Source organism: Manacus candei, unplaced genomic scaffold (genome assembly GCF_025592945.1).
Source record: "Manacus candei isolate 608988 ecotype Guabito, Panama unplaced genomic scaffold, ASM2559294v1 h1tg000014l, whole genome shotgun sequence".
NCBI classification, from domain to species: domain Eukaryota; kingdom Metazoa; phylum Chordata; class Aves; order Passeriformes; family Pipridae; genus Manacus; species Manacus candei.
The window spans coordinates 9,393,783-9,465,871 of record NW_026138062.1 but is presented as its reverse complement, the minus strand read 5'-3'; the positions used below and the strand labels follow the sequence as shown (position 1 = coordinate 9,465,871).

The 72,089-nt window shown below is 35.7% G+C and overlaps 1 long non-coding RNA gene across 4 annotated transcripts; it reads left to right on the top strand.

The window, feature by feature from the left end:
• Positions 1–14,997: 14,997 nt before the first annotated feature.
• LOC127467607 (uncharacterized) lies at positions 14,998–55,509 on the top strand. 4 transcript variants are annotated; one of them, XR_007903213.1, is made up of 8 exons: positions 14,998–15,076; positions 15,175–15,219; positions 19,183–19,318; positions 45,042–45,167; positions 47,162–47,281; positions 51,394–51,543; positions 54,832–54,913; positions 55,471–55,509. It is a non-coding gene; the product is annotated as an uncharacterized LOC127467607 (long non-coding RNA). The 4 variants fall into 4 exon arrangements; XR_007903212.1 differs by lacking the exons at positions 54,832–54,913; positions 55,471–55,509 and adding an exon at positions 54,038–54,222 and having other exon boundaries at positions 45,042–45,106; XR_007903210.1 differs by lacking the exons at positions 54,832–54,913; positions 55,471–55,509 and adding an exon at positions 54,038–54,222.
• Positions 55,510–72,089: the final 16,580 nt, after the last annotated feature.

The window sequence follows — 72,089 nt, the reverse complement described above, 5'->3', positions numbered from 1 at the left end:
ACTCTGTATTCCTACTATGTTAAGTGATCATTCATTTAAGTTCTGATAATGTGGCATACAGCACAAACATCTTTTATCCCACTGAAATATTCCATCACACAAACAAATATTACACTTTCAAAGGAGTCAGCAGATAGACTTGAAATCTGCATGTCTCAAACATGAAATGTCAACTTGATTGGTTATGAAAGTAGGAATGAGTGTATAGATTTAACAGCAATGAACACTTAGAGTTTAAAATGACTCAGTCACGCATCTGTACTGTCAAGATAGCTATCCTAAACTTAGATCTCTAATTAGAATATTTATACATTCTGTTGCTTGTGGATGCAAAAGATTCTTTCTGGTATAAACCTAATATAGAAATATCATAGAGAGTTCCTGATTTCCCACATAGAAATTCTGGATAGGTACTTTCTTAGTTTATGACTCAAAATGCACTAGAAAATGATGTACATAAACTGCTGACAGCTATTGGGTAAGACATTAGTTTCTGATTTTATTTTCCAGGATGTAGGACAACTCCCTTGTTGGGAGATGTTTATTAATATGAAAAATAGAATTTTTTCTGTCAGTATCTGCACTAAACATCCAAAAGTACTCTGCTAAAGTATTTATAGGGCTTGTGAACCAACTGAGACCCAGTATATCAACATGTACTTAACGTAAAATACATTTGTCTCTGGAGTAACAAGTTCTCTCCTATATCAATATGAGCACATTGACATGGACGAGGCCAGAGTTCTAGTAACCATTATCATAGAATCATAGAATTCTTTAAATTGGAAAAGACCTTTTAAATCCCTGAGATATCCCAGGGATGTATCATAGGTGCATCATAGAATCATAGAATATCCTGAGTTGAAAGAGACCCACAGGGATGATAGAGTCCAACTCCTGCCCATGCAGTCCACCACCTGCAGCCCCAAGAATAACACCATGAACCTTAGAGCATTGTCGAAATGCTTCTTGAACTCTTTCAGGCTTGGTGCTGCGGCCACTTTCCCAGGGGACCTGTTCCAGTGCCCAACCACCCTCTGGGTGAAGAACCTTTTCCTAGTATCCAGCCTAAACTTCTCCTTACACAGCTTCATGCCATTCCCTCAGGTCCTATCACTGGTCACCAGAGAGAATAGTTCAGTGCCTGTGCCTCTTCTTCCCCTTGTAAGGACATATTTGGTCTTTTTGCTGCCAGGGCATACTATTAATTCATATTAAACTTTCCATCAACCGGGACCCCCAAATCTCTTTCTGCAGGGCTGCTCTTAAGTCTCTTGTTCTCCAGCGTGTACATACATCCAGGGTTGCTCCTTCACAGGTGCAGAATCCAGCACTTGCCCTTGTTAAACTTCATACTGTTGGTGATTGCCCAGCCCTCTGATTTTTCAAGATCTCTCCATAGGGCCTCTCTGCCTTTGAAGGAGTTTACAGCTCCTTTCAATTTAGTGCCATCAGCAAACTTACTTAGTATGCCTTCAAGTACTGCATTCAAAGACATTGAAGAGAACTGCAATTTAAAGACATTGAAGAGAACTAGTCCTAAAATGGAGCTCTGCAGGACCCCAGTAGTGACTGGTCACCAGCCTTATGTAACTTCATTTGCTATATAGTCCTTTGTGCCTGACCTAGGAGCCAATTGTTCATCCATAACATGATGTGTTTATCCAGTTTTATGCTGGATATTTTGTCCAGAAGGATACTGTGAGAGACAGTATCAAAAGCTTTACTGAAATCCCAAACAAATTAGATCAACTAGCTTTCCTTGATCAATTAAGTGGGTAACCTTTTCATAAAGGAAATTAAGTTTTTCAAGTAGGAGTTTCCCAATGCATCTCCTCAATGTAATCCCAATGTATTTGTGAGTGCTTGCAAAAGTAATTACCCACTGAGAGGATCAATTACAGCTAGAGCAGAGATGATGCATTCAGTTTCAAAAGAAAAGGGTCAGAAGGTGAGGTGTCCAGTGCTAGAAATGAGATAAAGGCACACAGTAAGTCATTTAACTCTTGCTCTATATGTAGACCTAATAGGGTCCCCTGCAGAAGTTGTGATCCTAGATAGCTCTTCTGATAGATCTAACACTTGAGAGCTTTTGTGTGTTTGGTTTTGGGGTTTTTTGTTGCATTTTTTTTGTTTGTTTGATTTGTTTGTCTTTTTTCCTGTTAGTTCTGTGGCTGCACCTGGAATGAAGAAGTTAATACTTCTAGTGCCATAATGCTACAGAAGGAACCAGTAAAAAAGAACACTGTTTGGTCATCAGGACATTAATATTGTCTAATACAGTGTTCAGGAGAAAAGAATATAACCTCTGAAATTAGGTCTGTTCATCTGAAACTCTCTATATTAATATTGCTTTTATGAGAATTCCTCCTCATAGTCCTGCAAGGTTTCCTTCAAATACAGTGCAAAGAAGAAGTACAGACACACAAATTCAATTCTGTCATGCATCTGAGAGAATACCTGAAATGCCAGACGGTAGAGCTGTGAGGCTTCAACTCATTTCCTAGCTACCTTTCCCCATTGCTTAACCCTCCTCTGATTGTTGTGGTTTAACCAAGCAGGCAGCAAAGCACACAGGCGCTCCCTCATCCCTCACTCACAGTGGGATAGGGGAAAGAATGACAAAAAAAAAAAAGGTAAAAAACATGGGTTGACATAAAAGCAGTTTAATAGGACATAAAAAGGGAAAAAATAATACTAATAACAGTAATAACACTAGTATTACTACTAATAACAATAGTAATAGAACATACAAATCAAGTGATGCACAATGCAATAGATCAGCACCAACAGACCAATGCCCAGCTAACTTTTTTCACAGTCGATATGCTAAGCATATGGTATGGCATATCCCTTTGGCCAGTTTGGGTCAGCTGTCCTCCCAACTTCTCATGCTTCCCATATTCCTCACTGTCAGGGCACTATGAAAAGCTGATGAGTCCTTGACCACTGCTCAGCAACAACTGAAACATCAGTGTGTTACCAACATTATTCTCATCCTAAATCCAAAACACAACACTGTAACAGTTACTAATAAGAAAATTAACTTATCACAGCCAAAATCAGGACACTGGTTCCTGTCCAGTTGGTTACTTTAATGAGAAAACTTGGTTGTGCGTCAGGAATTGAATCTTAACAATAGAAAGGTTAATAATAACTTTTAGTAACCAATTAATTTAAAAGAAAAAAAAATAAAGTCTGAGAAATAACCAGAAAGAAACATTCCTGCCAATATTCTCAGTAACGTAAAAATAAACTACGGAAAAACATATGTCAAAAAACAATGAAATCAGAATTGTTTCAATAATAGCTTTTGTAGTGTTCTAGCAAGAGGCTACAGACATTATTGAAAAACATTATCCTTCTATTATTTTTTCTTCACCTAAAATAAAATCAACAAAGTAAAAAGTATGAAACGGAAGCAAATAAAACCAAACCAAATCAAACAACACACCCCTCACCCAGCAACAAGCACTCGAGTCAACAGAATGCTAAGGAAACAAAGTTTTAGATAAATGTTTAAATGGAATGGATAATCTTGATTTGGAATAGAGTAAAATGCCAATAAGGTTAAAAACTGATTAACATCTGGACAATGAGAAGTTTTACATATGAATGCTTTGAAATCAAAGACATTATATTTTAGTAGTTTTACTTGTATTAGTGGTAAGCACTGATTCACAAATGTCAGAAGAATATTATAAAGAAGATGACAGTATTTCAATAAACAGAATAAAACACAGCATACTAACATTGGCCCAGTATGAATTTTCTTTCTGAGTTTTCTGATTAATTCTATTTAGTTCACAATTACAGGAAGGTAAAGGCTGGGAGACAAAGATGAATGGTATGTAGGTATTATGGTTTCCAAATCTATGTATCTGATCAGAATCACAGAGGTTGCAGATTCCTAATCTAACTTAAAACTAAAAGATCTTATTAATGTTATTCTGCTCATGCAGCTGAAGAGATCAATCTGTTATCTGAAAAGATGATATTTTAAAATAACTTTTCTTCAATATTTTTCCATTATCTCTAAGGTTTAAGAGTACGTGGAGAGAAATGCAAGAATTATGGTATCTCTGTGCCAATTTAGTATTTTGATCAGAGAATAGTCTCTACTGATTGTTTATAGTGCTCATCTGTACAAGGAAGATCTAAAGATTGGAATTTTTTTGTTCAAAGAAAAATCATTCCTCTACTGGCTACTGAGCTCTTTAGAACCAAGCAGGATTGGAAATCAAGATATATATTTTAATGTCTGAATTTCTGTGTATGTGTGAGATCTATAATTATTTTTTGCTCAGAATAAGATTTTTTTTTTCCTCAGTAGGAGAATTAGATGACATAGTTTAAATTTTGAGTAGAAAGTAAGCAGGTAAAAGTTTCTTAAAAATCAACCTACTTCAAGTACCATATAAACAAAAGCATTTTACTAGCTGACTGATTTAAGATTATATGTATTTTTCTTTTCTAACAGTTTAAACTTCACATATCATATCAGTCTAAAGACATGGTTATTTTTTCTGAATTGAAATGTCTCATAGTTAGGTACCTAAATCCCTAAACCTAAGTTATTCATCCATGTTTTTATTTATGATCAAAATGATCACCTATAAGAATGAGTCATCTGATCAAATTTAGAGGTCAGTTATAGCATGCTGTAATTGCCTTCTGGAGGTGCCTATCTATCTTTTCCAATTACAGTCCATTTATCTTAGTTGGCTCTCTCTTACAGTAGCCTATTGCAGAACTAGGCCTAGAAAAGTCTTATCAGATTCCAGTAATTAGTAGAAACTGATTTTTGTCCTGCAAACAGTAGAGAATTTTCAACAAACTTATATTTTTTCCTTTTAAAAATTTTACATGTCTTTTAAATGAGTAAAACTGTGACTTATTGCTTTCTTCTACAGACACATAGCAACTGTATCTTTAAAACATACATTCATATTTAAAATTATAAAATCTCTTGAGTTTTATAGTTTCCCCCAGTTTTCACTGTGACATAGGACAAATTATTTTTAACCTCTCATTTCATCAGAAAACTTCCATTTGCTCATGGATTTTTTTTTCCTAAAGATAAATTCTACCATGAAAGAAATTAGTCTGGAAAAGTAAGTCACAGCATAACAGTGAATTTTGCTATCTATTGAAGGTCTGTAGCTCACAATTTTAGAATATTCTAGTCAGTGGGGAACCACCAGTCACAGGATCCGAATGTAACCAGGTTGTTTATTGCTATACTTTAGTAGTACCTGACCTCAGACATAAACTTATGTAGATCTGTTTAAGTTATCATAAATACCTACAGCAATCTATCCACAGGAGGCAGAATTTCAGTACAGGCTAGTTTATTCCCACTTAGAATCATAGAACTGTGGTTTGAGTTGAAAGGGACCTTAAAGATCATACAGTTCCAACCCCTCTGCCATGGGCAGGGACATTTTAACCAGACTAGGTTCCTCAAAGCCCATCCAACCTGGCCCTGAACACTTCCAGGGATGGAGTATCAACAGCATCTCTGGGCATTTTCCAGGAAAGGATATCTATTTCTTGGCCTTTTTTTCCTCCTTTCAAACCCCACACTGCAGAGCCCTCCACAAGGACCCTGTCAGCAAAGCCTGCACACTACCCTAACAGTGCTACTCTGCCTGCTGGCCTGCCCTCAGCCCAGGTCTCACAGGGTCCTCCTCATCCATACCAACATGCAGGAGCATGAATTTTCACTTGCGTATCTCCAGACCCTGCTGCCCATAGGTGACACAGGCTGGAGGGCTCTTGTGTCCCAGCCATCCTCCTTGGGTTCTCTACTTGTTCAGAGCTGGGACTAATGGTGGGTAGCAGAACAGAGATATGCCAGGGAGATATGTGGCTGAGAGATTTCTCAAACACCAGGTGAGGACAGGCAGCAAGCCAAAATATATAGTTGGGCTTCTGTGAGTCACGTTGCTGCAATGACACTGTGTGTCCCTTGATCTTCCTGGTGGAATTGAACTGTCATCACAGAGAAGCTGGAGAAGAAAACAAAACAAACAAAACAAGATGGATGAGCCAGTCAGAATTACACCCTGGCCCCAAGAAGAATGTGGGCTGAATTTATACCATTCCGTCTACATACACAGCTCCTCCTGGCTGTCTTACTCCTGCTTTTCTTGCTCTGAAGCAAAGGAAATGTTCTGAGAGAAAGAAATGCTGCTAAGACTTCATTTTTGACCACACAAGGGATTAAACAGTCAAGACTTCCAGTTGCTGGAGCAGCAGGTATTTCAGTGTCACTAGTGTGCACTGGTGGGTTGAGAGTTATATTCCCTCCCTCCCCATGGTGCACACTGCTGCTGTGGGCAGGTGTGCTGCAGCAAACTTCAAGTTAGCCTGAATTTGTGTCCCCAAGGAAGCTTTGTCATCTACCATACACACTAAAACCTGCTCCAGAAACTCTCAGCACTTCCCTGTTGCTGCGCTACCTGAGCTCACGGACAAAGTAGTGGTTCTCCTAGGCACAGTGGTTCTCCTAGGCCTCTTCAATGTCACAGTGTCCTCTGGAGCCACCCTCCCACCCCAGCACCTCCCTGCACCACAGCCCTTTCTGTCTGCTGAACATCCTCAGGATTGTCTTTGCTGAGCATCCTGAGCCAGGATCACATCTGGGCTGTCCATATGACACAACTACCATTACCAGGGTAGGTCACAGCCTGTGGGTGCTGAGCACCCAAGAGAACAAGCAATGATATTTTCTCCCCAAGGGGGCTATGGGTGGCAGGAGTACTGCCCTGGTGCTGAAATTTTGGAGAAGAGTTCTGATTTTTGAGTTCATTAGCTACTGAAAACTTTGATTCCTGTATTTTATTATTCTGCTTTCTAGTTTCAAACTCCTATATAACTTTGCAAAGTACAATAGAAATTCTTCTTACATATGTACAAAAAAAAATAATTCTTTTGTTACACTGTTGTTTTTTCGATGTCACTACAGAAAGTGCACAGATAAACCTGGTAAAAATGAAAAACAAAACAGAAGAAAAGAAAACAGCAATACAAGAAAATAAGCAGTTTAAATTGTTTGTGTTCCAGTCTCACCCTGAAGTAAAATGCACTTTTGTCAACAGAATCTTCTGCCTCTGAGAAAGTGCAGCATTCGGTATTGTTGTACAAACTAAAGCACAGATCTACTCACGTAACTAATGGATTTTAGATTAGAATTCTGTAATCAAAAGCACATAGCTGTGTAGTTTAGGGAAAAGTTCTAATCAATATTCCTCTCTTGTCTGAAAGGAAGTCCTATTTTCCACACCACAGTACTAAAATTAATTCTCCTATGAAGGTGATTCATAAAATGGATCCACAAAAGACACACCTCCTCACCTTCAAAACTAAGCACCCAACAGAGTAAATAAACAGAAAAGGTATCCATAAAGGCTGCACACATTGATTTTTCTTTGTATTTCGTTTATGATTAATCGGTAGATTCTAACCACCCTTCAAGTTCAGTGTTTGCACTAAATAAACATCTACTACTAAAATGAAATTGTTCCCGTAGAAACTAAAAGAGCAGCTAACAGGGTTTGGAAAAGAAGTATCTACTTAAAATAATTCATATCAAAATAGCAATTGATTTTAGTTTTTTACATCCCATGATTCCACTTTACAAAAGAAAATGATTATCTGAGAGGATGGGTAGATTGTCATTTCTACATTAAGGTTGAGAAGGTTTTAATAATAATTAAGAATATTTGAAAGGCAGCTCCTTGGAACACTTCTAAAATCAAAGACCTATTGTACCTGTAACCATGCTATTATACAGAACAAAATTCCATACAGAAGCTGGGCACAGCAAGTACCTCAGGTCCCTTGTGAAGAATCTGGGTTTTTTAGCAGTCGCATCTGAAGTATAGGTGAAGGCTTAGACATATTTTTGCTTTTTTCTGAAGTAAAACTCACTGTACTCAAGCAGTATATTATCATGCAGAAAAGGATGTGTTTTGGTTGAGTTGCCAAATATTTAATGAAAACTTTTTCTTTAAGTTGTCTGTGAAACTTAAGCAACATTTAGAGCTTGGCAACATGCTGCATTTTGGTACTTTTATTATTTTCACACTGAAGTTAACAGAAAATATTCATCTATAAAAACTCTGAATTGAGATAACTTCTATCTGAAATTAAAAGATTAAATTGCAGGTTGCTGTACTGCATGTATATTTTACCTATACAGAACATGTATCTGCTGATAGGGCTGTCTCTGATGGTTTTATTTAGCTACTTATTTTTACGGCTCAATGTAAATACAAATAATATTTCCAATATGATTTGTGATAAAGGGAGAGCAGCATTCTGAAACAGTTAAGAATGTAAACACATCAGAATAAGTAGGGTATGATGCACTACTAACTAAGCATGAAAAAGCCCCATTATGATACAGATTTGACAAATATTTTTCCCTTATACCTACTGGAAAGTAACCTTTTGGAGAAAGTTATTTAATATTCTAAGAATCCAGACTTTGCTGTCTCTTCTAGATTTATATAACCTATATACCTGTTTCCATCACCATTATTACCTCAAGGCTAAGCAAAATACTTTACTTTCAAATGCATAAAAACTATCACATTTTGGTGAAGTCCCTGTCTACAGTAGCTACTGCTTCAGATTTTGTTGTAACAATGAGGTTCTGTTTGCAGAGAAATAATTACATTTGAGTCCCTAAAACATTGCACATGGTTTCTCTTATTAAAAAGTTTTCTATACATTAATGGTTATAATTTAATTAAGTCTGTTTTCCATGTGTTTTTTTTTCTTTTTGTTATTTGGAAAGTAAATATTCAGAGCTGTTAAAAATCAAATGAAAGGAAGAGGAAAGGGAAGAGGGAGAAGTTAAAGTAGAGGGAGAAGTTAAAGTAGAGGGGGGAAGACAATGGGAGGTGGGGGGGGGCAAGGGAGGGAAGGAAAACAAAAGGGAAAAGCAAAAAGAAAAAAAAAAAGGAAAAAAAAAACAAACAAAAAAGAAATTTGAGCTTGGATGGGGGATAAATTGAGGAGGAAGCTGAGAGATATTATTCCAGGAAAGTAAGATGCTCAATGTGATAAGTGGAGTTCTTCAATCAGTAACAATGCCAGCTGCGCTACTAAATATTCACTTAGAACAGACATTTTGAAGTGGGCAAGTCAGTTTAGAATACTAAACAACCCTACAGCTGCTTTCTGCCTTTCTTTTGCATTAAAAATAATGCTTTCTTGAGAGAAAGTTATGATTTCAGATGCCAATGTTTTCTATCATGAATTAAGCCATTTTTATTTTCTGTGGCAAGGTGAAGGGCTAAAAGTCTTTAGGCATTTCTCTACTAACAGAATCTACAACTGAAAGTTGTGACTGGAAAGTGTTGCACTGCATGCATTTTTTTGTCAGATGCTGAGAGTTTTATTTTTATTTATATGATGCATTACTTTTCCCACCTCAAATGCTTCACCTGACTTCTAATACCAGTTCCAAATGAGAGATTTATCAAACTGCCAGCTGGTAGAAAGAAGAGACCGGTCTTTATTATGCTTGTTCTCTCTTTTGTTCAGACAACCTGTAGTGCCCACACAGTATCTTCCACTCTTGTGAAGATCTTTAGAGGTTTGAATATTACTTGACACTTGGATATATTTCTGTTGACTTTTAGTGACTCATTGGTGTTTAGAAAATAATTTCTGAATTGGAATTCCAAATAATATGATCAGTGAGTCCTAGACAGCAATGTTGTTTACAAACCACCTAGGGACCTCATGCAGTCATCTAAACAGAGCTTCCAGGCTCATCTGAGATACCTTAAAATTCACCCTCCATAAAGACACATGTCTCCTATAGAAACTGTGTCCAATCTACCAGTCCCGTGCAAGCATTCTGCAAAGACAGCATATTTCATAACAGTGGGCAAGTTGCTCAGATGGGAATAATTACTAAAATATACTTTATATACATACGTCAGTGTATCGTCTTTGTCTAAAACTGACATCCTTCCAATAAATTGTATTAATGAAAAGAAAACAAAGCACATCCTGAAGGTATGCCTATATAGAAATACATGCAGAAGGATATCAATGCATATAGGTTTAATGAGGTTTCTGGAAGAGATTCTCTCATTTGAGTAATATTGCAAAATTAAAGACCCTGTGTGGTTTTATGGAAAATCAAGTATTGATGTCAGCAAGCCCCAGAAGTGTGTCTATACTAACAGTAGAAGGAATAAAAGCATAGTGTTTTGCAACTTGTAAATGTGAGATGTGCTTCAGTAAAAACAAATAGATAAATAGAAGTACACAATTTTGCTTTTTAAGGAGTAGTCATGAGGATATAGTACTATATATTGCAACTGAAATCTGCCAATACCATTTCTGATTTTTTTCAGCAATACTAATTAAATGGAAAATATCACTGCTGTTATTAAATTTTAGAATGCTCTCTGCCTTTTGAGCAAGAAGCTTCCTGGGGTCAAACAGTGCCATCTAAGTTCAGGAAAATGTCAGCATGAGATCAGCATCCCTAATCTGGTGCATAAAGCGAAGCATGTTTGTGGTGGACCAGGCACGAGTATGTTCTGTCTAACACATTCTGATCGTTGTGACAAGAAAGGTATGATTAGAGGAGAGGGTCCCATGGAGGTGGGGCAGCTATGCTCTAAGCCAGCTTCCTGCTCCATCTTGAGACTCGTTCTCAGTCCTGTGTCCATCCCCTCCCCTCCCACCACCCTGACTTCCTTCCTGAAGGAGGGCTCAAAGGGCTAGCTGTGCATTTGTGAACAACATAGTGTGAAAAATCTAGTTTACCTAAGAGGTGTGCACGAGATTAACTGTAGAAGGAAGCAGATTGGGCTCCCTCAGTCTTTTTCCTCTCTTTCCTTGCTTTGTCTCACTATCACAGAATCAGTGAATATGGTGAATTGGAAGAAACCTACTGCCCCAGCTCTGGATCATCCCAGCAACAGGACCAACGTGGGATCTAAGGACTGGTGATCTTCTTTGTTCTCCTTCTTTTTTTTCTACCTTTATTTCTCTCCTCCCTTGCTTTGTCTGGGCAAACATGGCTATCATATTCTACCCTGTACACTGTACTGAAGTTGGTTATGGGACTGTGGAGCTCATGGAAGTGTGTTGTGGCTTGTGAGCCACCAGCACCTTTGAGAAGTTTGTTGTTGGAGTTGAGAACTTATTGAAGTGTACTGTAAAATTCAAGGGCTTTTTAGCTACCACATTTGAATCTAAATAGTACGCTTATTGCCAGAATTAAGGTGACTGCACAATAAAAGCAGAAAAGTTCTGTGACATGTCTGGTATCTTTGTTCAGCCCAGTGAGAATTTATACCAAACATCGTGCCACCTAATGATGGGTTGGAACACTGTTAGACATCACAACAGTACTTTTGTTTGCAGTTCATGTTTTAACGGATTCAATAAATACTTATCTTTTTAGAACTTTTTATCTATTGCCTTGGTGACAATGCTGATGTTCTTCACTTATAAGATATATAACACGTAAAATTGGACATGCCTATAAATCTCTGTTTCTGGAATAGAGTTTTATTCTTAAAAGCACTAAATATTCCCCCTTGATGCACACAGTAATTTTAACATGGTTTCAGTGCTTGGAATTCCTCTGGGGCAGATTTCACCTGTGAGGGAAATCTTACTTTCACAGTTGCCATAATTTGTTTTCCTTATGTTTTTATTGCTGCTTTAATAACAGTAAAAAGGAAAAAAAAACAAACAACTGTATTTTGACAGTGTCAGAGAAAAGATATCTTCAATAATGCACCTTCAGAGATGAGATACTGGCAAGGTGACAGTAGAAAGCAAACATCACCACAGACTGTGCTGTACCTGCTATTTAGCTGAGCAGAAAACTACAGCATATGGCATTAGTCTGACTCAATTACCTTTGAATGGACTTAAAACAATTACATTAAATAATCATACAAATAGATATTTAGACAGTTTCAGACATACACATTGCCAGAAATTACATATTGTTTTATATTTGCTGCCTCATTTCTACAAAGATAGATGCTAGAAAAGCAGTATGTGAAAAGGGTCTCATGGATTGCTGGATACCTTTAGACAGAAGGCAATCACGATGCAAACAGTGTATATGTGGCCCTGGTCACATCTTTTGTAGAGACTAAATGGAGACATTTGCTTGCATTTTCTTCTCCTAAAATCTTTTACCTTTGTACATTTAAGAGGACAAGATCATGTAATAAGCCAAATACATTTTATTAGTTTTGGGAGGCTGCTGTGCTTCAGCCATTGCTGCTGGACAGGGGCTACCTTTGCAGAAACAGGTAGTGCAAACCAATATAAGTTATTTTGTTAAGTTAAATAAGTGAAAATGGGGACCAAACATGCCCACACAGGTATTCCAGCAACTATAGGCTGTTTCTAAGCAGTGCAACATTTGATGCATTCTCGAAAGTCAACCATGATGTCCCAAATCTTGTTCTGGATCCAAAGAACACACCTTGTAGATGGAGTTATGAATCCACTGCTAGTTAGTAAATGTTTTAATAACATAGAAGCCTGAATTATCTCATTTATACAGAAAATCCTCATTGATGGCAGAGTGCAAAGGGCTCTAAAATGAACCTCAACCTTCCTTCTCCTGCAAACCAGGAGGACTGGGGTATCTGTAGCAGGTGCAGACCCCTCAGCCTGCTTATGGCTCTACGGGTGCACCTTTCTCCATGTCCCCATCTGGCTACACCCTGGGACCCCATGGTGGACTCCCACACTGTGGCAAAATACTATCATACCCCTCTCCACTGGGTCTGCCAACTCCCAAAAGAGCTACAAGCATACCTATGCCACAAACCTTAACATCCTTTATTTTGGTGTAATTCAAAGAACAGATCCCATTCAAGCAGTGATCCCACAACTTTTGTGATCCCCAGTTCAGTCATTTATACTATATAACCCTGTAAAAGCAAAGAAAAATCAGGAAAAAAAAAATCAAGGCTACTTTTAAGAGATGTAAATATAAAAAATGCTGCGGATCAGTAGACCTGTAAGGAGATAAACATACTCCTTTTTTATCCAGTAGCGATGCAAAGGAGTCCAGGGCTCTGACAACACAACCAGAAAGATTAGTTTGCTGCACTCCTGGTGGATCCATCTAGTTTGATATCTTTGACACTTAGCGGCATTTACTGTAGCCTGCACATCCCGCTGTGTTAACAAGATAGAAACCAGTTGGTGATTCTTCCTGTTACTTATTAGGGCAATAAAGGTGTCAGCTGATGTGCACTGTGGTTGCACTACCATCTGTTCAGGAGTAAACAAGTCACTTGAACACTGGAATAAGCATCGAGAAGCTTCTTTGTGTTACGGCTTCTGTAGTAAACCCTCCCACACAAAATGTAGTCACCATTTCAGACATTTCAAGATAACAGGCTGGCAACTGCTTCATTTATCCTGAATTTACCTGCCTACAATCACATCTTGAAGCAATTGTGTGTTTTGTAAGAGAAATGCTGCTGATTCCACTGGACAAACTCCTTCACAGATGGCACATTTTTAGCTACATTTATGCAGTTGATTGCCCCAGGATAAATTTTGTGCCAGCACACTTGTTCCTTGAGGTTGTGTTTTTATTTTAGTGTTTTTATTTTTCTGGGTAGCTCTTGGAAACTGGTGTTACTTACTCTGTGATCAAAGGCTTGAAGAACTAACTAGGCTCCATGGTGTTCCTTGAATGTTGTAGAATGTAACAGCTGTAAAGAATTGCTCTGGGTTATTATGACTATTTTTTATAAATTTGAAACAAACAGAAAACAGTTTTCCCTTTTTTATAAAACTCTGTGGGCTCAATTTTTTTTTCTCTGTATATTATAAAAAAACCCAATTTTATTGGATTTTCACAGTGTATGTAAAATAATTATTGTTAATAAAAAAGAATGCATTTACGTAAAAGATGATCAATTATGTTTAATTCTGCTCTTTTGTATAATGTGAAGTACATTTCACAGAAGAAAATAATTTTAAATTGAGCCATCAAAATGTTCTGTTCCATTTCAAAAGGGAACATACTGACATTGAAATGTTCCACTTAAAGAAATTATAAAATACTCATTTATCCTAAAACACATTTGGCACAAGTCACTGTTTTCAAATTCTTTCAAATTTCATTGTAGTCACGGACTACTTATTTTAAATGTAAAACTTATCTTTAATTTGAGTATTCTGGACACACAGTTTGTCCACCTAGAAAAAGGTTTTCTGTTTCTGTAGACTGTGTTTTGGCTCAGCAACTTTTTATTTCCTGACAGGCAAAAAAATCTGCATCCAGTCTGGATTCAGGTATGGTATTTATTATTCATTACAGAATAGCATTGCTAGGATTCATGATAGGGCAGAATTATGATTTGACTGTCCATATTCCCACATCTTCCTCTCCCCTCTCTCCTAAGCTCATTGTCAACTCTGAAACTCATGGGCCTGCAACTGCAAGTGAAGACTTATTTTAGCCGTGGAGGACACAATGGGGCAACTAGTAGCTTGAGCAACCAGGACCTTCAATGATTCTTGCAATAACTCTTTTTCAAGTATACATGTTTGGAACATATTCATTCTTAGTTTCCTATTAAAGTATTTTTTTTTTATGTGTGGGGGAGAAATGATACTTTTTAATTTTTAAATCAAAGTATCCTAAAAAAGAAATTATTATGACATATTAGTAAGGGTTTAAAATTATTGCTATAAAGACAGGAACTTAGTCATAGCCTGTCTAGAAACTGTTACGCTTTGTCTCTATAGTTTTCCTTGCTTCTTTCCCGTCTTAATACAACACCGTATTCTAAGTAATGACAGAGCATGTTGTTTTGATGCCTAGAACTTATTCCCTCCATATCATTCCTTTCCTTTCCAAGTCCCTGTTCCAGCTCCACCAGTCTTCACCTCATACTATGACTTCACAAATGCAGTCCTTACAAATTCCTGTAGTTTCTTAAGGCTGCTGCATCTTGAAAGTCAGAAGGAAGATAGAGATTGAATCAGCTAGTGGTGACAGTGAATTCTTTTAGCCTGGAATCACTACCAGCTCCTGTTTCACACTGTAGTGTCACTGCTTCCTATGCTTCCCTCAACAACTCTTTTTTTTTTTCACCAACACTTCTCACAGCTTTTCTTTTAATACTCTGTTGTTAATGGCAGCCTGTACATGTCAAAAGTGCAGGGCAGGAGGGGGAAGATTCCACGGTAAGTCTGAGATATTTATTTTCGTAGAAGCAGAGAAAGTAAGATATATTGAAGTATATTTATGATGTATTTTCATCTAAGTTCTATTTTAAATAATCCCTTTTTTGCTACTTCTCTTGCCTTATGTACAATCTGTAACATCTCTCTTCACAAGTAAAAACTGAAATATGACTGCTCTCTGCCTCCTTCTCTACTCCACTTCTGAATCGGTCTGTAGAGAAAGCAGGGGAAAGAGGCAAAGGTCTTTTACATCAGTTGCATTTTTGCTGCCTTAGTTTCCTCTCTGCTTTCAAAAGCCTAGAGAATGGGGTGCATTAAGCACAGCATTGTCAGCCAGTCAAAGGAGGCAATTGTCGCACTCCACTCTGCTCTGGTGTGGCCTCACCTCAAGTACTGTGTTTTTGGGTACCACAATATAAAAAAGACATTAAGCTATTAGAGACCATTCAAAGGAGGGTCACGAGGATGGTGAAGGGTCTGGAGGGGAAACTGTATGAGGAGCAGCTGAGGTCACTTGGTTTGTTCAGTCTGGAGAAGAGGAGACTGAGAGGAGACCTCATGGTGGTCTTCAACATCCTCTTGAAGGGAAGCAGAGGGGAAGATACTGATCTCTGCAGCCTCATAACAAGTGACAGGTCTCAAGGAAATAACATGAAACTGAGTTGGAGGAGGTTTAGGTTGGATATCAGGAAAAGGTTTTACAGCCAGAGTGTGTTTGGACACTGGAACAGGCTCCCCAGGGAATTGGTCACAGCAGCATTTGGACAATGCTCTCAGACACAGACACTTAGTGTGATTCTTGGAGTGTCCTGTGCAGGGTCAGCAATTGGAATTAATGTACCTGGTGGGTCCCTTTCAAGTCAGAATATTCCATGATTTTATGACTCCTGTTCAGAAGCTGAACAGGAAAATGGTCAGGAACAGGAAGGAAAATGTGAATTCTGATTTTAATTCTAAAAGTAAAATTTTAATGATGAAAGATACATCTTTGTTTTTTAATTCAGTTTACCCATCTCTTAAGAAAAGATAATTAATTTTTCAAATATTAACTCCATTTGTGATTCCTTCTCTCCTAGCTTTTCTCTCCTGTGCTCTCTGTAACTGTTTTTGTCTGTCCCAGTGCAAATAAATAGATAAAAGAAGCAAGGATAGGAATACAGTTTGACAGCTCTTAGGTTCACATTGGGAAACAGAAATAGCAAATTTCATTTTGCATGGTGATGAAACATGTTGTCAGAGATTCTTCGTTCTCATAGGTTGACAAAAAGCAGATAGGAGCAGTCCATGATGAGGTGACTTTAAGTATTTCTAAGGAATACAGGAGTTTGTATTAGGTTATGGCTAATAACCTAAGCTTGTAGCAACAGAAATATGATCAAAAGTGAATCCTTACCTTTGTAAATCTATGTCATTCTACTGATATGGGTGTGACATTATACTTGGCTACAGCAATTGTAATACTTCTCCAGTCTGAAGTGCAGTGAGTCTATTGAAAATTAAGTCAATGAGGGAATAAGCCAACATAAAACCAGTACCTTACCTTGAGATTTTTTTTTTTATTCATTTGTTTACTTGGAGCTTTGCCGGTTTTTTCCATTTGAAGGCTACCATATTCTTTTACTGATAGAGCCTTATCCAACTATTGAACAAAAAGAAAGACAACATTAGCCACTGCAACAAAATTACAGGCTACAATGAAGAAATATTGCATTGCAGATAACAAAAATTATAAGTGTTATTAATTCTGTGTGGCATCAGTGCTATGATAAACAGCGAACAACTCTACATCTGCCAGAATTGGTGTGTTCTCAATCGCTTAAGAACTTCAAAACCACTTCCAAATGTTTTAGATCAGTTGCAGCATTTGAAATGATGCTACATAAAATGTATACCATCAGGCTAATATACCTAGTCTTTTGACAGAAGTGATGGAATAGCAGTTCAAATTGAATATTCAGACTCTGTTTCTGCACAGTAGTTATAGCCTTGAAAATATTTCTGTGTGAATAATGTCCCCTATGGCCATGAGAGTTGTTTCTAATTCCTTCACATCATTTTTACTCTTATGATACAGTAATTGTATAGCCTACCTCTTCAAAAACTGCTCAGATGCATTATTGTAATATATATGTATTCTTGTTACTTTTTTCTGTAAAAAGCTGAGGACTTTTTTTTTTAAATTCTTGGCTATCTATTAAATTTATAAGAATATAATTACTAACATGTCAAAATAAGTGTGAAAAATAGATTTACTTGTCACACAGTTTGGTCTTTCAGTTGGTCATGAACCATTGGTGTGATTAAGACAGGTATATGTGAGTAGTAAGTCAGAGAAGTTCAAAGATTTGCAACATAGCCTTTTATGAGCTGATTTAAAGCAGGTGAAGATTCAGTTCAGCATATGAAATCACAAACTGTGAGGTATGTTTCTCATGTATTCTTATACCTTCACTCTTCTTTGCAACGTGAGCTGTCAGTATTTGCATATGCACAGTCATCATTTGTCTAATGATAGCTCATCTAAGAATATATATGTAAAAATAAAGCAAATATGGGGTAAAATAGTTAAGAAAGCATTAGCACAATTTTATTTTAGATAGTGAAAAATAAGAACAAATCTAAAGCCAAATTCCCTCCCTCCCACTTCTTCCCAGTATCAACTTCACTCCTGACTCATTTACCTCTTCCCTCTCCCCTGAGCAGTGTAGGGGGAACTGGGAATGGGGGTCATGGTCAGTTCATCACACATTTTTTTTTGCTCCTTCTTCCTCTTCACACTCTTTCCCTGCTCCAGTGTGACACCCCAACCCATGGGAGAGAGTCTTCCATGTACTTCTGCACCGTGAGTCCCTCCCACGGGCTGCAGTTCTTCATGAACTGCTCTAGCATGGGTTCTTTCAATGTGGTAGAGTCCTTCAGGAACACACTGGGTCCCCAAAGGGTTCCCACGTCCTGTAATGACACCTGCTCTGTTTTTTCCATGGGGTCACAGTGTCCTTTAGGCACATGCACCTGCTCCAGCATGTGGTCTTCCATAGGCTGGAAGTGGATATATGCTCCACCATGGACCTCCATGGATGACAGCTGAACACCCTCCCTCGCTATAGTCTGCTCCATGGGCTACAGGGCAATATCTACTCCAGCTCCTGTAGCACCTCTTCTCTATTCTTCTTCCCTGACTTTGGCGTCTGCAGGACCATTTCTCTCAAATTTTCCCACTGCTTTCTCCTGTTTTTTACCCTTTCTAGATATGTTACCACAGAGGCATTACCAACATTATTGATAGGCTCATCTTTTGCCAGCAGTAAGGCTGTCTTGGAGCCAGAGGGAATTTGTTATCTGACATGGAGGCAGCTTCTGATGTCTTCTCACAAAAGCCCCTCTTATAATGTCTGCACTAGCAAAAACATTGCCATGGAAATTATGTAAGATTACCAAAAATAATTTCCTACACCGAAGTCAAAATAACATCATCACAACAACAAAGATGGACAAGTTACACACATTTCACCCCTTGTCTGTTCATCATAATCACAAAGAAAAAAAAAGTCCCCACAACTATTCTGCTCTCTGGGAGCGTTCAATTCATGTTTTGCCTGTTACCTCTCCCAATTATTGTCCTTGTCTCAAATTTTCAACTACTCCACCTTGGTCAAGGACTGTGACGGGCTGACCTTGAATGGCTACCAGGTGCCCAAGAAGCCACTATAGGGGTCTCCTCCTGAGCAGGACGGGGAAAAAAATAAAATGAAAATCTTGTGCATCAAAATAAAGTCAGTTTAATGAAGAAGAGCAAAGGTCACACATGGAAGCAAAGGAAAACAAAAAAAATTATTCTGTACTTCCCAAGAGCAGGTAATGTCCAGTCACTTCCTGGGAAATAGGGCCTCAGCATTTGTAGCAGTTACTTCTGAATATGAACACCTTAATAACAGATACCTCCCTCCTCCTCCTTTCTCTTAGCTTTTGTTGCTGAAAACAACATCGTATGACATGGAATAACCTTTTGATCAGTTTGGATCAGCAATCCTGGATAAGTCTCCTGCCAAGGTCTTGCTCACAACCAGCCCACATGACTTTGGAGCCGGAGTGAGGAATGGTAGGAGAGACAATCTTGTTACTATATGAGCACTGCTCAGGAATAACAGAAACACACGTGTGATATCAATCCTGGCTACAAAGCACAGCACTATAAGCATTGCTGTGGAGAAAGTTAATTCCATCCCATGCCAGTCACACCCTATATACGAACATTCCGATTATAGTGAAAAGAACTTTATATTTAAACTCTTATCTTTTAATTTAGATGAGACATAATTGTAAAAGAGAGTTGAAGTTGGGCTGAAAGAAAATAAGAAGAAAATTAGCTGTTCATTTACTGTTGTGGCATTTGACAAGGAGAGTGGAATCCTCTGTATTTCTAGGAATCCTTATATATTGTATTGCATAGGACACTGAAAAAAATACACATAAAATATAAAATAAAACCACCAGAGTTTTCTGTGGGTCTTGTACCAAGAATGGCTAGATACACCTTTACCAAGTTTTCAAAAGAATAAATGGACCTCATAGAAAAAACTTAATATCTTAAAATACATGTTAAAGTTATTTAAAATGTTTAAATTGTGTGAGAGGGAGTACATTTTTATGAAATCTACTTCTAACAAAATATTCCCCCATTATGTTTATATTTCTAGTACAAAACCACTTGCAGTTAGAACAAAAAGTTAATAATATAGATTAATGAAATCACAGGCTTTGATTTCTTGCTCTAGCAGACAAGACACTTCAGATTTTAGTCTGGTACATCTCAGTGGTAGTTCTGATATTACAATCATCCTCTGTAATGAGCCTTTTGCGTAAAGCGAATCAGTGACAGGTCCTCCCTCTGATTAATGCTTGAAATACTGATTAGGTACGAGGCATTGGATTTTTAAAAGCACCTACAAGTCTTCTAGAGATACCTAACCATTTGTAGGGTAATAATCTAATCATTCATTCGTTTCATCTTCCTAATAATATTGCATGTTTGTTCCCTAATTCCTGCTCTTGGAATTTTGAACAGTCTGTATAGAGATCCTCCAAATACATGCTGCAGTTTTCTTTCAGAGTCTCTACCATCTCCAAAGACATCAACCAGTCATAAAAGATTTCTTCACTATCTCTTTTTTCAATATCTTTATTTCCAGAAATATATCGTCATGCTGAGTAAGCGTCTTTCATTTCTGAAAGTTTCTCTTCTTCCGCTATCTATTCAGTGTCCATGTAATAACTGAATTCATCAAGGTGTTTGATATGATATTCATATCATATCAGAGCAAAAATTGGCATTAGACTTTCATGGAATCATGGAAAAAGTATTAATCAGTAACCTTATTTACTATAAGATTATTAATTATAAATGTTGTGCTACTCATGTCTCCTTCCTGCCTACCCTCAATTATGTCTCTGCACAAATTCATGACCATTTTGCAATTTATTTCTTGGTTCCTTTTGATTTATCACTATTATTCTCTTTGTAACAGTCATAGGATCCATGGTAGTATTTTTATCTGAGAATTTTATCTGGTAACACAATGGTAACATAATGGTGTATGTTAAAGAATTTTTCATTGCTAGTTTTATGAGGAACATTACTGGGTATGTGGTGCAGGCCTGACTGCAGATTCATAGTCAAGTTTCCAGCAAACCATCATCTCTTATTTTCTTTTAGTCTTTATCTTCTCCAAATTATCTCTTTAAATTGAATACCAGTGCTACAAATAAAGATGCAATATCATTCAGGACTTCTTCTCTCTAGTGTAATAAGCAATTCTTTCTAATCTGTGGGTTTGTATTTTTCTGTCTTAGCTATGTTTTCACTATCTCTCAATTTAGAAACAAACAAACAAACAAACAAACAACTTCTTTGTTTTCTTAATTTATTTTCCTAAAAACCAAGATGCTAAATAATCCTAGATAAAATACATATTCTTTTACTATCCTAACACATGAATCTTTTAATTAAATGCATTTACATTGTTTTCTTTACAACCATTTAAATTTTGAGTTCCTTTGACAGCACAATATGCAAATCAACCCTCTTGTCCTTTAATATATTTTTTTCAAACCTTCATTCCACAATTTTGTAATTATATTCAAAATGGTACACAGTATTTGAAATTATGCTTCATTTAGAAAAGCTATAGAAAAGTAGGCAGCTTTACCATATCATAGCATCCAGCAAAGCAAACCATTTACATTCAGGTTGACTGGAAATGTAAAGGATATTCTTCCTTTTTCAAATTTAAAATCTTTACTTTTCCTTTTTAAAATAATAGATCAAAATAGTCCATATCACATAAATCATATGCAATACTGATTTTGCAGCAATGAACTTTCAAATCTAATTCAAAATGTGCAGGTCATATAAATTTAGATCTAACTTGTTTTATAGTAGCTTTATATTTATATAAATATATGTTTTCTAATTAATATTTTCTTAGGATGAAAAGATGTCAGTAAATTTTTGTGTGTGTTTGAACATTGTTAAGGAACAGTTTTAACATTAATTTTATCTTCCTATGATTTTTAAAGAGGACAAATTGTTAACACTTTCAACACCAATACTGGTCAAGAGTTTAGTTCAAGAAACAGTTTAGGTGAAAAACTAGGCTTTATGTTTTGGTTTTGTTAACAACTGCTCTAGTCTTTTCCTTTCAGCTGAATAAATTCAGTAATGCTTTTCAAATGCAAAAGAAAGGATATAAAGAATTTAAGTAATTACAATACTTACAATTTTTCATGACAATCAGGCATTGAACCGCTCATTGTCAAACAGCAGACAATAACATGAGAAATGCCTGAGGCAAATATTCCTTGAAGGTGGCCTAAGGCTCTGCTCTAGCTGTATGCCTGAGCTGCAGAAAATACTATATTGGTTTTTCAGCATTAATGTACTTCACATTTTCATATTGTGTAACATTGTGTGACAGAAAGAAACAAGTTTTTACTATAAAATCCCTTCCCAAATAATTTCAAATCATTGCACATTACTTTATAGCTCAAAATCATCTGCAGTGATGTATAATGCTGAAATACAACAAATTAAACTAGAATGAAACATAGCATGACAAATGTTAGCTAGTTTCACATTTGTAAGACAGCCTAGGCTTCCAGTTGTTGAAATTACCAGTGAGGCACATTCAGCAGTCTTGGATTGTTCCTTTAGTCAAAGTGACTCTGTCTTCAAAATACCTGTTTCTTTTTTTTGAACTACAGGAGGTGAGTATCTAAGCGCTATTTTGCGAATTAAAAACAGTCACCTGTCTTAATTCCCTCCTTTCTTGGAAGACTGATTAAAACAAAGAAAGCTTAAATGGTGCTATAAAGCAAGATCAACTCAAAGTTTAATTTCCCTAAAAATCATTGCAATTGTTGAGAGGGTGCCTATCAGTCTGTAAATGTTCCCTGGGAAATATGGTAACGAATCCACTACCATGTGAATGAAAAACACTAGAAGGACTAGCAGGAAGCACTTTACCTCAGAGAGCAGAGGATCTGCAGATTGGCTTAAGATTTATGCATGATTCGAAAATAAGAATAATCCTAAACCAGCTCACATATTTAGTAATGATGAGAAGAGTCTGAGGACACCTATACAGGAGAGGAACAGACTGACTTTACCAGAAGATTAATTGTCTTGGTTTGGAGATCCTTTTCTCCTTGACAAATTTCCCAACAAAGTAAGCGTGTAGATCACAAATTATGTAGGTCATAAAAGCTCACTGTAATTTTAGATGATGCTGTGTTAAGGAAACTTCTTTGACCATCCAGGAGCCACTCTGGCAGTCACACTCCCACCACCAGAGACCTTTACTGCTGAGACCGAGGCCCCTTTGCAGCCAGTGGCTCCAGTGAGCCAACAGGTGCCCCACTTGACTCCCTACACAGCCCACACTCACACAGCCAGACCAGGTTTCCTCACCAGCTTCACCCCAGGTTTCCCATAACAGAGTCTCAGATGTCTTGTTCTGTAAGGCAATTTATTCATGGCACAGTGACACAGAAACAGCTTGAGCTGATGCCTCTGGGGAGGGACCTTGAACAAAGGCCTTTCTGTGCTTTTATACTCTCACAGTCTGTGTGCATGAAAATCCGTTGTCTTCTAGCTGAGTCCTCGGCTCCTGCTGTGTCTTTGGGTGTTCAGTCACCTGGTTGGTGCCACAGGTCCCTTTGTTCTGCAAAGGGTTGGTACCAGCTCCTGGCCTCTTGTCTCAGGCTCCTAACACCCAGAGCTCAACCTGCAGCTCACACTGCAGCTGCACACCGAGCTACTGGCACTAAAGGTATTCCTCAGCAATTGCAAAATACTCAGTTGAATAATTATGAAACAACATTACCAAAGGCAGAAGGGATCTCTGACTCCCATCTATTTCAGAGTAAAACTGCTTGTAACTAACAGTTAATAGTAGTATCTCACCGTTAATAACAGTATCTCACCACTGTGAGAGGATAAAGAGGGAAAGGCACTGTCTTCATCACTGTCAGGCAGAGACCAGTTTATTTTGAACCAAAGGAGAGGTTTGTCCTTTGTATAATCAAAGAGTCTTACCAAATTCAAGATTAGTTATTTCTGATTAAACATCAGATTTCTTTCTAAGGTAATGAAAACATATTTTTTGATTGAATTTCTATAGGGAGAAATTGAGAAATTATTTAGTAGAACCCAACAGGCTGGTTCAGAAACAGATGACTAATGTAACTTAATGAAGAACATGATAATAACAAGATACGGCACAAAGCAGTCACGGCAATGTGAAAAATTATGCCACTGCAGATCCAATCTTGTTCCATATTTCTAAACAGTAAAAGAACAGGTAGACTAAGTTGGTCAGAATACTAGTTTATCCAGGATAATTCAACGTGCCTTTTCAGAGGAAAATATATATCATTATTTAATCCCAAAGGAAAATCATTTCCTTTTTTTCCATCTCATGTCATAATTCTGGAAAATTACCTATTCATAGTCCTGCAAGAGGCTGAGCCCAGAGCCCCTTGCTGCTCTGGGGCAGGGCATTTCTGTCTCAAGCAGACAACCTTCATCTCTTGCTAAACAAGTGAAATAACAAGACTGGTTGTGTTAATGAGGACAAGTTACAGCTATAAACTATCTGGTATTAAAGGATAAATTTATTTTTGAAATTTATCTGTTTGGTCACTCGACTTTAGTCCACTTCAGGTTTCCTACCATCTGTTACAGTTGGGCTGTTGATTCAATGGTTTGATCTAGTAGCATGATCTCTGTGTGCCTACAGCAGTTTACATAGTTGGTGGAACTTTCCAGTTCCCCAGAGTACTATCAATAATATTGCAACATTTTCAGCAGATTTTATCAGTATTCTTAGAACAAAACATCTGAGTTGGCAATATATCTCTTCCCTGCACATGGATGTTGATATCGACTATGCCACCATCTGAAGCTACTTTGAATAGTCTAGTTTTCCCTCTTCTAAACAATTTCCTTTTTGAAAAAGAAAAGAACAAGAACAAGAAACAAGATGATAACACTTTTTCTGTGCTTCATGGCTTTGAAACTGACACACTAGAAGGGTTTTTAAAATTCACAGTAATTAGAACTTTTCATTCAAAGTACAGGCCAGTGAGAGCTGAATCAAAACGCAGTTTAACATCTGGAAGAAAAAAACAAATTAAAAAAAAACACATAAAAAGAAACATCAGTCACCAATTGCAAATAACACTTCAAAACAATAAAATATTCAGTTACAAGAAATTTACAGTCTCTCAGCTGAGAGGAAGGAGCTTGCATGAACTGTTCTATTAAGAAAACAAGAGAAAGTGTTCCAGTTCAGAAGGGAAGATTCTTATCACATATAAATAGATTTCTTGTAAATTGGGGAAATTAATCACAAGCATAAATTTGCAGGGGAGGCTACTTATCAAAACTTGAAAAACCTGATTTTTTGCTTGTATTAACTATTATTTCTTGACATTTTAACTTAAATTGAACAGTAGTTTTGTGGAAGTGTTTATCTTTCTCCATTATTACAGATGGAATTTAAAGTTTTAGCTTAGGTATGTCACAGAAATGAAGATAGAGTGAGTCTTCCATCTCATATGTATGAAAAGTAGAATTTAATTCAAATCTATAGAAATAAGTATATATTTATGTCTGCGTTTATATTCATGTGTAAATGTGTATTTGTATATATATAAAATGTTAAGAGCAGTAGTTGAATGATTCATAAACTAGAAAAGAAAATGCTAAAAATATAGTCAAAGTTCAATAAACTTTGGACAGTATGAACTGGGACAGTTCAGACAAAAAGTAACATTACAAAAATTAAAGAGCTAGAATAAAAGAAAATAGAATCCACCAGACTAATATTCTCAAATCTGCTACTGGAAATATTGATGGACATAGAAGGAAATGGGAGCAGGCAAAAAGCTCTTTGAAATCTACTAAGTGAAAATGTAAATCAGTGAAGCCAGAAGTGATATTTTTTACACTTATATTTACATTTCAAAGAAAATATTAATATGGTTAAGACATGAATGAATGAATTTACTTATCTTTTATTTTTGAGGATAAATACCAGTAGCAGCTATACACTTTTAGGAGTTATAAGCATTTTGGATGTCTTACTAAGATTTTAAAAATTAGACCTTAGATTCATTGTGGTAAGCATGTTTTGCCCATTTCAGTTCTGCTAAGTTCCCACATAATTTAAAAGAATACTGAAATGATCATATCTCTTTACGTGACAAGATCTGTTAACCTTGTTTTATTGAGCCTGAGGGGTAACTGGATGTCTATCTCATTTTCTCAGAAGTGAGATTTGGCTGTAGTTCAGTCCAGCCATAAATATAATGTCACCTACCTTAAGGTTATTTCTATTTATACTTTTACTCACAGCCTTTGGGCTTATTCTGGCAGCAAGAGATCTTTGACTAACCCCATTTTGTGAGGGAACCTTCTCTGGGCATAAACCCAAAACATACACCATTACAGTAGCTCTATAGGGAATCTTTAGGAACTTACTGAATCAGCTTTATGACTTCTTTGCACTGAACCATTAAAAATTTGCTGTGGAGTATCAGTGAATCTGATCCAAGAATTAATGTTATTGACTGACTTAGAATGATTATTGCAGAGTTGAGCTTTAATCCAGAATTAAAGAAAGGAGGTTTTTAACTAGAATTAGATCCAAATGAGTAAATTTAAATTAAGATATACAAACACTCATTCAAATTGTAAGACAAAATTGTGTAGAACTTGTATGAAACTTCTGTGATTATAGACATAAAAATAATCTTTTTTTAGGGGTTCATGCTGCTACCTTTGTATTAGAAGTGGAATTTGTAAATTTTTTGAGTGTCATTACCTCCTCTACCTTCAGTGAGAAATGAAGTTACTTAGTGCATCACAAGTATGGGACTTTTTGCTATTCTGTAATGTTATTAAAGTTGTTGACAGTTGAAAATATTTGTTTAAGTTATAAAACTTTTAACTAGTTAAATTTGTTGAATTTAACTTTGAATGCAGAGAACTCTGTTGTAGTTTACTCCAGCATAAATATTTTTTCTCCTCTAATCTACGTTAATAAGACTATTACTTCCTTGGATTTCTTATTTTAGCAACAGAAAATGATTTTAAAAAAAGGCTAATTCCTTTCCTTACTGAGCTGAAAATTCCTTAACATTTGTACTCTAAGACAATATTTCTGAAAGTGTACTGTATTAGCTATTTTATTAGTTTTCCCGACAGCTTGGCAATAGGGCCTCCTAATGTGGCATCAATACATAATGTGAGCTTTTTGTGCATGTGGTGGTTTGGGCTAGGCCTTCCTTGGTGACTAGTTTGTAACCAAGGAAGGGTCCAGATTTACCCAGTATTCCCTACGATTTTTACGTAAACCAGATTATAAGAAGAAAGGAGGAGAGGCTTTCGTTCTCTTTCCTTCCGGCGGCTTGGAGGTGCAGGTTCCCTGCTGTTGAGTCTGCCGTGTTGGGGAGCGAGGCCTGGTTGGGCCTTGTCGACCTTGGGAGACAGAGGTTGCCGGTGATCGTTCCGGAGCGACCCTCGGTTGTCCCAGGAGAGTAGTGAGCTATTTCTTTGCTAACTCTTTTAGTGGATAGATCTTGGGCTGCTAATTGGGATATTTATATACATAATATTTTGGTTTTGTTCCTTTTCCCTTCCCCCTTCCCTTTCCCTTATTTTTAATTGTATATAAGTGTAAATATATTTATATATCTCACTTTGGTTGTCTCTCTCTCGTTTCGGGTTTTCTTTCGTTTTTTTTTCTCCCTCTTCTCCCTGAGGTTTGAGGGGGGGGGGGGGAACTCTGGTGGTAAGGTTTGGAGACTTGGCAGGGAGCCAGCTTCAAACCATATCAGTGCAGAAGGTCATTCTTATTTGGAAGGCACATCATATTATGAGAGATGGCCCCTACAAAATTATAGATGGACATTTCTAAAAGGAAACATAATGTTCAAGTGTTGTTGAAAGAGATGGGGAGAGTTACCATTATTTTTTTCCAATGTAATATCTTTTGTTTAATACATTTTGTGAGGTGTGTACTCTTTTGTGAAAATCTGTCACTTTAATTAGAAAAATAGTTTGTTTTCATCTTCGAATTTTTAAAATTCTTTAATAAAAGAATACATTCACTAAAAAGAAAACACTTTAATACACAGAAATCATATTACCTTTGACTTTAAAATAGTAAGGAAAGTAATTGTTTTTTGAAGAAGACCTTTTAGCTTTCTGATTCTTCTTTTCAACATACTATAATATATTGCTAAATACCTTCACTCAAAAGTCAAATAGTTCATCCTTTGTAGTTCTTAGCCTTTGTAGGAGTCAAATCCCATTTTGTATTTGAGTTAAAGCCAGATTGTTAAACTACTTTACAGTATTTTGGACAAAAGGGAGAGAGCCTTGTGCAAGAATTTATACTAATAGCTCTGTTGAAATAATAAATACAGCACTGAAAACTAGGGGAAGTTAGGGGAGAGAAGAGGAGGGTGAGGGGAGAGGAGGGAAGGGAGGGAATACTGTATCATAGAATCACAAAATCGTAGAATGGTTTGGGTTGGAAGGGACTTTTAAGGGCCATCTAGTCTAACTCCCTTGCAGTAAGCAGGGACATCCTCAACTCAATCAGGTTTGCTCAGAGCCCTGTCCAACCTGACCTTGAAAGTTTCCAGGGATAGCACATTCACCACTTCTCTAGGCAATCTGTTTCAGTGTTTCATCACTCTCATCATAAAATATTTCTTCCTTATATCTAGTCTAAATCTACTCTATTTCAGTTTAAAACAATTACCCCTTATCCTATGGTAACAGGCCCTGTTAAGTCTGTCTCCATCTTTCTTATAGGCACCTTTAATACTGAAAGGCTGCAATGAGGTCTCTCACTACTGATTTAAGAGTCAGATAGAAACTGAGGTGGACTTTTTAGACCTGTCATAGGGTGCCATCTCTGTTTGTGGTAGATTTGTTTTGTGGACGATTGCTTTCCAGACAGTTGCAAAAGAAACCTCTGTATTCCTATTGCAATAATTTAATCTCTGCAAGCTGCTGATATTGCTTTGGGATAACCTGAAGTTCTTTCATGAAAAATTTGCCGATGTGACCTGCTCTTAATAGTATCTGCCAAATTGTGGCACTGTTCTGACTTGGTCAAGAGTTTTGGTGATCCATAAAGAGCTTGCTGGAATGTGTCACAGGGGAAAACCGTTTGTTGCACATGGTTTAAATCAAATCAGGCATTAAAATAGTTTATTGATTAATTAATGACACTCAACTGTTGAACAGTAAACCATACATTCAAAATCAATGTCAGCCATTGATTTGGTACTGGGCACTTAAGAAATGTCAGTATACTCCTATATATTTCTAAGCACTTTTTTATAACTAATACCAAAGCATTCTAATTCCCACATATATCTACAGTTTCGTGTACACACACACGGTCCACAGGGCATGTGGATGCACATCCCTCTTCCTGTGAGTGGGGGATACTTGCCTATACTTTTTTGGGGAGAGATAGTGGTGCTCTTGCTCTACATTCATCCAGCTGCCTACAACCTACTAATGCACATGCCTGTGAGACAGACTACAAGCCTAGTGGGAAAACAAAACAAAACAAAACAAACAGTCAAAAAAACCCAAACAAAAAGCACCCCGAAAAACCCCACCACAAAATAAATAAAAACCCTCACAGTACAAATAATGAAAATCTAACCCACATGCTATGGGATTTGACATACCAGAAGAGGTGAGACTGCTGCATCTCCATGCCTCCAGATTCATCCAGTAGCAAGGCTGAAGATGTGGACACAGGCACACAGAGAATGCATATACACCATAAATATAGTTATATACATGGCCAGCCACACAGATCACAGACAGACACTCAGAGCACTCACAAGAACAAACAGAACCAATGGGGTCATTCTACTCCCTTCTCACTGAGATGGATAGATGTCCACTGGTAAGAATACATGTTTATGCACACACATGCATCCAGAACTCTCTGGAACTTCCCTGGTCCCCTGAAGGAAACAGCCCATGGTCCTGCTTTTAGACACTCTTGGCTCCCAGAGCACAACATCTACTTATAGGACAGTTTGGATTATTTTTTGCTAATGATAACAGACAATCCCTCACCAACACCCTCTCCTTGTGCTGGCACCATGGATGCATGGGCCTCTGACTTCATGTCCAACTCTAGTGGCTGGCACTTGATTTCACTTTGGTCACTCCAGTCTCTGTCACCCAGGCATAAGGTCCCGTTAGCCAAGAGTTCCAGCCCAGCTGCTGGCACCCAGATCTACACTCCTTTTTGTTGCTTGCACCACAGACATGTGAGCTTTCCAACGCATGGTCTGACTCCAGTTGCTTGCACTTAGATCCCCATACATTTGTGCACACACACAGTGTGTGTGTGTCCCTTACGCAGGAAAAGAGTTAGGAGTTTAGTAAGAAGATAGGATGGACTGTGCTGATCAGTCACAGAATATGGCCAAAAAAAGTGCACTGATCAACAGTTATTTGCATGTGGCTAGAACTTTTTATACCCTCTGTTCTCCCATAGTTGTTTCTCCCTAAATCAGCTAAATTCATCCCTTTTCCTGCCTTTGTTTCTTCCTTTGATGATGTCCTTTCCTCTGAGTTCTTAATTTGTCTTCCTGCCTGTCATGGTGCACTTGTGCTTATCAGGTCCTGTGGAGATGGAACTTTAAGAGCTGATTGTTGATTGATATAGTAACCAATTATTTGGGTTCCTCCATCTACCATTGTCTGTCTATGCTCCTCTGTGGTTGTGGAGATGAAGTTTTATCACACAGCCTACCAAGGCTTAGATCAAGACACTGATAAGTAGGGTTCTCATGCAATGATGCCTATGTGAGAACAGTTTTTCTCATTTGGTATCGTATTCAGTGGGGCTCAATTCAGCTGTGTGAACACTGTCATCTGGTGCTGTTGAAGTTGTTCTCTGATCCTGCCTGACATCCAGCTGACACTACAAAAGTATGCAAGTTCTTCCTGCATCTTGTGTTGTGCCTGCCAACACCATACGGATAACTTGGACACCTTAACCCACTGCAGTATATTTAAGTTGCTGAGTCATACACCTTGTGCTTGTCACCATAATTATTCCATAGGCTCCTCTACTGTATTGTATTTTGACTACAATGTGGCCAAGATTCAGGATCCATGTGACTAATATGCAGGCACTGACATTTAGACAGCTTAATCTGAAAATGAATCCTACCTAGGTTTCACTAGCGATCTTTAACTGCTCTGTAGTCAACAAAAGAGGTGGGGGAAAGGGAATGCTGCTTTTGTTCACAGGAGTAAAATAACTCAATAACAATATACCATGTTCGCTATAGCAGAGAGGATAGAAAGATGAAAGTAAAAAGTCTGATAAAGTCTCATGGGACAAAGAGGATATATGGACTTGGGACAAGTTTGTGCTATTCTATACTTTGTACTATATCTCACATGGGTGCAAAGTAGGAATTAAATGCTTTCACTCTGATTTTCAGTGTAAAAAAGATAGTCTCTGTTTCTTCATTTTACTGACACTGGAAATATATAAATGAATTATCAGCATAACTATTCTGTTTAGTTTAAAATCTGCACATATTAACTTTCAAACAAGCTGTAATGTGGTTCATGATGCACTGTTTCTCTCTGTTTAGTTGAAACAATTAATCTTATGATAGAAAAGACAGATTCAGCAAATGAGGTTTTAACAAATCTGGCTTTTGCAGATCTCAGACCCTGAAACACTTGCTCCCAGCTTGTCCCAGTGTGAAAGGTTGATCAAGCACTACACTGCACTGCTCAGATTACAGAATCATCCTGCCCTCTCTTCAGATCTTTAGGAAGCTTTATGCCTCGAGTTTCCCCCTATGGGGACTTCAGGACAAAAGGCCTTTAGGACCCAAGGGTCCTTCAGTCCTTGGGGACTGGATATTCTTCAGGGGACACTAATGGGTAATTCTGAGGATGAAGACAGTTTCAACTGCAACTTATCTATGAATGAGGATTACAAGGAAAAAAAAGAATCTGTGTATTTCTATCCTACTCTGCTGTCACATAAAAAATCAACCTGAGGTACAAGTTATTATTATTATTATTATTATTATATTATTATATTATATTATTCTATTATTATTTCCTCAGCTTGCCAAACCAGCAATCTCAACAGATTTTTAAAGGATAAACAATACTGTGCTGGAGCAGCAGATTTATGAATACACTGGAGAAACAGGTGCAAGGGACGTAGCAGGAAAGAAAGATGCTGAGACGATATTACATGAAAAAATAGCACTGTCTTTCATGATGCATTTTAGCTTAAGTCCTTGCTGAAGGATAAACCAGATTTTTGTTTAACTTTTATGGATCTTCAAGAAAACTTTCAAGTAAAGTCCATCACACTGTTTCCTATGAAATTAAACACGATACAGACAACATAAATAACATCTTGGGTATTGTGGAGAAGTTCAAAAGATATGGAGAGCGTATTTCTCTCCTGTGATTTCTCAAGCAGAATTCTTCTCTTTGTTATTATTGTGGGGTTTTTTTAATTCAGAAATTTTATAAGCATAATATTTACCACACAGATTCCCCTTTCTCCTTCATTCAGAACTGATGTCTCAGTATCTATGGCATAACCATAGCATACCATCTGTAAGACCAAGTCTCTTACTGTTGAACAGTACATTCTCGGTGCAGATGAGCATTTTCAGTTTGTTTATAATAATTACAGAATATAACTGTAAATTGATATTTAATGTCTTCTCTGCTAGAAAAAAATACAATCCAAGCTTTGGAATAGTATCTAAGTAATCTCATCAGTGTCTGGTGGAAAGGGAAGCTGAAGCCTACAGCAGAATCACTGTGCTTGATGAACAGTATAATCTTTACAGGAGTGATGCAGATTCTATCCTCTCTTATCAAATCTGTCTCTACTGGAAGTAGCAAGATCAGATCCACTTCACACTAGCTTATAACTTATTTAACTCCATGTCTGAATGTGTAAATCCATGGTGGTGCATTAAATATTCTATGAAAGGTTTTCCTTTGTAGGTAAAGCCAAAATATTAACTTGTATTATGAGTTGAACAGCTATTCAGCTCTCTGTCTTTTATTCTAGACTGAGTCTGAGAAAGTCATCTAGAGTGAATCTATTACATGAATTTCCTTTCAGATGATTCATAGAATCAGCATATGCTGAATTGGAAGGGACCCCCAAGGATCATCGAGTCTGACTCAGCCCTGCACAGGACCATCCCCAAGAGTCACACCATGTGCCTGAGAGTATTGTCCAAATACTTCCTGAACTCAGACGGGAGCCTGTTCCAGTGCCCAATCACCCTATTTCCTGATACCTAACCTAAATCTCCCCTGACTCAGTTTCATGCCATTTCCTCAAGTCCTGTCACTGGTCACAAGAGTGAAGAGATCAATACCTGGCTCTTCGCTTCCCTTGGGAGGATGTTGAAGACCACAATAAGATCTGCCCTCAGCCTCCTCTTCTCCAGGCTGAACAAGCCAAGTGACTTCACCCACTCCTCGTACAGATTCCCCTCCAGACCCCTCAGCATCCTTGTGGTCCTCCTTTGGATGCCAATAGCTTAAAGTCTTTTTTGTTTCGTGGTGCTTGAAATTGCACACAGTACTCAATGTGAGGCCGCACCAGAGCAGATTGACACAGTTCATTGTGTCTGACCTCTGCCATTTCATATATGTTTCCAGATCTCTGATACTTCATGTATGTACTTATGCAGGGTCTACCTCTGCATTAATTAGTTTAAAGTAATATGGTACATTCACATTGTCACTGGCACTGTTCATTTATGTGGTTAAAATATTAGAATAGTTACTTAGGAAAAAAGTCATGTGCCATTTAACACTTTCCAAAACAAATTCTGGTCTTGGCCCAAAACTTGGCATAATCCATCACCTATTTCCAATTGGCAAATATCAACCCTAACTGCATGGGTTTGAGTAATTTAAAATCTGGAGCATAGGTAATTTCACATTAGTTGGACCAAGAACACAACTAAATAATTTTTCTGAAAGCATAGAGATAGCCAATGTTCTGACTAAAACAACTATGATCTCCACACTGCTAAGCAGACAATTCAATATTTTTGGGGTAAAACTCTGCCTCAAGTTAATTAAACTTAACTCTATGTCTGCACAATGGAAATAAACCCATCTCCATTGTTCAGGGTGAGCTTTCTTCTGTATATCAGTGTTTCTCATTATGGTTGCAATAGCAATTCTAAAAGTACTTAAAACTTTTATTACAAACTTTGCTACTTTGGGACCTATATAAGCAACAGATTTATGATAAGACATAGGACAGCTTTTCAAAACAAGTCTGGTTTTATTACTCAACTGGAACGTTAAGTTTGATGGGTTGGAATTGAAAAACAAAAGATTTGATGTCCACATTGGCAATACTGTCTTCTGATGAGTATGAGGCTTCATCTCTGTCTCATTTCTGAGCAGCCAAGTTTTTATCACTAATATCCTATTGAGACAATTCTTTGTTCTAAATTCTGTTCACGCTGTTTTCATATGCTTCCTCAGTCAGGTATTCATTAAAACTTGATATATAGTCATTCATCTTTCATTGTACTGTTAAAGCAACTCCAATCCACCGTTAATATTTTTGTAGTTCTTTTGCGCCAATACAGACAGGTTCATTTGCATAATGCCAGTCCTTTTTTTGAGGCATGGAATTATCCCCTTAGCCGTGAAAAATAACAATAAAATATAATTTAAAAATCAGATATAGAAAAATGAGATCGACTTAGCTCTTAATGAAAATAATGCAGAACCTCTTAATACCCTCTGCACTACCTATATCTCACTGATTTGTCACAGCATTATGTGCACAGCATGTTCAAATAACAACTGAAAGCCCTGTTGATTGAACATCTGCCACCATATGTGGAAAGCAGGACTTTGCAAGATCTTTGAGTCTTTCAAATCTAGGCTTGTGTTTCAATATCTTCAAACTCCAGGTGGATTGGGAACTCCCAAAAAAGTCCTTTCTCTGTGTATTTTGTCTTCCCTAAACTGCTTTCTTCTCCTGTGATTTTTCCTACTGATAGAAAACTTAATCTCTCAATTAGGACCTTCAGCATGAAAAGATAAGGTGAGTATAGTCTTGAGATGTGCTGCTGTATGACTTAGAAGTTAGTATGATCAAACACTTAAGAAATTACTTCAGTGTAAGTGATTTCCTTTAGGGTCTTTTGAGGACCATCCTGTAGTATGACAACTATAATGTTTTAAAACCCATAAAAATACCATAGTCATAATGAATTCACAAGGCTACCAAAGCTAAATTCTTCTTCCTCCTTTACTGTTTAATCCCTCCTCTTTGTAAAAAAAAAGATAATCTTTATTTCTTAAGAAATTAAACTTCAATAATAATGTAATTTAGCTAGTGCCCTTCACCTAAATATGAAGTTAAATGATTATAAAGTAATGAGTTATCATGAATGTCTATCCAAAGCACATGTGATTTCTTTTTGTTAATCTAGTTTGCTGTCAGTTTAGCCATTTATAATGTCAATAGTAAAAATTGGAACACGATTTTATTAGTGAGTGTTGGACCAGTGTCATCTGGTCCAGCCCCCTTGCTCAAACAGGGCCACTAAGAGCAAGTTGTCCAGGATAGAAAAAACCCCAAACATCTAGACATTATCTCCTAGTATTGGGCCTCCACTACAACCCTGGAAAACCTATTGCAGGGCTTGGTCATCCTCCAGTAAAAATAAAATAAACAAAATAAATAAATAAACTAACTAAATAAATACGTAATGAATAAAGCATTAAAAAAAATACTCCCGTGTTTCCATTTGTTCCCATTGCCTCTGGTTCTGTCACTGGGAACTACTGAAAGAACCTGGTTCCAACTTCTTTGCAGCCTCCCTTCAAGTATTTATGTACATTCATAGTGCCTTCTTTTCCCCATGCTGGAAAATAGCAGCTCTCTCAGCCTTTCCTCATGCAGAAGATGCTCCATTACCTTTATCGTCTTCATGGCCCTTTACTGGGCTCTCTTCAGTATGTCCATATCCCTCAGTGGAGCCCAGATCTCCATGTGTAGCCTCAGCATCGCTAAGTACTGAGGAAGATCATCTCCCTCAACCTGCCAGCAATACTTTGCTTAATATAGCTGAGGATACCACTAGGCCTCTTTTGCAACAGGGGCATGTTGCTGGTTCATTATCCACTGGGACTTTCAGGTCATTTTCTGTCAAGCTTCCAGCTAGATGGCCTTCATCATGTTTTAGTGCATGAAACTATTCCTCCCCACATGCAGGACTTTGAGCTTCTGCTTGTTGAACTTTGTAAGATTCCTATCAGCCCACTTCTCCAGCCTGCTGGGGTCCCTGTGGATGGAAGCATAACCCCTTGGTGTATCAGATACTCCACTCAGTTTGGTCTGCAAACTTTCTACCTCTTAATCCAGATCACTAATAAACAGGTTAAACAGGACTGGACTCAGTATTAGTGATTCACTCTGGGGTTAACCACTAGCACTGGCCTCCAAATAGATTTTGTGTTGCTGCTGTTGACCCTTGCAGAACCATTCAGATAGTTTTCAATCCATGTCATACTTCTCAGTTTGCTTACTGTGCACTTCGATATTCCAACATAGGGTAGCTGCTGAGGTTTTAAATACGTCACTGCTAATATTAGCTTGATTATTGGCATTTCTAGTTCATAACTTCCTGCATCAGACTAATGCTGTAGTCCTGATGCATTCCCTGTTTGCCTGATTTTTAATATATTGATCCTAATGTATTGTCTTCTGATCACATTCATACAAAAGAGAAGATTTGAAAGCTTATTTCTCCATTCCTGCTAAGAAAATAATCAACTTCATCTCAGTGCTTGAATGTTAACATTTTTGTCTACACATGATACCTGGAATCCATATAGGAGGAGGAGTTGTAAAGCAGTTTTGCAGTCACACATACAGTCCATATATTCCAAGTGTTTTCAAGCTAGAGAATGCTGACATTGAAGCGAATGCTCTGTTCCGGGCAGGAAAAGTTTACATGAAAACTTGTCCCCAAAGACAAGTTGAGTGAGAAAGATTACTCCCATGTCTTCTATTTGGTTTTTTTTTTTAAAACTAAGATAGATAAAACATAGAGAATAGTTTTATTATAGACCAAACGCACTTTTACCAAATTACTGAAGTGATGTTAAAAAAATGCCTGGTAATACTACCATCTTGGCTAAATGTAACATGTAAGCACTTACACTTAAGGCCATTTTTGTTTTAGGTTTGGCAATTTCATCTATGAGTCCACTGAGGTTATGCCTCTTCTGTGAAATAAAAAACAGGACCAGGGACTTCCTGTGGGAGCGATAACATGTCATATCCCTTAAAAAAAGTTGCAGTTTGGGAGAATTCTCAACTCTAAGGGATTCTAGCTCTTACATCCCCAAAAGTTACTCTGCCTTGTGCCCTAGGACTACTCAGCACACTGAGTATATCCAGACAAGGATGCAGGGCTATCTTTCATAGCTCATTTGCATTACCATGTGGGTATAAATACAGTCAAGCAAGAAAAAAATCCTAATTTGAGTATTTATGCTATGATGCCATAAATAAGATCAAAACCATGTGCATGTTCACAGACACACAGGAAAACATAAAGAGTGTAAGTGAAAACAGAAATTAATTCAAAGGTACAAAAAAATAAAAAATAGTTTTGCATTCCAAACAGTGACCCGCTTTCATAGTCTTCACTGTGAAATCAGGAATGAACATCAAAGTATAGATTTACAACTGAGGAATGTGATGCTTGCTTTATATAACCAAAACCACATTGCTATTACATCCACAGTATTGTCTTTAGTCTTCCCAAATTACAGAGTATATGATTTCTGTCTCTGTACATGTTGTGTTTGCTTGGACAGGTTTTCAAACACGACTTTTCCTTTGTCATAGTAGGAATTGAACTGTTTACATTTAAGAGAACTATTTTAATTTCTGCACTTTCCTGAAGGATCTGAATTTTGGAATGGTATACACTGTATCTGAGTCCTTAAAAATGAGAAAGTCTGTAAATAATTTGAACGAGCTTTAACCACATGCAAATCAGGGAGACAGAGCATACATTACAGAAAGACATGACAGTAACACTCCTTACATTTTTCCCCCTCATAAAAAAAATGCAAGTGCACAGGGCAATCAGTGTATATGTAAATTCTGTTACTAAAATATTCAGTTTAATCAGTAAAATAGGCACAAACTCAACAGTTGGAGTGTGCAGCTGAATCTGTGATAAATATCAAGGCATGAACCGTGAGTCATAAAGGAAGAAAATGCAGGGTATCAAAATATTTCTGACTGGTATATATTAGCTTCAGCCAATTATGTAAATAGCAATATGACCTGAAAAGTGAATAGTCATTTGAATGAGTTGGAGTTGACAAGGAAAATACAGTTTGATCACATTTTGGAACTTAATTTCTAGGATGGTTATGAGGTGCTGTCCTTCAGAATGACATTGACTAAAGCCTGTATTTTGAGATTCTTCACCAGTGGAGGAAATTAGGCTCAGGACTCTTGTTATAAATTCAGAGATCTCCACTAACTGGTTACTGAGGTTTTCTTGTTTTATCTTCTATTCCTTTCACTTGTCCCTCTGCACACACTCCCCCATCACCTCAGCTGTTTTAACCAGTGACATAAGTTTCTTTGAGTTGTTCTATGAAACTAAAGAGTAAAAAATATTGATTTATCTTATTTTAATTTATAGAATTATAGAATAGGTTAAGGTTGAAAGGGGCTGTAAAGATCATCTAGATCCAATATCCTTACCATGGACAGGGATAACGCCCAGTAGAGTAGATTGCTCAAAGCCCCATCCCACCTGGCCCTGAATACTTCCAGGGATGGGGCATCCACAACTTGTCTGGGAAACCAGTTCCAGTGCCTCAACTTCCTCATAGTGAAGAATTTCTTCCTTGTAGCTAAATCTGCCCTCTTTCAGTTTGTAAATGCTCTCCCTTGTCCTATTACTACATATCCTTGTAGAAAGTCCCACTGCAGCGTTCTTGTAGGTCCACTCTAGGTACCATACAGATGTTATTTTCAGAATATATCACATAATAATTTTTTTTTCTGCATAGGTATATATTTGTCTTGGTTTTAAACTTAAGGAAATTTGTTAGATATTGCACAAGTACATTATTCTGCTAATTCAATTCAGTTTTAAAAATAAAACAGTTCAAACTCTAGCATTTCAATCTGATAAAAAAGCACATGCCTCCTCCTGGAAACTAAGTCTTTGAAGGGCATGAGATCATTTTCTTGGGATATTTCAAAAAGTTGAGACATTAAAAGATGGTAGATCAGTTCTAACTAACTTGGTTCCTTGAGCATATATCTATCAAAATTGTTATTAGACACGACCTATTATCATACAATACAAGGAAATCTGGCTATTAAACTTACCAGGTAATGGAAAGTACCTTTAGAAAATAATTTCCAGATACATTTCTCTTCATGAGGAAGCAAATCTTTAGTGATTTTAAAATAAAAAGAAAAAAAAAAAAGGAAGGAAAACCAACCAACTAATCAAGAGCAAAATAAAATAGCCCATAGTCAGATTAATGTTTGTTTGTAAGAAAGTGTAAATGAAAATTTTGAGCAGAATTGGTTAAGAGTGATAACCAATAAACAATATCAAGTATATATCTAAAACTAATTTTTAGGAAAGCATAAGTGTCATTGGTTTTGCTCCTCTAGACCATCATTTTTTGAAGTAACCTCATGTTAACAAAATTATACCAGTATTTATTTTGTTAAATAAGAAGTCATGGAGAGTACTTTGAACTCAGTAAGATGTATCATAGATCAACCTTCACTTCTATCACAAGAATCCAGAATTGCAATACCAAAGCAATGAAAGATGTCAAAGAATTTAATTTCATCAAAAATTCATTAAAGTGAATTTATTTTTATTGATTCCAATTATCTTAAGATACACTAGCTTTGAAAAATCAATATTGTTACTTTTTAGAAACATAATATTTCTAATATTCAAAACCATCTAACATCAAAAAAACTATACTAATACAAAGCAACTCTAAATCTAAGTCTTGATGCAATTTGTCTATCAAAGGTACTTATAGAATGGATATATGTAATTAAGCTACTTGATTTAAAATCCTTTTTCAGTATCTACTTTATGTTTTTTCATGAGAAAATAAAATTAGACAAAAAATTGTTAAGGTTATTACCAAAATATATCTATCCTGAGTAATTTCTAAAAGTTTATTGCAGGGTTGTAGGAGAAAACTACACCTATTAGGAAAGAGGGAAGGGGAGAAACAACAGAAAAACCTTTGAGAGATTTAAAATCTTAAGCAAATACTGAATATGAACATAAGCCTGAAGATTAAGAATTAGTCAATATATCTGGTATCTGATAGAATAGTTGAGCAGTCAGGGCAAGGGAAGCCTTGATGATTACATAGAAAAGAGGAAAATTTTTGATTTTTATTTACTTATTCTAACCAAGAATATTCCCTTCAGTGAGATGTTTTTAGAAGAAAATACTACATCTAGGTAGATGGTGATGCACATCAAATCAGTTTTTGAAAGGTTGCTACACCTCTAGTACCATACTAATGTCTAATAAAGTTCAATCTGGGGAACAGGAGTACAAGAAATTTGTAATTCAGTTTCAATTGAGACATACCAGGTGAAGTTGATGCATAAGTGTAATAATTTACTCATTTACAAGCTGATTAAACATCTTTTTCTTAGGAGATAAGTATTTCCTGAGAAAGATTAATCTTATTCTCATATAAGCACCTATTAAAAAAATCAAATTAAACTCATTCTGATCTCAAATGCCTACTTATACAGGTTTAAACTGAGGTGCTCATCATTTCTGATCCTATTATTACAATCCAAAGCATCCACCTCCCCTGAGATAATAGTGAAAGTGTTACAACAGCTTTTGAAAAGATACTATGGAGTCATAGTCTGATTCATACTGAGTTATTAAATTGCTGGATTTTACAAATGCAGTAGCCTGCTTGTAATAGCAAACAAAAAGGCTGAAAGAATGTGTGATACTCAAAGCATAATAGGACTGATATAAACCAGCTGATGAAACAAACCAATTAAGCACTGCAGAACAGTCATAAGTACTTTATTCTATATATCAGTGATCACAGACAGCTGTGTAGATGGCACAACACTGATGTCAAATGAAATTGCCAATCTAATTGCTGTCACATAGTTATCCTTTTCCTAGTCTACTTTCCTCTACAATGAACATAAAGTTCAGATTAGAAGATAATTCCTTTGATAGCAAAAGAGATAGAAATTCTGGAAATACTTTGCCTGAGAATGTGCCAGGTAATAATTATAAGTTGCTGCTGAATGAATGACCTTACAACAATAGTACTGTATTTCAGTGAACAACTTTAATCCTAAGAAAGAAGGGATTTGAATTTATGTCAACAGCGCACTTTCAGTAAAGTTTGCAGGTGGGTTTTAAGCTTTGGAATTTTGTCACACATATAGACACAGACTTATATATATACACACACCAGTATGTGTATAGACTGATAAAGAAAAAAAAAAAAAGCTTTTGGGCTGTGAAACTGTGAGCTACTGTGGCTCATACATTTGATGGGATGCTTTTTGAGGGCAGACATAAGATAGCCATATGCACCAATCTCTCCAGCAACTACTTAAGAGTAATTGCTGCAGTACTCAGCTGATGCTAGCAAATCCTGCCTTGTCGTGGACTCTAAACACTATGCATACAAAAATTAGCAGCACTTCTAGTTATCTCTGAGTGAAGGCAGAACAGGCTTTTATTGCCTGTGGGGGATTACGCAGACTTTGCAGAGTGCATTCCCACACAGCAAGGCTGGGAAAGGGGTTGAGCTGAGCAACATCCTTTTATGTCCAAAACTTGGGGAAACTGTGTCACTGAACAGACTAGATAATTGTCATGCATCTTATTCCCAAAGCAGTTATCAACAGCTAAAATCTGCATTGTTAGGCATTTACTCTTAAATGTCTAGTCAATTTACACCAGATAACAGAATCCATAGCACAGCAAATAATTAAACTAGATTATCTGCTCAGCAAGTTATAGATTAAGCTGCTAGAATACTCTGTCTTTTGCTGACTTAAAATGAATGAAGGACAATTTTTTTGCTACTACTGGTTGCTCTTAAAGACAAGAAACACAGCAAATACATGAAATTGTAATGGTTGCTTAGTTTTGGAATAAAGTTTTCTTGCTACACACAAGTGTCTTTCATTTCTACTTGATAAATTTGATTGAAATGCATTCAATTTCTTTTTATCCCTAAAGGCAAAACAGTCGTAATAAGATGTGTAATATATTTTCATCTCTTATGTCATATTAGAAAATTAACAGAAAGAAAATGTGGAAGGCTAGTCATTCCAGGCATATGCAGCCCATTAATTAAATAAGTCTGCAGTAGTTGCTTATGCTATTTATGAAAGCCTTATGAGCTTGTGTGGTGCTGTGCTTTTTGGATGTCATTTTCATTCATTATACCCCAGTGTCGCAGAGTATTCTAAATTAATCAAGAGCAACTTAAAGACAAGAACAGGAATACCATTATGATTAACCCTCATTACTTTCAAGTATATAAGTTCAGGTACCTAAAAGTTCCTACAGAACAAAGCACCAACAATTAAAATCTGCTATAAAATTTAAGGAGCACTTGTGTACTGGGACTTGAATTAATCAACTTTAGAATTAATTAAAAAGTTATCTTAATATAATGTTAAAGCAAAAGAACTATGAAAGAAATTAAATATAATAAACAAATACTTTCTATTGTGACTCACTGAATGGGGGATTTTACTGTTATAATTCCTAAATTTTTTTATATTACAATTAAATTTATGAAATTAGGAATTATATCATTAATATTTTAAAAGACAGTATATCCTGCTTTTAAATAATTGCTTGTTGAATGATTTTATCCATAAATACTACATGTGCTAGAGCTCTAGGAATCAAAAAATAGTGCTAGAAAAATATTGCAACTTTTGGACTTATGGTTTTAATTATTATGGGGGCAGTCATATTAGCTTTAATACTGTTTTATTCCCTGTAGTCCTTAAGAAATACTATTTTAAACTCCAATTTCTAATTTGACTGTTAGAAAACTTTTTCAGGCTTCTGGCCTGGATTTTGAGCCAAGAGTGATTGTTAGTAATAGTAGTTTTTTCTTCCTAATATTTACATCCAATCAGTGGAATACTTTAAGGCCAACTCTGTGCCAACATAGAGTAAGGATATTATGTTTGATAAAACTCTTTTAACCACTGGTATTAGAAGCTAAGGAAAAAAAATAATTAAAAAGCACAATAATGAGTTTGTTACATATTTTTAATCTATTTTCCCATGAAAATCAACACCAGTTTAGTTTCTGTCAGTGTAACATTTTCTAAGACACACCCACTGTTGCATTATTGTTATTTGAGAAAATACTTCTACTGTTTTGGAACTCATCCTAATTAACTGCTCTAGTGATATAAGTTTAGTAAATTTCAGAGTCAGCACAGACTTTTTACCTCTTTGAGGTACAACCTCTGTGATCTCATGATAATTTACCTTTTCACATACTTTGTTGTTTGCTTACTTCCCTAAACATGATATAAAATAAATATAATGACAAGAAGAATTAGTAAAATTCCCGACTTAACATGACTGCAGCATGACTTAATACCACTGATGTCACCAGTTAAATGAGTATAATTTTCCAATCTGACAATAAATTCAAAAGAACAAAACACATTGCATATGAGTGAAAAGGATAGCAAAAACTCATCAAAATATCTATGTGGAGAACAGGAAGGCTCAGTGAAGATTCACAAAATTTCAAAACTACTACATTATGTCAAGCAGTAATTAAGTTATTCAAAAGAAAATTAGAAAAAGTTAAATTTCGCCACACCTTTCAGTTTTCTGAAACTGCGAGTATTACAAGATCTAGATAAAATTATGAAACTTGGTGGATGTATAAGAGAATTGAATAGAGCAGTAAAATAAATTTATAATTTTCATAACAATTACAAATATCACATAAAAACTGCATCTATCCAATATTTAAAGAAGGAACTATTTCTCAGTAATCACAAGGAAATACTGGCTAACATCATATAAAACTGTCTATTTATAGAAAAGCCATAGAGAACAAAATCTGTAGCTCATTTTTTTTCTTGTGAGGCACAATTTATTGTCACGAATGTCATAATTCTTACCTGAGCTTTTGTTCTCATTGGGCCTAATGACAAGCAAAAATGGAGAACTGATTTCTCCAGTGACAGTGCAATTTTTCCAGATGAAAGAATAGATTTCTTCCCAGTAAGGTATCTCGGATGCAATATCATTTCACTTCTCATTTTCCCAGATCATGTCCATAAGCCAGAGACATGGGAAAGGAATTTTTATTGGGTTCTAGTCCTTCAAAAATGCATCAGACCTTTTTAGTTGAAATCACTTGTTTTAGTAAGATAATAGCTTTCTGGTTTTTCTCCTCCAACAATAAAAGAAACAGTGAAAACACAGGTTTCTCTTAAGAAAACTGCCTGGAAAATTTCTCACTATGTTCTATTGAAACAAGTACTTTTGTGATTAGCATTAATAAGAAAAGGTATTGCTTTTTAAGGCAATTTTAAGGATTGAAAACGGAAAATACAAAATGAGAATTCTCCATGATTGGTCCATTCTTTTTTATTCTCTCTCCTAATGATTGGACTTGTTTTCTATTCTTGTGTTGGTAAATACAACTAAACCTTTGAACAAAGTTCTAAAAAAATGGATAGTGACTTTGACTAAAGAGCTATAGCCAAGTGACACTGGTAAGCAAACTGACAGCTCCAGAAATTTTGCGTGGCAGAATTTGCTACTTAGTTTAGTTTCATCTAAGGTCTCCCTGAAGGCAGTAGGGTTAATGCATTTCCCTCAGACTAACAGGTAAGTCTGTGCTTGGAAATAATTTTTTTTTCTTGTAGAGGAATAGTTTCAAATAAGCTTCTGTTAACAAAGTAGTGTAGGATGCTCTGGTATAGTTATTTCCTGGTATAGTTATTTTCTGGTATAGTCCTCAGAAAAGTGAGAGAAAGTAAGCTGCAGATCATTACTTAATTGTTTTACTATTAGCAGACAGCCTCTAGGCTTTTCCTAATTTTTCTTCTGTTCCCCAATAAGTCACTGGGTATATGTTTACCGTATGACAGGAGAGCCTTCTCCTAGTGGTTGTCACCACACTGGAAGTGAACCTTGCCAACAGTCATCTCTCAAGGTGAAAGGATGAGCAAGAGTAGTTCTCGGTGAACTGCTTTGGGTAGCTCTTGAGCAGTAAGGTGAGGCCTCTTTCATATCTCTGACATTAACTGTCTTACCTGCCTCATGGGAAAATCCTGCTAGTGGAATCATTTGCCTCGGAACTTGTTATCAGTTTCCCTTTGGCTTTAATAGAAGCATCACAGAATCAGCTGGTGGCAAGCAGGATACACACAGAAAGGTACCTCGGGGGATTAAATTCCCAATGCCTTTCTTCTAAACAGCTTCCAGATGCTTCTTTTAAGCCCTAGACAAATACGATGCATAAAAGTACCAGGTGCTCAGGGCTAGGATGCTAAAAAGGTCATGAGCACTTACAGCTCCCATTGACTTCAGGTGCAGCTGAGGGTGCTTAGCAAGACTCAGAAGGAGGTTGGCAACTTACAGCAGATTAGAACTACATTCTAAAAAAGTTCCTCTCTTTTTGTTTTCTTTTTTAGAATGGCATGTTACTCATAAGATACTTATTACCTTAATTTGATATCTCCTAACAGCTTTAAATAGTAATTAGCAAAACTATTCTGCAAAGTAAACAAATAAAAGTTGGACTTGTTAGTAAATAACAGAAGGACAACTGTATGTTAGGATTTAATTATAAGAAAAAAGTTATACTTGGCAGAAGGCATCTGTAATTTGTGATTTCATCATTTTATAAAGCTTCTTTTAATGGATTAAAATCACTTCTGGCAGTTTTCTCCCTTATGCTACCATAAATCACAACTAAACCCAAATCTCTACTTTAAGAAAGATAGCTGTTAGAAATGTAAACAGAAATCTGTGAGTAGGAATAAGTAAAAGTAATATCATGATTGCCGCACTTTTTAATAGCCAAAGTATTTCATAAGATGCTTTAAGTTGCTGTAAAACAAGTTTTCACATCTTTGCAGTTGTTTTATGTGTACCTCAAGGAATATGAATACATTCAGATAGTCTTAAAAATAGGAACATATTATATCCAGGTAATCTTACAATGTTTTAATCATTATCATACCACTGTAATGAATGGAAAAAAAATGTGGAGTTTTTTGGTTTGGTTGATTGGTTGGTTATTTTTGGTTTGGTTTTGGTTTGGTTTTAATGTCAGAAATGTCAGAAAGCTTTTGGTCAAGCCTGCTAATCTGTAAACAGCTAGATGTACTTTTCTGAGATATACATTGCAGAACTGTAGCAACCAGCCTTAGGAAGAAATAAAAATGAAAGTTTCTTTCATATAATTTTTCTGGTTTTGAACATTGTTTGGTTTTCCTTTTTTTTCCTCTGTGTTAGTTTGTGAGAGTCAATATTAATAATCCAAGAAAATTGTGAACTGTAGAGAGTTTCTATGACACGTTGGTGTGTTGAAGTGACAAACCAGCACTGTAAATCTATATTCAAAATAGGAAAGAACAGCATTACGATCTTGTTAATCACTAGCATAAATATCTATTAGTCCTTAAGTCTAGTAGGATGGAGGTAGTAGGAATCTAATCTTTCCAGAAATATAATTGGTATAATGCCAGAGCATGTCTCTTTTCTATATATTAGGACTGTGACTTCAAAAACTTGAACATTTATAGCTAGATGGTATGAATTCAAAGAGCATAGTTTGCATAAAAAATGCAGCAAAGAAGTATCAGAAAATTTTGTAAAAACAATTTATATGTACAGGAAATATAAATAATGTCTATAGACAAAATATCATTCCGTATATTTTTGTTTTGTTTTCTAGGGCTATAATGGATCATGAAATATATAAAATGTATATAGTTCAGCTATTTCAGTAAGGGAAACACCTCAGGGAACTATTGTGCCAGAATCTGAAATACAGCTATGATCCCATTGTGCCACTCAGCTGCTACAAATGAACAATAACCCAGTTGAAAATTGCTGGCAGAGGATTTCCTGTCTTCAGTGAATTCTCTTCTGACATATATATATCATTCCCAGGCAGTATAGTTTTATCTCTTCACTGTGAAAAGACATATCTCAAGAGTAAGAAAGTTCATGGTACAGTCTTTCTATACTCTTTCTCTAGTGATATAAAAACCCTACCAAAGTTCTGAAGCACCAGTAGAATTAGACCCGGGAGCTCAAAAGAGTTGAGAAAGGCTCAGACCCTTCATATCTTTTATCCCCTGTGTTGAATCAGTCACAGGTAAAGTAGTTGTTCTCTAAGAAATTTTCCTTCATATACTTCATTTTTTATAAAATTTTAAAATTAAAAATGCATTTTCAACCAATTTGTATTTGTAGCATAGTAAAAACATTGCATTTACTATGCTAGTTACAGAACAAATGGGATTTTTTTTTTTTAATATGGGGATTTTCACCAGTAAGATATCTATTTTATCTATCATATGAAGACAAGGAGAATATTTGCAATAAAAACAAGTATGTTCTCTGTAGTTTCGTATCTTGTCTTATCAGACAATTTACCCTAATGGCCATTGCCATATATCTTGTTCTATCTCTCCTCCTTCTTTTGAGATTTCTTTTTTTCCTTAACGTACATCATGAAAACATGACCCCCATGGTCATGTTTTTTTGGGTATTATAACTTCTAAAGGATACAACAAAACTGCCAGTCTTGTCAGTGGCGGTAGAGCTTCTCTTTAATTAAATAAAAAATGGGATTGTTCTCCCCCCCCCTAAAATAAAGGAAACAAAATTCTGAATAATGTAATTCTCTCTGACATTTCAGCATGAATGGATGGAGCTGTTATCCACCCATTAGGAAATATTAATGTACAAAGCATGACATTTACAGTAAATATAAAATCTGTAGTCATTTGGAATCTAGAATTGTCCATGCTTACAGCTCTACATTAGTGGTAAAAGCTTGCAAAAATAAAAAAGTAAAATCATTAAAAGCTCAAATGCAAGACAGCATGATAGAACAGATTTTCATTTATTAAATTCAAGAAAGATGTAAATGGTCATGACATTCATGACATTTAACATTGTTGAACAATAACAGTTATTAAGGCAGGCCAGGATGAAGGTAATTACATTAATATACAATATTGTTTGGCAAAGAAAACAAGGAAATAACTGTGTAGGCTTGAAGTCTACTTATAATGCTCACATGTATGTGACTGTGTGACCACTGAAGGGCAATGAGCAATTTCTAGATAAAATCTGCATCATTATTCTCATACTGCAAGAAGAAAACATAAAGCATAAAGAAAGAGAGCAAACAGTATAGTCACTCAAATAGAGTGTCAGAGTTAGAAGGAAAACCTGGAGCCTTCCTTTGGGGATGGAGAAAGAGAGTACTAACACCTCATTCATAACTTAAATACCATAAAAATGGGGAACACTGAAGCCTTTTCAAGGGTGTTTGAAATGGTAAAATTGAAGAAAATTACTTTGTAACTGTCCATGATACTTCATGATATAGGAAAATATTTAATAGTAGTCTCTAGAGGAATTAAAAAATTTAAATAGGTCAAGATTTCAAATAAGAGAAGAGGAAAGAAAAATGGAAAGGGAAAGAAAAAGGAAGGATACAAAATAATAGATAAAAAAACAAAGGGTACAACACTTAGCTCCATGAACGAGCAAGTGAACCCAAAGTACATGATATGTTGTGTTATGGAATTACAAGCATTATGGTGCACTGATGGATGCACATGACTCAACAATATACCCACAGAATTACAAACAGTTTTTTCACATCTCAGAAGGTCTTCAAGGCTTTGTTTTTTCATGTGTCATAAACTGTTGGGTTAAATACAAATCTCTCAAGAAAGGAAAAAAACCCAAACAAATCAAATTATTCCAAAGGCCTGTAAATTTAGTTTGGTTGTATTATAATTTCATATAACTACTGTGAAATGTCTTGATGTACAGGGGGAAATGAGAAGTTTATGTTCAAGAAGAAATTGCTGTAGAAAATAATGAAGTTGTATATGTCTGGATAGAAAGAGAAAAAAAAAGAAACCCAAAGCAAAAAAACCCTCTAAATTTTGCATGAGTTTAAAATACATTGCATGCAAAGACAGGTTTTGCAAAATTTATTTTTAAAGGTTTTGTATCTTTGAGTTCACTGAAACACTAAGATATCAAAAAAATGTTCTTTTCATCGGAGAAAAAAACCAAACCTCAAAAATAACTTCTATATGTATATGAAAAAATTGCTTGATGCAGCAGATACAGTAAAACTTTCTTTCAAGGTGGTGGATTGCATTTTTTAAAAAATAAACATATGTGCCAAAGTATATGTATAAAAAAAACATGGAACATATTATAGTGAATGTTAATATATTATTTGTTTTCTACACAAAAAAAGCTATTTCCTCTCTGTGTACAATTTTCCCAGACCACTTTGGTTTTAATTTTCTACACTGAGATTTGAGTGAAAATGTTAAGAGATCCAAAGCAAGGTGAAAGTCAGTTATAACCGAATACACCTTAAGTATGCTCATGACTAAAAATGCTTATGGTACAAGTCTTCTTAAACAGGAGGACATTACAGGGAAAATAAAAGCAAAAACAAACAAAGAACTAAGTGAGTCCCTTCCAGTGTATTCTAATATAAAATTGAATGGATAAAAGTGTCTGGGTTTAACCAGAAAAAAAGAAATAAAGGAGGCCACGTTATACTTTCAGTGAACATCATATGTAAGTTCTCAGTTATAGCACCCTGAATGTTGAATGTTTTCATTCAGGGTTACCCAAAGAAAGAAAAAAATCCATATCCAGATGACAATTTACAAAATACTGATCAAAAATTTATTATTCTTTTCATAAACCGAGTTTACTGTGTTACTTCCATCTCTTCACCTGTGCTGTATATTTACAGGAGTTTAACAATTAACTGTTTGGTATCTATTCACCTAATCCTGAGTCCCTAGTTACATCTATGTGTTCACTGGTTATTTACAAAATACATGTATAAAGGAGAAGCATAATTAGCTAGAGGTGTTTTCTACATGCCTAATGGGGAATGGGAACTGTGCTAATAAATTAGTGCCCAGACTGTCTTAAAATACCACCTAATCATCTCAGGATTGTTTAGAAGTTTCATTATGATGTTTACAGCACCAGGAAAACAAACAAACAAACAAACAAAAAATGCTTTGCAAAATTCCTCAGTTTTGGTGAAATCTTCAAACCACTGTTCTGCAGCTTATCTGGAAGGTTAACTCAGCTTCGTGACAGTTTCTTCAAAGAATCCCTTGACCTCCTGTCAAATAGAACATCATGCAGTGAGGGTCCCCACTTCTCTCCCTGGAGCAATGAACTTTGCAAACTGTTTTGGGGATGGAAAACTATGTTTCTTCTAACTTAGATATCCTCAGTTACTCTGCTGCATCAGAACTACAGATAACAAGAATATGGAAACTCATTTAGCAGATTTTTAAAATACACCAAATTATTGTTTAAAAAAAAATCACATAAAAAAATAATGTTAGAAATTTCTAATTGAAGTCTTTACAGTGTCACAGACCTTAGTTTGACTTCTTGAGAGAGGGATGGTTTAATTTCTTACTAATGTGCTATTGAAGATTATAGTTTTATGTCTAAAACCAGCATGACATTATGTACGGATAAATTATGTACTTCAAAGAAGAAGATATGCCCTAGGATTTATTTGTTTATTTATTGGTCGATTTACCTACTTTAAGCTAATGATTTAAAGTTGGTATTTGGAACTTTTAAACTTGCGAAGATAATTTGTAAATGATCACACAGACATTATAGCATCAGAATGCTCATCTGCATGGTAAGAATTAGATGTACTGGCAGTCATGCTTGAACTGTATCCTCCCCTGATTTTCTGGAAGATGTCGAAACACCATGAGGGAGATGTTTGTTATTCATTCATCTGAGTTTAAAGTAAAATGTTTCTGCAATATAATGTGGGTTATGCTTGTGTGTAATAAAAATATTAAAAGAAATTTCACCATGTACAGAAAAATAGGCCTGGGGATATAAAAGATGGAAGCAAAAGGTTCTCTGCATAATTCCTTAATTGTGTGTAGAGTATCTCCAGAGAATCTACATAAAAATTAATACATTAAAACTGTGAACTTTAGTTTTGCATTTACAGTACTTTTTAATTTATTCGGGGTTTGAGATCAGTGCTATGAGTATATAAGCCTTAGGAGAAAGAATCCCAGTTGTTTACAAAGAACAGAGAGTGACAACTGACTGATCAAACTTTCTGGAGCAGGAAAGTTTACAGCTGCTCTCTCCCAATTACAGTGCTTTACCATAGTATTTTTAATGCTGTGGATTAAAACCTTGCAGTCTTTTACACAGGACTGTGAAAAACTCTTCACTCAACTGGTTCCTGGGAGATTAATCAGAATTGTGTCATTGGGATGATCCTTTTCATCCTTCATTTGAAACTGCCTGGAAAGGAGTGAAAAAAGTATCATGAAGGGAGCTTTCTAAATTTGCAGTGATAAGGTATGTTTACTATATGTCCTGTGATTCCTTGATCTCCTTTTTCTCTGAGTAACCTGAGTGCATTCTCAGGGTCATAGAAGTATGGCATACCACGAGAAAAAGTGCAAAACAGAATCTCGTCAAGTCCAGAGAGACAAAGTGATTCTGGTCTACCTGGCTGAATGCAAATGTCAACAGTGTAAACGTCTCTGTCACATCCATTTGCATATATTTACATATATTCCTTCTACAGTCAGTGGAGATAAACAGGAAAGTCTAAGGTATGATTCATATCATCTTAAGTAGAAGTTTAAAATGCATAATGCTATCAGCTGAAGTATTTATTTCTTACCACTGATTTTAAAGAGACCATATACTAAGCTTAGAAATATCTAGAATGCAAATGCCTAAGGATATGTGATATTAATTCAAAGAATATTAACCAAACTTCTGAAAGAAACTCTAGACATTTTCCAGTACCCTTTAGTACTAAACAAGACCATTTAAAATTAATATGTTAAAATGCATTGAGATCTGTTGATGCTCAAATTTCTCAATTGGGAATGTGGAAACAAAAGACATAGCTTTTTATGATGTAGGGCAAAACTGAAGTTAAATGTTGGAGCTCTTGTGCTGGAGATATTTTGATGTCATCCAGCTCTAAATGAAAATGGAACCTCATATAATCTAAGTCCAGGATACAGGAACATGTGTAACTACATATAGGTAACTATACCGTGGGAGTTGAATAGCATGAAATTTGTTACAGTAAATAGACTTTAGTCCAATAAAATCAAGTATGGATTTATAAGAATATTTTTTGAGACAATTAATGAATTTTTAATTAAAATTTTTGTTGAGGCATTTAAGGTAGAAAATAGGTTTAAATACAATAAAATAATCAAACCTTCTGTAAGTGTTTAGCAGGAATGCCAGTTTTAAATCTGTTCTGGATTCATTATTTTGTTGAAATGCTACATGATCACGTTTCAAGTCAAATAAACAAAAAAACAATGAACGTGATGAATGTACTCTATTGTCATTTTAAGGGGATAGAAACAAAACAATTTGAAATTGTAAGATTTTTATTTAAAAATTATTAAATAAATTATTCATCATGTTAGAGATCAGTTACGTATCCTTAGACACCAGTGTTGTACACAAGTTAGTCTTCCTAATTTTATTCCAGATTAAGAAGGGAGAAATGGACACTTATCAAGCAAAATTAATCTGAAATATTTTAAACATCTACGTTTAGGCAGGATTAATTATGTCCTGGAAATATGCCATCTCATTTATTCTGTTAACTATTAAGGCAGCACAGGGTTTTTAACACAGATGTATTTGACTCATTAGTTTCTCCTCCTTTGCATCAATAAAATATGTTGTCATATCTGTGACTGGCTTAGTGACAGCCAATTTAGCACAACTGGCTTAGCACAGCCAACTACCTCACCGCTAAAGGAGGTCACTTTTAGAGCTTCTGTTTCCAGAGAAACTAAGAATTAATACATCAATTCTCTCATCAAGATCAAAATCTTCATCAGCTTTTGGTGGCTAAACTGATGATTCAGCCACTGACTGAATTCATTGAATTTCAATCATTCGTGGACTAGCAAAATGAAAAATGCTTAATAAGCCAGGATGCAAATATGCTGCTAAATTTTCTGGATTCCTTTCCCAAGTGCGTACAATCTGAGTTCACTGACGTAACTTCTTTTACTTTCAAAGTACTGAAAGTTACCTTGAACTTTATGCCTTGAATTTTGAAATTGTCCACTATTCAACTCACTAGATGAAACTTCATGAACTACTTTCCTGTATCATAATGTCCTCATAACATCCCTCATATAGAAAAAACACTTAATTTAGTCATGGGCATTCTGACAAATGATGGCATTGTCTTTATTTTCATGGTGTCTTGCAAAAATCACTGAGTTGCAACACAAACGTCTGGTGATCTCTGGTGGTGATAGCAAGTGTCCTTACATGGGTATGTAGGCCATAATACTTAAGGACAGAGATAATGTCTTGCTGAAGTTGCCATTTCTGCTGATATTATAGTGCACTTCTGCCTCAGAGTCGACGGATTTCTCCTTTAAGTCAGGCCTAATTTTTGTTTAATGCTAATTAACATGAATTCTCTTCTTATTTCTGAGAGTCTAATTGCTGATTTCTCTCTGGAATGGAATATTACTCTGATGAAACCTTTAGAGGGATTTTTTTTTTTTTTCTGAAGAGTTGATATCTTAATTATAAACATGATGAAATAAGTCACTGATACACAAAAATGACTTTCAGTTGCATTTTTCTTAATTTAACTAGAAATAAATCCCAAGTTTTATGACATTTCTAAGCTGGTCCTTAGAGAAACTGGCTATACCATGCACAGGCTGCTATGAAAAAGGGTGATGCTATGAAAAAGGGAGCACACATCACTTGATTGCTCTCAAAGGAGTGACACTATGTTTTCCTTTATTAGTTTCTAAATAACTCAACCCCTACTTGTTTTCAGTTAATTGGTGGTAATTTAAAAAGACTTGCCCAGTGGACAGTTGAAGCAGCAAGCCCATCAGTAGAGGAAGGTCTTAGCATGCATCATCATCTACCGTCATCCTTCTACTTATCAGTTTTCCAGGGAGCCAGAACAGCTGGACAAGACCATGTGTACTGCCCTCCAGGGTTGTCCTAGAAGGTGTCACCCCCCACAAAAAAATATTCCATTGGGCAGAGATGTATAGAGAATTATTATGTTCCATGATTAGTAAGAGAGTTAAAAAGCTAAGACATTAATATCAGAATCACTGCAGAAAAATAAACTAAAATTTGAAGGATTTTTTTGCATTCATAAGCAATCATCTTGTTCTTTGTTTTCTGTAATATATATAATCAGATAATTATGTGCTAATAATTTCATTTTGATTTTAGATATTGATCATGCAAATGTTTATGTATTAGCAAATGATTAGATTATATGCACAATGGACAGAATTAAGCACTTATCTGAAATTTGAGGTATTTTACTTTGTATTTGGGTGTTCTAAAGATGCCTGTTTCTTCAAATGATTCTGTGTTGTCTATCTTAGGTGCAAATCTTTACAGTTCATCAGCTGAATCTAACCTTTAATCATTGCATCCTGATATTTCTATAATGCAAATTAGAGGGCCAGATATTTTTATATTGTTAGTTTATAAAATTTAGTATTGCTTTGAACTACTACTATATTACTTTAACATAGATCTCGGCTAAATTTTGAAAAGTAGTTTTCCTTGGCTTAATTATATTTATTAGTCTCATTTTTATCTTAGATGATGTCTTATTAAGCTTTACAAATAAACAATCGAGGAGTGCATTATCAAGTATATGAAGATAAAAGTTCTAATCGGATAGGTAAGAAAGGCTTTTCGGAAATATTGTCAAAATATGTGAGACTAACAATTCAGAAATTCAGATCAATATTCAGAAAAAAACATTAACTGGTAGATCTAGAAAGGAAACTTAAATATAGAAGTAGAATAGGCTAAACAATAAGAAAATAAAGGGCTTTCATGAGAAATCATTATATTTTATAATTACTATAATTAAGATAAAATATAAAGGTGAATTTCATAACAAAATTTAGGTTATGGTTATGTAATGAGCTTTCTACAGGCAATTTTATACCTCCCAAAAATAAAATATCCTTTTAAATGTCTGACATGAGTGCTGCATGCTGAGTATCAGAGTGGATCAAATAAAACCAAGTCTTCAAAATTTACATATGGTAAAACCTTTTATGAATCCAAGTTTTTGGTTCTACATACAGACCACTGGCTAAGCCATAGTTTTTTTCTTTTATGATGTTTGCTGGTATTAAAGTTTATTTTTAAAAGAAATGAAACCATAAAATATGTCAGAAAACATGTAATCATGTTTTCTCAGATATCTGTGTTCTTTATTCATTACAGGACTGATCGAATTTCTTTAGCACTCAGTAGCAAAATTCCCACTGACTGCACAATGGAAATGAGGGTAGGCTTAATAAGTGGACATGATCTGTTACTCTGTCATGAATATAGTAGTTTTACTTTATTTGAATAGTGTAATTTCTTATTATAACATATCATATGACCTCCTTGCATTGGTTTAGTTGTTTAATGTGTTTGAAAAATTTGCAGAATAATTGTAAATGCAAACTTATTTACTGCCAAAAGGTAAAAGTGCTTAGAATCTGTAAACTCTTGTGTTATGAAAAAAAATCTCTTCAGCAAAGAACTTCATATAAAATTGTGTAAAGTGTAGGCCACTACAATTAATTTTATCAAATTGTTAAGCAGAAAAGAGGAAGAAAGAGAGTGGTACGCAAAAACCAGTGATACAGTAGACTGCTCAGTTACTTGTTATCCTGAGCTGCTCCTCCAAAGCTGTTTGTTACTAGACTACATCTTGTTTTGACATAATCCTCCTAAGAATTGATCCCTCCTTGTAAATGCAGCTCACTTCAGAATGTAAGCAAATTGGTTTGCAAGGATTGATTGATACAGGGAAGTAAGCATTCATCATGCACCATAGTTACCTGTACTAGAAATGTGGAAGGATGACATTTTCCTCTGTCTGTCACTTCCTAGAATGGGACAAATATTGGTCTGGTTTAGCAAATGCAAATTGTATTACAATAGCATGAAAAAAAATTGAACTTATTATAGAACTTGGCCCAAAATAAGTGCTTTGTATTATTAGGGGAATATTACTCAGGTAAATATTATAAAAGAGCTTACTTGTCTTATTCCTAAACAACACTAGTAAAACCTCACAGTCTTTCAGATTGAATACTGCGTTTCTTAAGTACTAGTCTGTGGAAGTTCTACTTTGTGAGAAAATACCCTTTCTTACAGCATTTCCCTGCTACTTTCGTACTTGACCCTCCAGAAAGTAAAGACTGAATTAAGCTGCAGGTTCACTGTGAGGGTTACTATTTGTAATATTCTTATACTGTATAGAACCCTGGTACAATGTGACATTTTTATTATCTGGTCATATACTGTATGAATATGAAATAATGCAGGTGGGAGAAAAAGCTAAATCAAAATAATAAATTCAATTATAATACTTGTTTCCGTAAGACGTATTTTTTCACATTCCTCCCAGATCTGAATGCTCATCAGCTAAGTAAGAGTGAAGTAAGTTGAGTAAGATGGGCAAACACAACATGTCTGGGCATTTTCAGTGTGCAATGTTGCGGTAAAAGGTAAGATATAGGTCCAAGCTCAACAGGAGATCAGGTGGTAGAGAGCTCAGCATCATCTGGGAGCAAGTGACAGCTGCTTTCCTGCTGTCACATAATCTGCTTTATGTGAGACAAGAATCCTTATGAGAAGCAGTAAAAGAGGGAAGATTTATGACAGCTTTTCATATGTGTGAGAGTCTCCCTAAAGTAACATCATTTGAACAAGGAAAATCTTCCCACACTGAAAGGTGGGGGCTTTGGGCTGCCATTGAGCTGTGAAATCAGTGTTAGAGGAAGGTATCAATCATAGCCCTGTGCAGAACATTGTGGATCACATCTCCCTGTAAATTCTGGTGTCAAAGGAGGCTGAGGACTCCTAAGAACTCTCAAAGAATCCCAGGATCTCATTCCTCTTGGCTCACTCACCCCAACTCTTTTTAAAATTAACACCTAAGCACATATTAATACTCTCTCATTTCTGTTTTGTAGTATTGTATTACAGATTACAAAAATGAAATAAATAGTGCAACTGGACAGTTGAGAGACTCAGGCTCTGTGATTGACAAGCTCAGTTTAGACACAGCTTTTACTGCTTACAGAGACCAGATCTTGCTGCAAGTAGAACTATTTCATGCACGTAAGATGCCATTAATCAGATGATTGGCAGGTTTTTTTAGCCCTGAATAGTGATGATTCCTGCTCCTGTTGACTCTTGCGGGTTTGCTTGCAAGAAATTCACATGTTCTCATTAGTAATTCTGGATAAAATCCTTTCCTCAACAAAGGAGTTGTGTGCTCTTTTTAACCAGAAAAAAAAAAAAAAGAAAATAAAAATGTTCCCATTTTACTGGGTTGTAACAGGGGCTCTGGTGATCCCAGACATGATATACACAATCTACAAAGATAGAGAAAAAAAGTACTAAAAAGTATAATTTAAGTTCGACCTTATCTTGTGTTCAAATGTGACATTCAAGTTCCTTGTTCAAATATACCACCTGCTAGTATAATCATGCCTCAGAGAGTCTTTAGCTAAGGAACACATAAACTCATGATCTATAGAAACATAGCAATTTGTGAAGATATTTCTTAAAATGCAGAAGATTACAGAGGCTACCACTTAAAATCACATAGTGAAATATTAGCCATACCTAAGTCAAGGATTTTATTGCTATTAAGATCACTAAATACTGGAGTTTTTAATGCAGAGTAAATTGGACATGCAGGCACCACACATCACCTCTTCTTCACTACAATATCTCTTTGACTGTAAGAATCCTATCCCTTTGTAGTTTTTCATGTTAGTTTTGACTAAATATTTTGGAATTTGAAGGTAGTTACAATGAAAACAACTGCTGGTTTATAAATACAGACCTTGAATTTAACCTAAACCAGAGATATATTACATGCTCTATCCATGGTTGACTGAGTCTTGCATGGTACATTGAGTACTGAGTTCTTTTTAAAGCCCTGAGCCACAACTGCCTTGACCAATTGTATCATTTATATCTGTCTATCCAGACTAAATGTAAAAGGAATGCTTTTGCTATTATAGAAATGTATCAACTTTGCGCAGGCACAAATGACATGCCTGGAGAATCAGACCTCCTTTCTGAAAAGAAAGGGTACTTGGAAGCTCTCCCATCAAGATTAAGAATGTCAAAGTCCATGCATTCCCTTAAGTTTCTATACGTAAAATATAGGTGTTTAGGTCAAAGAGTGATACTCAAAAATGATTTTTTTTTTTTTTATTTTTCCTTATGAGTCTTAGACTATCCTCCTAAAACCAAATTTTTCTAATATCAGTTTTTCCCAATATCTGATTTGTGGCCATTTTCCACTGTTATATAACCTGGCAGTACTGAAAAAAAGCTTGGTTCTACCATCTTTGGAACTAACTTTCAAGCAATTGACTCTGATGCTAAGAGATCTCTCAGCCTCCTCTTCCCCTGAACAAAAAAGTCTAGTGTGCTCAGCTTCTCATCCTGAACCTTATGGTTTGGGTCTGATCATTTTGATATCTCTCTGCTGGACTCTCCAGTTTTCCAGGCCTCATCTTTCAGCCCTCCTGAGCAGAAGAGCCTTCCACCTGTCTGCTAGCCATATTCCTATTGAAGCACCATAGAATGTACTTGCACTGTAAGCAGTTCATCCCATTTGCAACGAGTGATCTGTTGGCTTATACTCAGCTTGTAGTCCATTGTGCCTCCAGGTCCTATTCAGGCACTAATTCCTTAAACTGTATCAAGGCTGTGTTTCTCCTTACTGAAACTAGTGAGTTTTCTCAAGAAGCTTACAACACACTCTTGACAACTGCCAAGGTCTGCCATTTATTTTGTCAGCCATTCTCTCTGATATAACACTATTTCTGAGTCAGCTGAAGGTATACTCTTTGTCATCATCCAGGTCACTGATGAAGATAGTGTACAATGTGAAGCCTATCACTGATGGTTGGGTGTCCAGCCATTTTTCAACCTGTTTTCAGCTCAGATGTCCAAGCAATTTAAAATTTATCTCCGTCCACTTATTCATTTTTCATACTGTGGGATAAAGGGTCAAAAACGTTTCTGATATCAAGAAACACCACCATCCCCTTGTTCACATAGGCAATCATTGCACTGATGATGGCAATCATACATTTAAGGATGATTTGCCTTTGGTACAATGAACTGATATTCTGACTATCCTCTTTATGAACTTGAAAATAGATTCCAGGTGCATGTTTACTTATATATCCAGGAACTGAGCTAAAACTGATCAGCCTACAAGTCCTGGTCATTCTACCTGATTTTAAAGGATGGGCATAATTTCAGACTCTCCCTGTCATCAGGGCCTTGTTACATATCTAAATTGATATTGAAATGGTGAAAAATGAAGAAAACAAAGAGGAAGAGACAACATGGCATCAGACTTATTTTCTATTTCCGTTTGCAGTTTCAATGGTCCTGCCTTTATAGAATCGTTCAGGGAACAAAACAAAACAAAACAAAGCAAAAGAAAGTAACATTTTTAAGTTTCTAGGACATAGATTTTTTTTCTTATTTTTACTATTGTGTATGGCATTCAAATTTTTAATATTATGATAGGGATAGGATAGTTTTGTAATTTAATAGTTCAGAAAAGTTGGAAAATAACAAACAATGTACTGGGATGTTTAAATGTAATTTTCCCTGCAGTCTCTCAGTACAGCAAGGCCATCACATTGAGTTAGTAGATGAAAAAAGCTTGCTAGAGAGAGTAATTTCTTGATGTAAGACATGCAATTCAAGGAGTAGTAGCTCCTCATTCAAAGATAAATTAAAAGAAAGAAAGAAAGACAAACATACAAACAAAACTAAAATAAAAGAACCAAACAAAACCAAAAAAAAAGGTAATTCAAACAGTTAAAATATTTAGCTTTAAAATACAAAAATGTGAGATTGTGCTAGAGCAATTCTGTGGTATTATTACTAGAAAAAAATTACTAAAATCCTGCTTTATGGTGAACTTGCCACTGGCTGCCGCAAGACAGGAGCCCCGAAGAGAAGATCCAAAGACTCCCTGAAACAACATCTCAGCCTTGGCCATATTGATCAACATAACTGGTCCACTCTGGCCTCCAGTCAGGAGGCCTGGAGACACACCATCTATAACGCAGCTGATGCTTTTGAGAAAGCACACAGGATCGCTCTCAAGGAGAAAAGACAACGCAGAAAGATTCATACCTTGCAGAATATACCATCTAAGGAGTCTTTCTGCTGTACCTTTTGCAACCAGACGTGCCTATCTTGTATTGGCCTTTTTAGCCACCAATGCACTTGTAGCAAATGTGGGTAGAGCCCTTCCCAAATCTTCGTTCGTGAAGCCTAGCCATGATGATGATGATGATGACTTCAAAAGCTGCTGTTAGAACTATAAAAAAGAGAAAGAAAGCATAAGGTAACAACACTGAATGTTAAATATGGCTTAAATATTAACAGGATAGCTTTTTTTCCTCCAACTGTATACTCTACATAATCTTTAGATATAAAGTATGATGCATTACCTGTTTTTGTTTTAAAATATACTAAAATGCCAAAAAATACTATTTTTGAAAAAATAGAAAAGGCAGGCAAGACAGCTTGGAGCCATCATTGCTATTGTTAATTGCAGACCAGAAAGAAAAAAACAAGAAAAGATGCTAAGGAAAGAAAAGGTACACGAAACCTAAACTGTAGTACTTCATGGTGGTGACGACATTTAACTTTTTTATTAGAGAACTACATAGACCCACAGATGCACACATGCACACACACACACACACACATACACACAGTCTCTCTCCTATCAGCCTAGCAAAGACCGAGCAAACTTGTAGAAGGATCAAGCTGTGTAAAACATTGTTTTTAGCTGCTTCTCCTCTCAGCGGTTCTCAGCAGTTTGTCGGAGAATACTCTCATTAGCTGAGTTGGAGTGTTATTAAACCCAAATTAAAAAGAGGAAAGTGACAGCAGAGAAGCAAAACACATACAAAAGAGAAAACCCAGCTTCCTTCTTTTATCCTTCAGAAATTTGTATTTTAAATGCTGTGTTATATACCTGATGTTAGATACTGTGAATCTGGGATAGGACACACAAGTTACATATTCTATGCAAAACTAAGGATTTAGCTGACATTTGTTTGTCATCTGGATTCACATCTCTGCTTGCTTCCTTTTGGTTATTGTTCAGACTCTTGCTCATTAACTTAATGGTGCTAGGTTGGATTTATGTATGTTTTAGGAGATTTGAAGGTATAGATGATATTCAATTAAAGTAGCTCTATTCAGTTCTTTCCTTCTAATATAAATTACACTTTCTAGACAACTGCAATCAGTAGATACCTAATTGAATCATGCAGTTAGAATTAATGTTCAATATATCAGTTTTGACTAATTAATGTTAATTTCACAATTTTTTTGTTTATCAAATATGATCTCTCCTTGGATTAAAAACATACAGAGGCCATGATGGCTAGCATTGACTTTAAGCCTTGGCATCATGAAATTAGCAATACTTTCTTGGTTGATAGTGCCATAATAGGTAAAACTAATGACAGCAAATTAGTCTAATTTTGTGATATTCACCAACTTTAAATATGGCAAAGCCATACCTCTGCTTTCTGTCACAAGAACAGTCCTTAAGAGGGAACAGAGATGTACTGAGAACAGAAGCTGATTCACAGTAACTGACAATATACCTGCTCAGTAGGCTTGAAATATCAATATTATTGACCTTGGTATGAGAAACATTTCCTTCTTGTAGGAGATCTGCCTATCCAACAGTCAGAAAGTAAGAAGTGACTCATCAGAGGGCAGATTACTGGAAGAAGAATCATTTTGTTCAGAATTAGACATCAACATTAGTTGCTGTTCATCCTATGATTGCAGCAGAGATAGAAAGCATTACCTTTTATTTAAGAAAAAAGGTCTGTCAGGATTTACTGATTAATACTTTCCTTGCATAAAACTGTGAGTCATCTTCAACGGCAGTAATATAACTGAAGTCAGAGTATTTGTCTGTGCATTTGTCAGATTTAACAAGGTAATTATTGTCAGGATGAGACACCTTTCAAGGAAATCCCTAAATATGCAAACATTAGCTTTGGTGAGCTAATTTCTTAATATAGAAGTACCCCTCCATTACGGAAGAGGGAGTGGAAGAAATGCCAACTTAGGGGTGTGGCATTTCAATGCAGAGTAATTAATAGCTTCCAGAGTAATAAAAATCTTTAAAGTTTCAGTGATTTTTCACGATAGAAAAGTTAACCTCAACTATTTCCATATTGCATTCTATCTTTCAAACAAGCTTTCAACCTCCAAAGATTGAATTTTGAGTTCAGTCTCTCGTTTGGGGCTATGTACATTTAAACAGCATCATTGTCCTGTACAAAAATTACTGTTTTATGATGAGGAAGAAATTTCTCTGTGTGTAATGCACACAAAATAAGCTGGGTTCTTTTGCAAAAGTGTAAGATACATTGGAAACTTGCAAATAAAAACTACCTTTTATATTTGTAAAAATCCGTCACCTTCTCATTTATCCAACTAATGTCTTCTAGTCTTAATTGAGTTTGTTTTTAATAAATCCAAAACTCAAAGAGTGGACTTTCTTCAATTTAAACATGTTTCAATCTCTCTGATCTATGTAATATTTGATATTCCTCTTTAGGGCTTCAGCAGATTTTAACTCATTTTGGCAACATAGAAGTTTGAGGTCATGTTTATGATGGGACAAACATTTTTCATTAATAAATAAATAATAATAAAATTTATTGTGATGTGTCTGGAACAACTGTGTGTATACAATTTCCAGAGCATAATTTTATAGTTTATTTATTTTTAAAAATTGGTCGTTTCAAAGTGAATAGTGATTTTGTGTACAGTAGTCTTTTGCAGCCTTTGTAAATGATGCTCATATTTGGGTATGATGAAAAACAAACCTTTTGAATGCTGCTGTCAACTTATTTACACTGTATTCCTATCACACTGTATTTTAAGACTTTGATTGAAAAAATTATGTACAACAAGTAACTATTATGTGTCCATTGTTATTAATTAAAGTAAAATTCCTCTATTTAATTTTTTTTATTTGATACTATTGCTAAAAATAACAACCATTTAAATTCATCAAATATTTTCTAATAATTCCAGTATTAAAGAAGGTCCAGAAAGTGATTAGTTGAATGCTGTTAAAAATATTTGCTTCATTTATTTCAGTGTTTTTATTGAGCTTTTTCTTCTTTTTCTAATATAAAATTTTGCTAAAAGAAAATAGAAATGAAATAAAATAGGTATTGCCTATAGTGTTTTCAAATATTAAAATGCACTTAAAAATACTTGCAGTTTGTCTTAACTTCATTATTTCAATGTTTAATGCTTTCCATAAGTGAATTGCCATTAACATCACATATTAGAAATCCATTTTGTGTAATTATTACTAAGGGAAAATGCTTTTACTTTACAGAAAAAAGGAAATAATTATATATCGCAAATTTCAATAGTTTAGTACAGTACAAAATAAAATATTAAGAGAACTAGCTCATTAAAAGTTTAAGAGCAAAGTCAGGCTTTATACAGAATCAGATCTTTTTGATTGTGATAACTCAGTGTTTCAGAATAGATGCAATTTCTTACAAAAATATTTTGACATTTGATATTTATGTAAATAAATAGCCATCTCAGGAACAAAAACCATAAAGGTAAACAGATACATTAATTTAAAAATAAAAAAAAGAGAGTTTTCCTGTTCTTTCTTAGTTTTTTAAAAAGTACATCTTTTAAAAAGAGATAAATTGTTTGTGACATCATAAAAAGTTTAAAATTTTGGCTTCTGATATAGTCATGACAGAGAATAGCTAAAACTACAGTATCCTCACTGTTGACTGGAACACTAGGTAATTTAATTGATTTCCTCCATATGTATTTCCTCTACTATATTTTTAATTAATAGTCCATTAAATTTGAGAATAATCTTGGATTTAGTAGTTGGGGAACTTAACAAATTGACTTCATAAAAGAGAATGTCGGCTTGATATCACTCTTTAAAATACAACCAAGATTGATAGCATATAGACAAATACCCTTTCTTCTCAAGGATAAGACAAACTTTGGACTTCTGTGTAATTTGCATTTTATTTTACCCTGTTAGTTCCTTCCCAATGATACAGATTCAATTCTGAAAGCAGCACTATAACAGCTTCCATGGAATGATTAATATAGAATATTTATTTAGGGGAAAAAAAAAAAAAAGAAGGTCTGAACTAATTGTAAACACATTTTCCTAGTATTTCAGGCAGGTCTGAAGTTTTTAGTCACATTCAAACATTATCCAAATGAAGACATTATGTTCCGGATGAATGGAGAATTAGAGAGGAGTAAAACAGCTAGTTGAGTGTTTGGGCTCAATGGGCACTGATTGTTAGGTGATACTACTGGGTTTGCAGTGGGTTGGATCACTTGTCTCGTCAGAAGAGGCTGAGGAAACAGATTGTTCAGCCTGGAGGAGAGATGGCTGTAGAAGGGAACTGAACTTCAGATTACCAGTGCCAGCAAGGAACTGGAACCAGGCTTTTCATGACTGTATGTGGTGAGAGGAGAGAGACAATGGACATATGTTGGGAAAGGTTGGGTATGATGAAAAGAATATTACCAACAGGATAGCAAAGTGGTGAAACAAGTTGCCCCAAAAGATTCTAAAACAATGGTGATTTTTAAGACCTGACTGGATGTAGCATGAGCAGAGCTGAGCAGATTGGAGCAACCAGGTCTGACTTCAGCACTTCCCTTGCAGCAAGATGGACGAGAGACTTCATGAGATCCTTTCCCAGTTGAATTATGCTATGGTCATATGACTCTATATCCAAAATACAGGTCATAGGCATCATGATAACAGCAAAGAAAACAGGGAAATTTCACAAAAGATGCGAAGGTATGTATAGATAAAACTGTCTCTTAAAGTCTAATCTATTTATTTAGGAACCTTTCTGTAAGATTTGCTAACACTTTATCGCAGCTATATAGCCAGAAGTATTGACAGGGAAAGAGTGAAATAAACTTATATATCAACTCGGTGAAACAACAAATGCTGAATTGATATTTGTGCAAATGCTGTGACAAAAGATTAAATTAAGCATAACACTACAATGTTCAGACCATTTTTGTGCTTGACATGGTATTTTCTTGCTCATTTTCCCTTAAAAGAACCCACAAATTAAATTGTTTTGTTTGCTTGTTTGCTTGCTTGCTTGCTTGCTTGTGATTTTTTTCCAGGTTACTAATAGTATGTTTAATAATAGTTCTGATCTGTCACAGTATCCTGGAAAGAAGCCTAGGTTTGGGGGGATTGTTCGTTTTTTATTTGTTTGTGCCGTTTTGGGTTTGTCTTGGGTTTGGTTTTGTTTGGTTTTGTTTTTTTTTTTAATTAAAGCAAATTAAATTAAATGCATCAAGTTTGAAAGAGTGTATTAATTGTACTCTAACCACAACTGACATACTGTAACTAGGGAAACATAGAATTATCTTGTTCACTGTTTTGTAAATGGTACTGTGAATCTGCAAAGAATCATTGTTTAAAATTTGCATAAATGTCCTACATTTACAAAATTACTGTTAAATTTTATTCAAACAAAATTGTGCCATTTCCTCTTTTCCATTATCACACTAATGTACATACTCTATTCATGACAGATTTTTCTTTTAAGACATTGTATTTAGAGCCAGGAATTGACTTCTCTATGTAATTTATTTTTATTGAATGGCTCTGTAAAAAGAGACAGTCATTATTTTCCCCTCAGCTAGAGGTCTGCATAATCTATGACAGTGAATACGATTTTCTATCTAACACACTTTTGTCCTTTGCATGGAACAAGCCACTAGAACTCCTATTTTCAAATTCTCATATTTATTATGAAGTGCTAAGAAATTTTGAAATCTCTAACTTGAGTTTCCCTGTTTATTTTTAGTAAGACAGGACAAGTGTGATAACTTGTAATACTGTATTTCTGATGGTTGCTAGGGTCAGACATCTCATTTAAAGTAATTGATGAATTTATTTTTTTTTAGACTCGAGGACATTTTTTTTTATTTAATATTATATATTTTGTTTCTAAGTGAAACTCAAGAATGATAAATCTTTCTTAACATCAGTAACTGCTGCATGAGAGTTTTGATTGTACTGAGCTTACTGTACATCAGTTTTTCCTATTATGATATGAAAATTCCCAACCTTTTTCTTTGTTTTGGCTTTTATCTATGCCTACTTAACCACTGCACACAGAGATGGGAAGTTACCTTCTTTATGGTCAAGTGCAGCTGATCTCCATGAACTGTGTGCAGGAATCTTCTCATTTCTCAGTTTTTAAAAGACAGAGGTATGCAAAAAACTGTGTTTGGTCACAGGAAATAACTATTAACACTTTTAGATTGATATCATGCCTCCCTGGTAGCTGGTCTTTTAAAGAACTAGTTTAGATATGAATTGCTTAAAAAAAAACCCAACAAAACCTTTTCTGAATTTCCTGGGAGAATGAAGCATAGTTTCTTTTTAGCTTACTTTTTGTAAATATTATGACAACTCATGATAACTGTAAGCCTGGGAATTTATGCATGACACTATTATCTCAGTTTCTCCAGCTCTTAGATTCTTGGAGTGATACAGGGAGCTGCCCCTTTTTTCCTACCACTCCTTCAGCTGAAAAAGTGGTTCTCAAATAGGCTGCACTGTAAAAGAGTGCAGCCTATTCTTTCAGTCCCACCTAGGAAGTGCACTCTGCATGAACCGTGGCACCCAAATAAATCAAGTTAGAGTGTAACTGGATTAATTTGTTGTATAGATAAAGCATGAAAGTCATAGCAAGTCCAAAGTGTATTGTTGAGGACTGTAAAGAACCAATCTTCACTTCTGAGGAGACATTGTGATATGAAGATGTATGTGGAATGGTCCAGTTAAGGTAAACTTTAGCTCATTACTGTAGGAATAAATAGATTCGGGCTCTGAGAGTTGGCTGGTTTATTGGATATTTGACATGTGGGATATACGTTCTGTCAGACAACATAATCTTGTCACATCAGTCTGAACAGCCAGGTCAATTAAATGGTTCAGTCTTGTTCCTATGCTATGATGTTTTTGAAGAAACAGTGGGGGAGTGAAGACATCTGACCACACATAGTGATAAATTGTTGCATTTTCTGCTATAGACCTTTTTGAGCTATATGCTGGTTATCTGTGTTGCTTCTAACTTGTGAGAGCTTCCAGCACTCTTAGTTATGAAGTCAACTAGGCTGCCAGAGGAGGAACACAGGATAAATGCTGTAAGTATTTCCCCTAGATTATTTCAGTGTCCTTTTTTAGCATTCACTGTGGCCACAAGGATGTGGACATAAAAGAAACTTGGCTTTAACACCACTAATAATATAATGAGTCTGAATATCAATGTGTATAGGTAGATGTATTGGTAGAAAATAACTTTTGTAAGACTGAAACATTCCAAATCAATTTCTGTAGCCTGACAGAAATGGGATACTGAGATCCATCTTCATCTAAGCTACTTTCTCTGCAAATATACATTCATCTTAACACATCTTGTCACATCTCTCATCTGAAAGTTAAAATATTTTGAGAATTGTGGTCTGCAGTCTTTTAATGAAAAATCATTAAAACCCACAGTTGATTCACTGATAGAAAAATTTCCAGAATCCCATGAATTATCTGGTTCCTCACACAGACAAAATTAGGGTTTTCTATTTAAAATTATAACCTAAAGAAACTAATTTGTAATACTCATTGTATGTACCAGGGCTCTCTCCCTATCTCTCTGTATATCTGTACCTTTTACCCACACACACATTGAGGTAAAGGTATATTTTGAAGATACAACAGGATTTATCTTTCTTTAGGTTGTTCACAACTAGCAAAGTTTCATGAGAGGAAAGTCCTACTTGATAAACCTAATTTCTTTTTACGACAAAGTAACACACCTGTTTGATCAAGGGAAGCCAGTTGATGTAATCTGTTGGGATTTCAGTAAAGACTTTGATACTGCATTTTGCAGTATCCTTCTGGACAAAACATCCAGCACAGCTGTATAAACACATGGTGTGGTGGGCAAGCAATTGGCTTACAGGTCAAGCGTAAAGGGTTGTAGTAAATGGGGTAACATCAGACTGACCACCAGTCTCTAGTTGGGTTCTGCAGGGCTCCACTTTAGGCCCAGTTCTCTTCAACATCTTTATGAATGACTTGGGTACAGGACTTGAAGGAATACTAAATTTGCTGACAGTACTAAATTGGAAGGAGCTGTTGACTCTCTCGAAGGCAGGAAGGCCCTGCAGAGAGACCTCGACAAATTAGAGAGCCGGGCAATCATCATCTGTGTGAAGTTTAGCAAGGACAAGTTCTGGCTTCTGCACCTGGGATGAGGCAGCCCTGGATGTATGTATGGACTGGAGAACAAGATGCTGTGGAGCAACCCTGTGGAAAGAAAGCTGGAGGTCGTGGTTAACAGCAAGTTGAATATGAGTCAGCAGTGCCCTGGCAGCCAGGAGGGCCAGCCGTGTCCTGGGGGGCATCAGGCAAAACGTCACCAGCCAGCTGAGGGAGAGGATTGTCCGGCTCTGCTCTGCACTAGCGCAGCCTCACCTTGAATACTGTGTGCAATTTTGGCATCACAATATGAGAAATACATTCAGCTCTTAGAGAGTGTCCAAAGGGGGGCAAGAAAGATGATGAACAGCCTAGAGGGGAAGTCCTATGAGGAGCGTCTGAGCTCACTTGGCCTGTTCAGCCTGAAGAGGAGACTGAGAGGAGACCTCGTCAAGGTCTACACCTTCCTCATGAGGGGAAGAAAAGGGGCAGGCGATGGTCTGTTCTCTGTGTTGACCAGTGACAGGACCTGAGGGAATGGCCTGAAGTTGTGTCAGGGGAGGTTTAGGTTGGATATTAGGAAAAGATTTTTCACCCAGAGGGTGATCAGGTACTGGAACAGGTTCCCCAGGGAAGTGGACACGACACCAAGCCTGACAGAGTTCAAGAAGCTCTGGACAATGGTCTTAGGCACATGGTATGATTTTTGGGGTTGTTCTGTGCAGAACCAGCAGCTGGCCTCAGTTATCCTTGTGGGTCCCTTCCAATTCAGGATATTTTATACTTCTATTGGCATGAAGGACAAATATTTCTCAAATTATGTTAGGAGTAGTCCACAAAAGACAGATTAGAGTGTTTGATAACTGATGTCATATATCCTCTCTAGTGGTAATTGTGGTAATTCTGAAAACAAAAGATAGAGCTGTAGGCAGAGGGGGAGAGGGAGTAAGGGAAAGAGAGAGGGAGAAAAGGAAAACTTTCCCCATCAGCCAGCTAGGAACAGACGTGATGGGTTTCCAGATGAATATCCTTCCCTGAGCATCTTCTCCATCACAACAGATCATCCTCCATAACATTTTTTCTCATAGTAACTATATCACTTTTATCAAGATCTATTCAAACTGCTTATGGTTGTCTCTAGTTATGGTGTGGTAGTACTAGTTGAAGCATGTGTCAAACAGGGACATATAATACTTGCTGTTTGTTGTTAAACTTCCTTCATATGTATTGCTTGGTTCCTTAAAGTTAAATAAAATTTTCTATCGAAAATTTAGAGAAAGGGCAGAATTGCTGGCAAATTAAATTAAGGAGAATTATTAGTGCACTATATGTGCAAAGTGATTTTCCTCAAGGAAATTCTTCAACAGTATAGGATTGACTATTTCAGCTGTTTTTCTCTTCTTTTTTCCTCTTAAAAATAGTGTGAAAGAGAATATACCTCTGTTACTACTCTTAGTAGTAACAAAACTCAAGTCTTTTACTTCAAGAAAGATCCCAGCCTGTGTATCTTAAAACATGTACAGACATGTGGAATAGGTGAAATTTGAGGTTACTCTGTTTTTTGTAAAAAAAAGAGATACACTTAAAAAAAGGTTGGTTTTGTTAGTTTGTTTTTGATTCTTTGCTTGTTTTCTGTAAGTTAGTTTTGTTAGAAAATGTCAGGTCAGAAAATTGTACCTTATTTATTGGTTGCTATCTGACAAAATAAATAAATAAAATCAGGTACCAACATTTACCCCAGAAATTAGTCTCCCTGACACTCAGCTAAATTCATTGATATGTGTTCACTGTGGAAGCTACATAGAAGAGCTTTTGGGACCTTGTAGTCTTAAAATTTATATTTATTCAAAGTCATCATGTTACAAATATTATTTTTTTACCTATTCCAGAAGCTAATTCTTCATATTAATATTGCAGAACTTTCAGTATCTCATGCTATAACTAACACTTTGTTGACTGGAAGTTACCAAATATTATTTATATATCCAGAAAATTTTGTACTATTTTCACATATAAATTATGAATTTTTGTTTACATTACATGATTTATAAACAAGGTGAAAGTTCTAGAAATTGCAACGTTCTTGTAAATAAACTGAATCAGAATGTTAAGTAGATTGAAGATTTTATGGATTTCTAGTACAATTAAGGTTTAGGAAGTAATATCAACAATAGAAATGAACCTTAAATAAAGCCTGTGACATATTTTAAAATATTTCAGTCTAATATCTAGCTCCCAGTATGACATTCAGTTGGTATAATTAAGAAGTAGGCAAGTTTGTATATTCTGACAGATGGAAAAGAAAAAGTTTTACAAAACACATATTTATCTGAAAACTTACTGTATTTGATACATACAGTAGATTGGAATTTTTTTCAGACCTGTCTTTGTACTTCTCAAGTGAGATAAAAAAGCACAGACATTACAAAATATCATCCTAATTAATTTCATTATAGTAGTTAAATGTCTTTTCATCTGAGAGCATCCTAAACACTTTCAAATAAAAAATTTCTTTAAAAAGTTCTGATAACTTTAAGCCAAGCTGTAGTATTGCAATGTTTACATTCAAAATTCAGTGTGGAATGTTAATACTAAGTGTGTACTGAAAGAGAAACTTACTGGAGTGGAAAGTTTTAACTAGTATTTGGAAACAATTTTGCAGGTTTTGTTATAGATGAAATTTTGAAGTATTATGGTGATTCACACATATATTTAGTCTTACTTTTTTACAGCAGACACCTAAAAAAAGTAATTTTTGCACTTTAGTGCACAAAATATCAATTCATGAATGTATTTTTTCTTAGGAAAGATATGGGTTTTGTTCAGTTCTTATACAAAACTTTGATACCTTCCTACATGTTATGTAAAGTTGTGTCTTTAATTTATTCAATTTATTAAAAATACTGGTACTTTATCATTTTGTTCTGTCCTGAAGATTTTTGAGCCTGTACCATGTAATATGGATTAGAGACATAAAATTATGTTATTTACAGAAACATGGAAGAAAAACTTTTAAAAAATAAAACTTTTATTTCAGTTGAGGATTTAGGGCATTCTGCTATTGAAACTGCAGGAAAAAAATGAAATATTAAATGATATGAACTATGATGTATTTCAGAAATGTTTGAAAAGGTATCAACAGGTATTATTTGAAAAGGTATTAACATAAGGAATGTGTGAGGAAAAAGTTGGCAAAGTTATTTGAGTATTTGTTATTTCTGCTGCAAATCTGAATGACTCGTGGTTATTACTACTGAACCTGAAGTCTGAACAACTTAATTCTATTCTTTTTTCCCTACAGATTTATGGTTTAGAATCCAATCTTGTAAATATGAATAAAGTAGCATGAAGTTGTTTGAATTTTCAGATAATTTTGCTGAAATAAAGCATAGACAAAAAAAATGTTTTATGTGTGGCTGAGAGATGTAAAGATGTAGCTGAAGAGCTATTTATCCTAAGGATGGAGGAATAGCTACGCATGGTAAGTTTTCATAGTCTTACTTTC